The sequence below is a fragment of the Sorghum bicolor genome, chromosome 8 (assembly GCF_000003195.3).
Source record: "Sorghum bicolor cultivar BTx623 chromosome 8, Sorghum_bicolor_NCBIv3, whole genome shotgun sequence".
Taxonomy (NCBI): Eukaryota; Viridiplantae; Streptophyta; class Magnoliopsida; order Poales; family Poaceae; genus Sorghum; species Sorghum bicolor.
The window spans coordinates 46,929,386-47,001,474 of record NC_012877.2 but is presented as its reverse complement, the minus strand read 5'-3'; the positions used below and the strand labels follow the sequence as shown (position 1 = coordinate 47,001,474).

The window sequence follows — 72,089 nt, the reverse complement described above, 5'->3', positions numbered from 1 at the left end:
CACTCTTTCTCCTAGTGGTAAAAAAATAAATACGATACTCTGGATAACCTCCCATGTGAAGTGCTCACCGATATCCGTGCGCTTGCGGATCAATTCCTTATTGCGTTCCCAAATATCAACAACAGGGCGCAGCAAGACGGATGGGACATCTCGTCACGACCCCCCTCGAGACGCCTAAAGTCAGCGTTCCAACCAGCAGGCTTCGCGCAGTGTCAGACCCTCGAGCAATCACGTTCCTTCCCTAAGAAGGGTTAGGCGGTAAAAGACAGCACCCCAACCACTCTGACGCGACTGCAGCGACGACGTACAGGCGTGCCCACGGTTGAGCCAATCCAGGACGGCACGTAGAAGCCGGATTTAGTGGCACGCGCAATCATCATCTAAGGACTGGGTAACAAGACGGCTCGAAGCCACGTCGGTACGGAAGCCTCGAGTTGGTCAGCGCGCCACGCCCCTATCGACCCCTACTCTGTCACCTACGCATGTAACCTAGGTCTCCCCTTGGAACTATAAAAGGGGAAGCCCAGGAAATGGTAGAGACAAGACATACATAGAAGAGCAACCATACTTCATCTCCATCCATCCATACCATACCGACTTGTATTCACCCCTGTACAAGCACTTAGGTGCAAGATAATAGAAACATCTCCCCCCCGCTAGACGTAGGGCCTTCTCTTGCCCAAACCAGGATAAATCTTTGTGTCTTTCTTGCATCACCATCTGGAAAGGGGAACACGCACAAGTTTTACTCGTTGGTGTGACCCCCCGGGGGGAAAACACCGACAGGGAATGAGATGGTTGGCCAAGTTTAAGGGTACTATTAAGTGTGCTGAGAAGTCAGTTGCTCTAACAGCACCTAGTGGGGATAGAATTGAGATCAGAGTTTCTATGTCACCTAGAAGTGAAGGAACAGTTTACCATGTGAGCAGTGGGTCAGTAGACGATATCCGAGTTGTGAAAGAGTTTCCTGATGTGTTTCTAGAGGATTTGCCAGGTATGCCATCTGAACGTGAGATTGAATTTGTTATTGATTTATTACCCGGTACTGCACCCATATTTAACAGACCTTATAGAATGGCTGTTAATGAGTTAGAAGAACTTAGGAAACAACTAAGGGAGTTACAGTCTAAGGGGTATATCCGTCCTAGTTCCTCACCTTGGGGAGCTCCAGTTATCTTTGTAGAAAAGAAGGATGGGACACAGAGGATGTGTGTAGACTATAGATCTTTGAATGAGGTCACAATTAAGAACAAATACCCTTTGCCTAGAATGGAGGACTTGTTTGATCAGTTGAAAGGAGCTTGTGTGTTTTCCAAGATAGATCTGGGATCAGGTTATCACCAGTTGAGGATTAAACCTAGTGACATTCCAAAGACTGCCTTCACCACTAGATATGGGCTTTATGAGTATACAATTATGTCTTTTGGGTTAACAAATGCTCCAGTTTACTTTATGTATCTGATGAATAAAGTTTTTATGGAGTATTTGGATAAGTTTGTGGTAGTCTTTATTGATGATATCTTGATCTACTCCAAGACTGAGGAAGAACATGAGGAACACCTGAGACTTGTGTTGCAGAAGTTGAGGGAATATCAGCTCTATGCCAAATTGAGTAAGTGTGACTTCTGGTTGAAGGAAGTGACTTTTCTGGGGCATGTCATTTCAAATGGTGGAGTTGCTGTTAGTCCGAAGAATGTGGCAGATGTACTTAAGTGGAGTCCACCTCAGACTGTTGGAGAGATCAGAAGTTTTCTTGGAATGGCTGGTTACTACCGGAGATTTATCGAGGGATTCTCTAGTATTGCCAAGCCAATGACTGCTCTGTTAGAAAAGGGTAAACCATTCAAGTGGAATGAATAGTGTCAGGCTAGTTTTGAGGAGTTGAAGAAGAGGTTGACTTCTCCGATTCTGACTTTGCCTGATGTGACTAAAAGTTTTTCTATCTATTGTGATGCTTCCAAGCAAGGTTTGGGATGTGTACTGATGCAAGAGGGAAAAGTGATTGCCTATGCATCTAGATAGTTGAAGAAACATGAGGTGAACTATCCGACTCATGATCTTGAGTTAGCAGCTGTGGTCCATTCACTAAAGATCTGGAGACACTATATTCTGGGTCATAAGTGTGACATTTACACGGATCACAAGAGTTTGAAATACATCTTCACTTAGAATGACTTGAATTTGAGACAGAGAAGATGGTTAGAATTGATCAAGGATTATGAACTGGAGATCCATTACCACCCTGGCAAAGCGAATGTAGTTGCTGTTGCTCTGAGTAGAAAGAGTCAAGTGAATATGTTGGAAGCCACGGAGTTACCAATGGAACTACTGGTAGAATTTGAATATCTCAATTTGGGGTTTGTTGCCAACACCCAAGGTACTTCTATGGATATAGAACTAACCCTTGAGCAAGATATCAGGAAGGGTCAGAAAGAAGATGAAGAGATCAAAAAGATATTTAAGCTACTAGAGGAAGGTAGAGCACCTGGATTTAGAGTTGATCAAGAAGGAATTGTTTGGCACAAGGACCAATTGTGTGTGCCTGATATTCAGAGAATCAAGGATGTGATACTGAAGGAGTGCCATGAGTCTGCATATTCTATTCATCCAAGAGGTACCAAGATGTACCAGGACTTGAAACAAAACTATTGGTGGCCTGGTATGAAGAAAGATATTGGTGAATATGTGGCATTGTGTGACACTTGTCAGAGAGTGAAAGCCGAACATCAGAGGCCAGCAGGATTGTTACAAAGATCAGCATGGACTTCATAGTGGGATTGCCTAAGTCTCAACGAGGTTATGACTCTATATGGGTCGTAGTTGATCGGTTGACCAAGGTAGCTCATTTCATACCGGTCAAGACTACCTACCATGGATGTCAGTTAGCAGAAAAGTATATGGAACGTATTGTGTGTCTGCATGGAGTTCCTAATAGAATTGTGTCTGATAGAGGTACACAGTTTACATCAAAGTTTTGGGAGAAGCTACATGATGCTATGGGAACCGAACTCAGATTCAGTACAGCTTATCACCCTCAGTCCGATGGTCAGACCGAGAGAGTCAACCAAATAGTGGAGGATATGCTTAGGTCTTGTGCTTTGCAGTATGGGGATAGTTGGGATACTAGTTTTCCCTACGCTGAGTTCTCCTATAACAACAGTTATCAGACTAGTCTTAAGATGACTCCTTTCGAGGCCTTGTATGGAAGAAAGTGTAGGACTCCGTTGTTCTGGAATCAGACTGGTGAAAGGCAAGTGTTCGGCCCTGATTCACTAAGAATAGCCAAAGAGAAAGTCCAGTTTATCTGACACACTCCGAAAGCAGCTCAGTCTAGACAGAAAAGTTATGCAGATGTGAGACGAAGGGAACTTGTGTTTCAGGTAGGTGATTATGTATACCTGAAAGTATCTCCGATGAGAGGTCTAAAGAGATTCAATGTCAAGGGAAAGCTGGCTCCTAGATATGTTGGTCCTTTCAAGATTTTGGAAAGGAGAGGAGAAGTGGCTTACCAGCTTGAGTTGCCTGCTAGCCTGTCCAATGTGCACAATGATTTCCATGTCTCCCAATTCAAGAAATGCTTGAGAGTGCCTGAGGAACAGTTGCCACTAGAGGAACTGGATTTACAAGATGATCTAACTTATGAAGAGAGTCCTATCAAAGTTTTGGAAACAGCAGAGAGAATTACCAGGAGTAAAATTATCAGGATGTGTAAAGTACAATGGAAACACCATTCTGAGGAAGAGGCAACCTGGGAAAGAGAAGATGATCTGATATCAAAATACCCTCAGTTATTCTGTGGTTCATCCTAATCTCGAGGACGAGATTCTCTTAAGGGGGATAGGTTTATAACACTCCAAAATTTGAATTTCAAATTTAGTTTAAATTTGATTTAATTTTAGACTTAGTTTGAATTTTTGGGCATTTATTAAATAATTTACAAAAAAATAAATAAAATGAAATATAAGATAGAAACATGGTTGAATGCATTCATGCCGCTGCATTTATTTTGCTTGATTTTAATTGCTTGTGTCTGATTTACTTTGTTGGAAGAAAGAAAGAAAATTGGAGAAATCTGTTTTAAAAAAAAGGAAAAAGAAAAGGGTTGCGCCCCCTCTCCTCGGCCGACCTCCCTCTTCAACCCTACGCACCGCGTGGGCCTCTGCGGCCCATCCTGCGCGCCAGCCCAGTAGCAGCACCCGCGGCCCGACAGCCGCAGCGCAGCAGCGCCCCAGCGCGCGCCCCCCTGCCCCTTGCCGTTGTCGCCCGCTGACCGGTGGGCCCCGCAGGTGGGACCCACCTGTCATCCCCGAGCTCTGGACGTTTCAGGAACGGCCGCGCCGCCACCCCGGCTTTCGAGCCGCACGTGAACCGAGGATTGCCAGCGCCTTGAAATAGCCCCCAGCCTTGCCCGCATGCGCCCCAATGCAACCCTAGCCGCCACTCCGAGCCGCCGCGAAACCCTAAGCCCTATCTCGCTGAAACGCGTGCCGTCAACCACCACCGCCGGCGCCATCCTCGTCGTCGAGCCCGCCGCGCCGCCGCCTCTCTCGCGAAGGTAAGCCGCGCTCCGGCATCGCCCCGTCTTGCCGACCCCGCCCGTGCCGTTGCCTTGCCTCCCCGCGCCGCGAAACAGCGCCCCGACAAGCTCTCGGCCGCGGCCATGGTGCGCCGCCGCGGCCACGCTCTCGGCGCCACCCGCGCCCGCTCCCGTCCCGCGCGCGGTCCACCATGGACCGGTGGACCGGCCGCGCGCCCCACGGTCCACGCCGCCGTCGTGGACCGGCCCGCTCGCCAGCCGCCACGTGGCCTACCAAGCAGGCCACCCGCGCCGCCCCCTACTGCTTTTGCAAAAAGGCCCTCGAGTTTATTTAAAATTAACCCACGGTCCAGTCCATTCAAAAATAATTAGATTCATGCTCCTGGCTTTGCAGTTAGGCCCTTCTAGCCGTCGGTATTAGCAGATTTAATCCAAAATGCATTTTAATTCAGTTTTAATTAATTTTAAATACGAAAATAGATCAGCAAATCTACATAATTGCCATCCAACCTGTTTTAGCCATAACTTTTGCGTCTTAGCTCTAATTTAGGTGATTCTGGTCGCTATAGTTTCGTTTCGTTGAGTAGAACACAGTAGTGCAGTTGCTTTCTGTTTTCGCATGCTTTGGTATATTCTTTCTGATTAAGTTTGTTTGCTTGCATGTATTGCTTCATTTGTGTGATGATTATCGCGTATAGCCAACGAGACGCTTGTGAAGGAAGAGGATCAGGATCTCGCTGAGTTCGAGCAACCCGACTATGATCAAGGCAAGTGCAGACACTGTTTGATCATTTTGAACCTACTCATTAATGTTATTTACTTTATATGCATGTGTCCAATGAATGCAAACCCTAAGGACCTGACTAGCTTTACTTACTATTCCTTGTTCACCTGGGGTTATGTATATGGGTAGTCTAGGTTATACTAGGTTTGCTTAGCTGCTCTACTCATCTTACACACATGCCTAAGCAAGTAATATTCTCTACTTAACTTGATGCTTAAACTGTGCTGAACCTTTGGTCACTGCGGTGATGGTGATGTTGGATGCTTACGAGCATCGTGATGATGGTGGTGACAGGGGGAGCGGGTACTGTTGGTGGTCCAGTTTGCCGGGCGTACCCGTCTCTGCTCTCTGTAAGGACATAGTCATGGAGCGGCCCCCTGTGACATACAGTGCAACTCCAAGCTATATGGCTCTGGCTTGACTAATTAGCAGGACCTCCGCTAATAGGGAGTTACTTTTCGGGTAGGCGTGAGGAAGTAACTTGGGTAATGTATATTAAGACGTCGGTTGCTTGGTACGCCATGGCTATGGGTATCGACTGCCGAGCGCCCCGGCAAAAACTTGCGAGTGGCATCCTATTAGTTGGACCCTGTGAAAGGTCTCGTAGTGAGACCAAGCCTGCTCACCTTGGCAGTGTTTTGGGGAGTCATGACCCCGGGCAAATGGGAATCATGACTTGGAGTGAACGTGCACACCTCTGCAGAGTGTAAAACTGATATATCAGCCGTGCTCACGGTCACGAGCGGCCCAGACTCTCACATGATGAGCAAATTGGATTCACTGGATACTTGGAGATGGAGCTTAGCGAGGTTGCTATCTCGTGTTTTGGCGGAATGGCTATTCCGTGTTGGCAGGATTGCTATCCTGTGTTAATAATTGGGGTTAATCCCTGGACTATAATAATTATTAGGATAGTCTTTAAAAGATGCTAATTACTACTTACACTAATTAAGGGTTGGGTTTATGCTACTCACAATTAGCAGTAGGTTGTTCTAATAATAGTCATAATTAAAAGTGATCAACTAAAATGCTACCGCAGTCAAACCAAGTCAGCTTTACCTTGTTTTAAGCCTTGCATGTCATTACTTCCCGTCTGTGCTTGCTGAGTTCGACATGAACTCACCCTTGCTTTAATCATTTAAGGTTGCTCGGACGACCAGGAGTACAATTACGATTTCCCTGAGGACTACCCTGAGTCGCCTGGTTGTTAGGCTCGTGTGGTTCTGCCGTCGATCTTCCTGTGGCAAGGTGGTCCTGCTACGTCGGCGTCTAGTTCCCCCTTTCTTTATGGAACAATTTAGCTTATGCTTCCCATTCGCACCTTGATATACTTTTGGCTTGTAATAATGGTACTTTACTCTCATTTATGTAATACGTTTGAACACTGTGTTTTGTACCATTGATGATGTCGATCTATGTGTGTGAATTCGAGATCCAGGCGCACATGTGATTTGGCACCCGAATGCTCTTTTACATCCGGATGCGACATTACGCCTATCCGGAAAGTTACACCCTACTAGTAGAGGTCCTAATACTACATCAAGCCAGAGCCATATAGCATGAAGTTGTACTGTAAGTCCTAGGTGGCCGCTTTATGACTAAGTCCTTATGGAGGGCGGCAACGAGTACCCCTAGAAACCGGACCAAGCTCCAGTACTCGTTGCCCCTTTCCTCAACCAAAACACGATGCTCGCAAGCACCGCAACATCTGTATCACCGAAGTGACCATTGTCCACCATTGAAGCATTAGTCATCATTGAAGAATTCGTTAGATAAGATTATTACCTTTATTATTATATGGATTAGATGAGTAGAGCAGCTAAGCATATCTACAATTCACTATACTACTATAAAACCTAGGAGTACAAGGAGTATAGTAAAGGGCTAGTCAGATCCTTAGGGTTTGCCGTATTAGGACACATGCATTTAAAAGTAAATGTAATTAAAGTTCATAGGTACAACATGATCAAAGGGTGTCTGCACTTGCCTTAATCCCAAAGTATAACTTCTCAGAAGTCTTCGGCTTCTATCTTCTGATCTTCCGCTTCTATTGCACTTGTCGGTCCGTAACTCCTGGTCTCTTCAGTGTTAACGAACCGCTCTTCACCTACTCGCAGCAACCAAGCAAGCAGGCAACAAACAGACACAACTAAGAACAACTCATCACAAAAAGGAAAAACTTTAAAAGAGAGCACACTAAATGACACAGATCGATGCTAAAGTCAAGAGAGCACAAAAACGGCCGAGAACGGAGCTGTCGCCGTACGGAACACGACTATCGAGAGGTTCAAAGTAAAACGAAAATGATAAACTATGTGCTTGATGTATTTTATTAGATAAACAAGATAATAAACATTTAAGAGAAATATCATAAACTGGAATTAAACAAATTATAATTTATAAAAGACGAAGCATAGTTCTAGTCATATTCTATTTATAAATAACTATAGAAATTGTTTAAACCATTTTAGCATTTATAGCATGGAGAATATAAAACAAGAGAGAGCAGCTTAATTAGAATCACTATTTATTTTTAAAGTTAAGCTGAGCAAGTCATAACTAACAAGGCATTTATGTTGATATTATATAATTAATATGATTTATGAAAGATCTGAGATAAACCTAAACTACTTCAAATTCAAAAAGACATTAAATAAATATTAATCAAATTTATCTAAAACAACTTTATATGATCATATTTGAACAAGGCAAATTAGTAATTGATAAGTACACATTTACGTTGACAAGTAATTATAAAAAGGTCTATATTTTCATATGTTACTTTTATTTAGAAACAAATATGTGCAATCATTAATCAAATTATGTTTTATTTAGAAAGAACCTTTACAAACCTTGATCATATTGTAGTTATAAACATTTAATATTATTTAAGTCACTTAAAAGATTTATGGTTTGGAAACATAAAACATGCGACAAAAACAAACAAAAGCATAGATGGCTCCAGGTTGAACTAAGTGAGTTATATTAGAATGGTATTAATGTTGATACTAATCATATTAGCATTGTTTATTAAAGTCCAAACTTATATACCTAAATTGCTTGTAATTAAAAAGACATTAGTGTTGGTATTAATCATATTATAATTAATTTATGAAAGACCAATATATATACCTAACTTTCTTTTATTAAACAGGACATTAGATAAATATTAACCAAATTAATTACATGCTTTAACTAAATAAATTTTAATTAAGAAACATTTAAACTACTATGAGTCGTGCTAGTAATTATTTATTTATAAAAGTTAAAATTATAATTCTAAATTGTTTTTATTTTAGAAGAGAATTGATTATTCATTAATCAAATTCATATGATTAAATTTATAAACACATAACATGGTAAAGAGTGCTGCTAGCGCGTAGTTTACATCAGCACGATTGCAAAGTAACAAAAACAGAATTATAACTCTTTGTTGCTTTTAATTATAAAATTAGGTGTGTATATATTAATTAATTTAATATTCAACTCTATATATAAAAAATATGTGACATGAAAAACATTATTACTACTGTGTAGAGTACGACGATATGAAATCGGACGTAATACGAAGAAACGACAGAGATAGAATGATTGATGGCAAAACTGTAAATAAGTGCATCTTTGCATCATCTGCATACTTTCGAACGTCTTCTGGCCATGGAGGGAAATTTGTTGCTGCAGCTCGCACGCAGGGGAGGGCTTCGGCTAGGGCCTGAGTGGCTCAGCCGGCCGGCCAGCAAGGGCGCGACGCGGTGCCAGGCTGCGACTAGAGGGCGGCCTGCGAGGAGGAGACGGGGACGTCCGACGGCCATCGCAGCAGCAAGTGCTGCTCTGCTGCTCGCACGGCCAGGGGCTCCGCGCGGGACCAGGTGGCGGGGCGACGCGTGGCTAGGAATGGTGAGGGGCGCTGGGGCTAGCGGGAGGCGGTGTAGGGTGCAGCATGGTCAAGTTGGCCGGAAAAATAAAAACGAAGGCCAACAACGGAGGATCTCGCCAGAGTTAGAGAGCAAAGGAATGGAAACGATGAACGAGTACACAGATTCGTGAAAATAATGATGTGCAGATGTACAGGGGATCGAAATGAACCTCGGATGGCGACGATTTTCGCAGAGGATGCCGGAGGCGTCGAAACACCTCGCCGAAGGTTCGCCGGTGGAACTTCGGCATTAGATCTAGGGCAAACGGAGTGGCGGCTCGAGACAAGGTTTGTACTTTTCCGATCAGCGCGAGAAGGATAATGGCGGCATGTATTTATATGAAGGGTTAGAGATCGAGAAAAATGAGGTATTTTTATATTTTCGGGTTTTCAGAAATTTATTTTCAGTTCAAAAATAATTCCAGAAAAAAGGTAAAATCGTTTTAAATCTCTGAAAAATATTTCTAAAATTACAAAAATGAAAGAAAACTTCTTGAGATGTACCGAGAGTTGATTAATGCAAATAAAGTTTTTGGCATCCATGAAAAAAAATTTAGTGCGTGCAAAAATTAGATTTTGCTTTAGGAAAAATGGGAAAAGCCCAAAAAAAGTCTAGAAAATTCTCGAGAAGGATCATATGGCGTCTAAACGTGTTTCTAAAATCTTAGCACACACAAAAACAACCCACTCAAGTAATATACAAGCATCACAACAACAAAAGCCGACACAATTAAAAATTTTTTTTGAAAACCATCATTTTCCTAAATGGAAATCTGAACTAATGTTGAAAAATTTTATCCACATATTTAAAAACATTCATTTTATTTAGTGTTTTCAAATAACAATCCAAAATAGAAATTTTGGGGTGTTATAAATCACCATCATTAAAGCCGGAGACACTCCTCGACAATCCTCGCTGCACCAAACCATTTAGGAGTCGGCAAACTCCAAGACTAACAAGCAAAACACGATCACTAAGTGTCTCTAGATGCAAACACTCAAGCAATGCACTTGGAGCTCTCCCAATCTCACAAGGATATTAAACAAATGATGCAATGAGCGGGATTATGTTGGCTAGGCTCATAAAGTTGATATGTCAATAAAAATGGTCAAGAGAGTGAGCACAAGCCGGCCAACCACCTTTTATAGCCTCCTCAAAAGAATAGAGCCATTGGCTTTCTATTCTCGCAGAAAATGGGGCCACTGGATGCTTTGGTGCGAACGACCGGACGCAGGCCCCATCATCTGGTGCACAGAAGTCTCTCACATGTCCTCTACCTTGGAGCATCACGTGTTTGATCTTAATGGTTAAGTTCACATTGGATGCACCAACCGAACTAAGCACCTAGCATCCGATAGCTACTCAAAGAGGTTCCAAAGTGCTCAAACTCACATCGGACATGTCTGGTGCATGCTGATCGAACAAACCCCAACGTCCGGTGCAACACTGCTCGCACAGACTCTCGTTACGTCAGCCTGATCGGACGCTGAACAGTGTTCAGCAAGCATCAGGTGAGTAGTGTCCTATGCTCTTAGGAAATGACCGGACGAGCATGTCCCTATGTTCGGTGCTCAACCCTAGGTAATACTCTCTGCGTGTTGTAAGTCAGTACTCACTGGACGCATGTCTAACATCGGGTGCTCACGCCTACTGCGTTCGGTGTGTATTCCTCAGCGAGAAACACTCCCGCGACTTCTCCGAACTTGTCTCCGGCGTAATAGAAAATAGGCACTTCATTTCCACAAAAACGCCGACACCACCAAGTGTAAACCATCATGTGTAAGTGTGTTAGCATTTTCTCAAAGGAGTTGGCACACTCACTAGATCCTAATGCATATGCAATGGTCTAGAACATATAGTGGCACTTTGGTAACTGTATTTCGATACGAGTTTCACTCCTCTTCATAGTACGGCCATGAATTCTAAATCACTCACACTTTATGGTGTCTTGAGTGCAAACCAAAATGCTCCTAACTAATTATACCTTTGACTTGAGCTTTTTGTTTTTCTCTTTCTTTTTTTCCAAGCCCGAGCACTTGATCACCTTGGTTCCACCATCACTATCATGATCATTACCCATGTTGCTCACCACTTGGAGTGTGCTTTTCATATCTCATGAACACTTAGAGCAATAGGTTAGCACATAGGATTTCATCAGTTTACCAAAACCAAACTAGAGCTTTCAACGGCGTCGGCGCAGTCTACCATGGAGAGGAGCAGAGGAAGGGAGATGGAAGAGAGGTGCAGAGCACTGCCGCAGCCCCTAGCTCGGTGCCGTGGCAGCAGCCACCGCTGCCGGAGGCGAACTCGACAAACAAACGATTCATGGCCCTCGAATGCATACTTCGGATCTCAATCTCGCTAAAAGTTCTTTCTTTGGCAGAGAGGCTGGACTCCTCTCGCCGGCAAGTGAGTTGGGAGCCGTGACTCTATACAACAATAATGGAAAGCTAAGAGCATGACAACGGTCGGTAGATGGAATCTTCTTATGTTTATGGTATAATATTTTTTTATTGTAATACACGATTCAGTGTCATGTCCTCACCGACCACTACTACACTACTACAGAACAGGCCTTTGGTCACTTGCCCAAAATGAATAATAATCTCGGCCAAAACAGCGTCCGGGACGGGACTAAAAGTCCCCTGCCCAACGGCTATTGTGTCAGACATCGGCAGAGGGGACTTTTAGTCCCGGTTGGTCTCACCAACCGGGACAAAAGCCTAGCCTTTGGTCCCGGTTGGTACCACCAACCGGGATTAAAAGCTGTTGTCACGGTCCGTCCCACCGGCCGGGAGTGTTGGAATTTAGACCCGGTTTTTAAAAGGAACCGGGACTAAATGTCCCTCTCCATATTTGAACTCTTCTTCTCGTGGCCGAGCCCATCGATCTTCACTCTTTTGCTGTGTTCTTCATTTGCAGTTGCTTGTTCTTGCTCTCATCTCCGGCTATTGATTCATTTCATCGTTTCTACACCGTCATCGACTTGTTAAGAGGTCACTAGCTTTATCTTCTCAACATTTAGAAGCGGCATATGTCATTTCCTAGTGTTATGTATATTGTTTTTTATTTTATGGTTTTTTAAGAGGTTATTAGCTTCATCGCCATTTCAAAAGCGACGCGTTTTTTAGAGAAATAGTGGTAATATGTTTTTTATTTTAATTAGTTTAGAAAAAAATTAAAAACATATAATACTTTAATTTGCCATTTTTGACCGATTTAGTTAGTTAATTATAACTAGTATGCATACCACATTTCATGATTATTTAGGAAAATAGAGAATTTTTGTGCTTTTTTAATTTTGCTTGTTTAGAAAAAATAGAAATAGAGAATTTTAGGTTTTTTGTTACTTTAATTTCTCTATTAAAAATTAGAAACTTATAATACTTTATTTTGCACTATATGACATGGTTAATTAGTTAATTATAACTAGTATGCATACCACATTTCATGAGTATTTAGGAAAATAGAGAATTTTTGTGCTTTTTAAATTTTGCTTGTTTAGAAAAATTAGAAATAGAGAATTTTAGGTTTTTTGTTACTTTAATTTCTCTATTAAAAATTAGAAACTTATAATACTTTAATTTGCACTTTATGACATGGTTAATTAGTTAATTATAACTAGTATGCATGCCACATTTCATGATTAGTTAGAAAATAGAGAAATTTTATGTCTTTTTAATTTTGTTGGTTTAGAAAAACCAAAAATAGAGAATTTTAGGTTATTTGTTACTTTAATTTCTTTATAAAAAATTAGAAACTTATAATACTTTACATTGCAATGCAGACAATGACACGTCATTGGATGTACAATGCCGATCGCCGCTCCAAAGAATTCATTGATGGTGTGCATTATTTCTTAAGAGTGGCCGAGGAAAACAAGCGGGATGGATTCATATGTTGCCCATGTGCCTTGTGTCAGAATTTGAAGGAATATTCTAGCTCTAGAAATATTCACTCACATTTGTTGAAGTCGGGTTTTATGCCAAACTATATTTGTTGGACCAAGCATGGAGAAAACGGGATAATGATGGAAGAAGGTGAAGAAGAACAGTTGGAGCCTGACGACATTATTGCTCAATACAGTGACTTCGGTGATACAACAATGGGAGAAGCTGAAGATGAGGCAGGTGCAGAAGGCGCACCTGTTGAAGATGATGCTCTTGGTGATATCATTCGTGATGCACAAAAAGATTGCGAAAGTGAAAAAGAGAAGACAAAGTTTGACCACATGTTAGAAGATCATAAGAAATTACTATACCCATCTGCCCAGGATGGGCAAAAAAAACTGGGTACAACACTAGAATTGTTAAAATGGAAGGCAAAGAATGGTGTATCCGATAAGGCATTTGGGCAATTACTGAAGATCAAAAAAATGCTGCCGAAGCCTAATGAACTGCCCACTACTACGTACGAAGCAAAACAGATCGTCTGTCCTTTGGGATTAGAAATCAAGAAGATACATGCATGTCCTAACGACTGCATCCTATACCGTGGCAAGGACTACGAGAATTTAGATGAATGCCCCGTATGTAAAGCATCACGGTATAAGATCAGGCGAGATGACCCTAGCGATGTTGAGGGGGAAGAACGTCCCAGAAAAAAAATCCCTGCAAAGGTTATGTGGTATGCTCCTATAATACCACGTCTGAAACGTCTTTTTAGAAATAAGGACCATGCAAAATTGTTGCGGTGGCACAAAGAAGACCGTAAAGTAGACAACATATTGAGACACCCTGCTGATGGGTCCCAGTGGAGAGCAATAGACAGGGAATTTCCAGAGTTTGCAAAAGACGCAAGAATATTAAGGTTTGCTTTAAGTACTGACGGTATAAATCCTTTTGGTGAGCAAAGCAGTAGTCATAGCACTTGTCCTGTTACACTATGTATCTACAACCTTCCTCTATCGTTACGCATGAAGCGAAAGTTCATTATGATGCCGGTGCTCATCCAAGGCCCGAAGCAACCGGGCAATGACATTGATGTCTATCTAAGGCCATTAATTGAAGAACTCCTTCTTTTATGGAGTGAAACAGGTGTTCGTGTGTGGGATGAGTACAAACACGAACACTTCGACCTACGAGCACTTTTGTTTGTGACAATCAATGATTGGGCTGCTCCAAGTAATCTTTCAGGGCAGACAAACAAGGGATATAATGCATGCACACATTGTTTTGATGACCTTGATAGTATATATTTGAAAAAATGCAGAAAAGTCATGTACCTTGGGTATCGTCGATTTCTTTCTATGAATCACCCAGTTAGAAAGAAAGAAAAGCATTTTAAAGGTAAGGCAGACCACCGATGCAAGCCTCGCAACAGAACTGGAGAAGATGTATTTGAGATGGTTAAGGATGTGAAAGTAGTTTTTGGTAAGGGACAAGGCAGCCAACCTGTTCCAAAAGATGCAGCGGGTCATGCACCCATGTGGAAGAAGAAGTCAATATTTTGGGAGCTACCCTATGGGCAAGTCCTAGAGGTCCGGAATGCGATCGACGTCATGCACCTAACAAAGAATCTTTGTGTGAACCTTCTAGGATTCATGGGTGTATATGGTAAGCCTAAGGATTCACTTGAAGCACGACAAGACTTGCAACGCATAGAAGAACGAGACAACCTGCATCCAGAGAAGACAGATGATGGACGCCAATATTTAAGACCTGCTAGCTACACTCTTAGCAATGAAGAGAAAGAAATCATGTTTGAATGCTTAAGCAGCATCAAGATCCCATCTGGATTCTCCTCTAATATAAAAGGTATAATTAATGTGCCTGAAAAGAAATTTCTGAACTTAAAGTCGCATGACTGCCATGTGCTTATGACGCAATTGCTTCCAGTTGCATTAAGAGGAATTCTACCTCTACATGTACGTCTGGCCACCGTAAAGCTATGTGCATTCATCAATGCAATTTCTCAGAAGGCAATCAATCCACTGGAACTAGCTGCTCTACAGAATGATGTGGTTCAATGTCTTGTCAGCTTTGAGTTAGTGTTCCCTCCATCCTTCTTTGATATCATGACACACCTCCTAGTTCATCTGGTCAAGGAGATCAATATTCTGGGTCCTGTGTTCCTACATAATATGTTTCCCTTTGAGAGGTTTATGGGAGTTCTGAAGAAATATCAACGTGCTTGGCCAGAAGGAAGCATCACCGAGGGCTGTGGGACAGAGGAGGTCATTGAGTTCTGTGTTGAATTCATTCCTGAACTTGACCCAATTGGTGTTCCTGAATCGCGCCACGAGGGGAGACTGATTGGAAAGGGAACACTAGGGAAGAAAACATACATCGGTACGGGGGACGATTCTTTCAATAAAGCACACTACACAGTTCTTCAAAACTCATCCGTGGTGGAGCCGTATGTCACGAAACACAAGGACTTCCTACGATCGCAATTCCTAGAGAAGAATGAAGCTTGGTTTATGCGTCAGCACATAGACACTTTCAGTGATTGGTTACAAAAAGAATGTCAGGGTAATGACCAGATTGATGAGCAACTGTATTTGTTGGCTAGGCAACCATCATGGCACATCCTCACGTACAAAGGGTACAAGATAAATGGAAATAGATTTTACACCCTAGGCCAAGATAAAAGAAGCACGAACCAAAATAGTGGAGTTCGCGTAGACGCCATAGCCCCGAATGGAAACAGACAAACATATTATGGCCATATAGAGGAGATTTGGGAACTAGACTACGCACCTAATTTTAAAATCCCTTTGTTCCGGTGCCAATGGGTGAAGGTTACCAGAGGCGGGGTGACAGTTGACAAAGACTATGGAATGACAACAGTGGACCTCAACAATGTTGGTTACAAAGATGAACCATTCGTCCTTGCTACTGATGTGAATCAGGTGTTCTATGTGAAAGACATGTCTACAAAACAGAAGAGAGGGAAAAATGACAACAAATCAACAAACGAGCCAAAACGCCATATAGTTCTCTCAGGGAAAAGAAACATTGTGGGAATTGAGGACAAGTCAGATATTTCAGAAGATTATGAAAGGGATGACCGAATCACGCCTTTCAGTGTGACCAAAGATCCGAGCATACTGATAAATGCTGAGGACACTCCATGGTTACGTCAAGATCATGACCAAGGAACATACGTCAAAAAGAAGATCACTATTGTGCCCGCCTAATAAATAGATTGCAATATAGTATGTGTATGTGACAATTGTAACTTAAGATGTTTATATTAGTTTTTCTTATTTTATATCATTTCAAATAATGAAATGACATTTAAGTTTGCTATTATAAGAGATATGTCAATTATTTGTCAAATGCAAAAATAGTCAAACTTTGTATTCATTACTTTTCCATTTGGGACCATATAGGGTTCGGTCAAAGTGTGTGTTTCTAAAAACCAATGCTTTGACTTTGGTCAAACTTGGTCAAATGACCCATTTGATGACTTGAAATGAAAAAAATTTGAATACAAAGTTGTTAGAGATCATCAAGATCTACATTTGATATATTGTCCATTTTTCCATTTGGATAAATTTGAGCCAATCCTAAGCACATTTGTTCAAAATCCAAGACGGGTTTTGGTCAAACTTGGTCAAATGACAAACTAAATTACTTAAAATTAAAAACTTTTGAATACCAAGTTGTTAGACATCATCAAGATCTAAACTTTTTATATATACAAATTTTCCATTTGAGAAAGTTTAAGTTCACAATACCCACCAATTCTTGAATCTCACACAAACTATATGAAACTACATGTGTCAATTGTGGATTTTGAACTACACCTTCGCAACACTTTATCAAATGCAAAAATGGTCTATATATTAAATGTATATTTTGATGAGTGGAACAATATTGGTATTCATGACTTTTCCGTTCGAGACCATCTAGGGTTCCGAAAACCAATGCGTGGCTACGAATTCTATCAAAATTCAAAATTGAGTGGTTCAAACTTTTCCAAAAGAAAAGTTGACCATTAGACAAAATGTAGAACTTGATGAGTGCAACAAACTTTGTATTCATTACTTTTCCATTTGGGACCATATAGGGTTCGGTCAAAGTGTATGTTTCTAAAAACCAATGCTTTGACTTTGGTCAAACTTGGTCAAATGACCCATTTGATGACTTGAAATGAAAAAAATTTGAATACAAAGTTATTAGAGATCATCAAGATCTACATTTGATATATTGTCCATTTTTCCATTTGGATAAATTTGAGCCAATCCTAAGCACAATTGTTCAAAATCCAAGACGGGTTTTGGTCAAACTTGGTCAAATGACAAACTAAATTACTTAAAATGAAAAACTTTTGAATACCAAGTTGTTAGATATCATCAAGATCTAAACTTTTTATATAGACAAATTTTCCATTTGAGAAAGTTTAAGTTCACAATACCCACCAATTCTTGAATCTCACACAAACTATATGAAACTACATGTGTCAATTGTGGATTTTGAACTACACCTTCACAACACTTTATCAAATGGTCTATATATTAAATGTAGATTTTGATGAGTGGAACAATATTGGTATTCATGACTTTTCCGTTCAAGACCATCTAGGGTTCCGAAAACCAATGTGTGGCTATGAATTGTATCAAAATTCAAAATTGAGTGGTTCAAACTTTTCCAAAAGAAAAGTTGACCATTAGACAAAATGTATAACTTGATGAGTGCAACAAACTTTGTATTCATTACTTTTCCATTTGGGACCATATAGGGTTCGGTCAAAGTGTGTGTTTCTAAAAACCAATGCTTTGACTTTGGTCAAACTTGGTCAAATGACCCATTTGATGACTTGAAATGAAAAAAATTTGAATACAAAGTTGTTAGAGATCATCAAGATCTACATTTGATGTATTGTCCATTTTTCCATTTGGATAAATTTGAGCCAATCCTAAGCACATTTGTTCAAAATCCAAGACGGGTTTTGGTCAAACTTGGTCAAATGACAAACTAAATTACTTAAAATGAAAAACTTTTGAATACCAAGTTGTTAGATATCATCAAGATCTAAACTTTTTATATAGACAAATATGTAACCCTAGCTGAGCCAGGCAGCCTGCACACCGGACGCTCAGACACAGCGTCCGGTGAGTGTTCCTCAGCGAGAAACACTCCTGCGACTTCTCCAATTTTCCCACCGGCGCAATAGAAAATATGCACTTCATTTTCTTGAAAAGCGCCGAATCCCGCCTCGCAAGCTCGGCGGGAGGGAGAGAGGAACCCATCCTCTCTCTACCCTTCAAACTCCACCTCCTTCTCAAAGTGTGCCAACACCACAATGTGTGTACCAACAAGTGCACGTGTGTTAGCATTTTCACAATCATTTTTCTTTGAAAGAGTTAAGTTAGCTCACTAGGTTCTAAATGCATGCACATGAACAATGACACCTAGTGGCACTTGATAACCGCTTAGCCAAAGAATTCCCCTCTTTATAGTACGGCTATCTATCCTAAATGTGATCACACCCTCTATGGTGTCTTGATCACCAAAACCAAAACCCTAAGCAATACCTTTGCCTTGATCTCCATAGGGTTTTGTTTTTCTCTTTCTTCTTTTCCAAGTTGAGCACTTGATCATCTTGTGGTCATCACCATCATCACCATGATCATCACTTGCTCCATCACTTGGCATGTACCAACCTCATTATGTCTACACACACTTAACATAGAGGTTAGTACTAGGGTTTCATCAATTATCCAAAACCAAACTAGGGCTTTCATGTGGTTGTGAGAAACAAAGCAAGATTAGTAGCACAAGGCTACACTCAAGTTGAAGGTCTTGACTTTGGAGAAACATATGCAACGGTTGCAAGATTGAAGGCAATTAGAATACTATTAGCCTATGCTTGTGCCCACAACATCAAGCTCTATCAAATGGATGTGAAGAGTGCATTTCTCAATGGATTCATAAATGAGTTGGTTTATGTTGAACAACCTCCCGGTTTTGAAGATGACAAGAAACCCAACCATGTTTACAAACTCAAGAAGGCATTGTATGGTTTGAAGCAAGCACCTAGAGCATGGTATGAGAGATTGAGAGATTTCCTTCTCTCTTAAGGGTTTAAGATGGGAAAGGTTGACACTACCCTCTTCACCAAGAAGCTAGGCAAGGACTTGTTTGTGTTGCAAATATATGTTGATGATATCATCTTTGGATCAACCAATGAAGACTTTTGTGAAGAGTTTGGGAAAATGATGGCAAATGAGTTTGAGATGTCCATGATTGGAGAGCTTAGTTACTTCCTTGGACTTCAAATCAAGCAAATGAAGGATGGTACTTTTGTGAGTCAAGGAAAGTACATCAAGGACATGATCAAGAAGTTTGGGTTGCAAGAAGCCAAACCAATGAGCACACCTATGGGCACAAATGATCAATTAGGTAGTGATGCAAGTGGCAACATGGTAGATCAAAAGCTATATCGGTCCATGATTGGAAGTTTGCTCTATGTCACCGCATCAAGGCCGGATGTGATGTTTAGTGTGTGCAAGTGTGCAAGATACCAAGCTTCACCTAGAGAAAGTCACTTGAAAGCAACCAAAAGAATATTGAGGTATCTCAAGGGCACTCATGATGTTGGATTATGGTATCCCAAGGGGTCTAACTTTGAGTTGATTGGATATTCGGACTCCGACTATGGTGGATGCAAAATTGATAGAATGAGCACAAGTGGCACTTGTCAATTGCTAGGAAGGTCTCTAGTTTCATGGTCACCAAAGAAACAAAATAGTGTTGCACTATCAACCGCCGAGGCCGAGTACATTAGTGCCGGTAGTTGTTGTGCACAATTGCTTTGGATGAAAGCTACCTTGAATGACTTTGGAATCAAATTCAAGAATGTGCCTTTGCTATGTGACAATGAAAGTGCAATCAAGATGACACAAAATCCGGTTCAACATTCAAGAACCAAGCACATTGAAATAAGGCACCATTTCATAAGAGATCGTCAACAAAAGGGTGATATTAGCATTGAAAGCATTGGCACCGAAGATCAACTAGCCGACATCTTCACAAAGCCACTTGATGAGAAGAGATTTTGTAAGTTGAGGAATGAATTGAACATAGTTGACTTCTCCAACTTGAGATGAGTGCACCCCCACATTTCTATATGACATGCCTCTCCTCCAACAAAGCAAGGTACAGTTGGTTGACATAGCATTCATACTTTGCTAAGGACATGATTAGAACATATAGACATGTTTGCATGACAATAGGCTCATTCATGAAAATCAAAAGATTTTGATGTATGTATGGTACCACTATTGCTTCTATGTTTGATTGATCTAGTGGTAGCATATGACATGTTTGTGAGCTTGTAAGCCTAGTGTTGAATCTAGAATATGAGCTTATGATGTGTAATTCAACATGGTCAAGATAACCCTTATACTTTATGAGGTGTGAAAAAGCTTGTCCTTGGATCAAACCGAATTACATATTCTAGGCAAGTAATCTAGATTGAACCATAATTTGACCCTCACATTGATTGACTTAATTCTCACTAAAATTTGAACCTTTTTGGTCATTAATTACAAAGGGGGAGAGAAACAAAGATAAAGTCAAAAAGAGGGAAGAGAAACAAAGATAGGGAGAGAAAACACCTTTAAACTTGAGCACACAAATAGGGAGAGCAAGCTCATGAACCATTTGTTGCATTTGAATGTGCACTAACATAATGAGGTGTTGCATTGCAAGTTTACATATACTACTCTTGTTTGATTGGTGCTTGCTAGAAATAGAACTTGAATGATGCTTTGAATTCTAGCATAGAGTTTTATTTTTCATGTGGTATCCAGACATATAATGTGATCTCACGAGGTATCTTGAGTTTTTGATGTATGTCTAGCCACATTGGTGCTAAGGATGGTATATTGGCAACTCCGATTGGTATCACGCTTCAAAGGTCCATTCTATATACCTTAGTATCATTTTGGTAGTAATAAATCTCCCAAAACTCAAATTCATGCATATGTGCAAACTTGAACCAAACTCATGGAAGCACATATGTAGGGGGAGCTAGTACTACCAAAACCGAAGTTGAAATGTTTGTCCAACGTTGTCTCATGATTAAAATGCTTTGGACAAGCAATTCAAGTTCATTATGATTTCATTTCATATCTTTGTGATGGTTGTCATCAATTACCAAAAAGGGGGAGATTGAAAGCCCAAGTTTGCTTTTGGTAATTAATGACACCAAGTTGCTAATGCCTTGTGTTTAAGTGATTTGAGTTAGGCATAGCAACACATGTGATGAAGGTGCTTGGTGGCATGGAAAGGTGGCCACATGATCACAAAGGGATGAAGCATGAAGTGAAGATCATGGTGATAAACGAGGAGCAAAGTTATCAAGGCAAAGGTATAAACATAGGGTTTTACTTTCGCCGGTCTAAGATGAGTAGAGAAGTGATTGACCGGGTTTAGCATAGATAGCCGACTATCAAGAGGGGAAATCACGGTCATCTATCGAATCAAGTGCTACTAGGTCTACATCTTGAGCATATGCATTAGGATCTAGTAAAGTGCTAACCTGTCCTTTGATGAAAATGTTTGTGAAAAGCTAACACACATGCACTTTGGTGGTGGACACTTGTTGGTGTTAGCACATTTACAAAGGAGGTGGAGTTCCTAGGGTTGAGAGGGGTGTGGGTTTCTCTCTCCCTCCCACCGAGCTTGCGAGGCGAGATTCGGCGCTTTTGAGAAAAATAAGTGTATATTTTCTATTGCGCCGGTGCGAAATTTGGAGAAGTAGCGGAAGTGTTTCTCAGTGGGAAACACTCACCGGACGCTCAGTGCGGAGGCACCGGACGCTGGCCCGAGCGTCCGGTGTGCTGTCAGAGCTTGACTCTGCTAGGGTTGAGCACCGGACGCACTCTGGTAGCGTCCGGTGGTTAGCGTCCGGTGTGAGGGGTTTTTGCAACCCTCTCTGCGCATGAGTCCGGTGCCCAGCGTCCGGTGAGGTCGCTAGTTTGACAAACTCTCTGCGCATGAGTCCGGTGAGGACCGGACGTGTCCGGTGTGGACTTGCAGAGCGTCCGGTGGTCCGCAGGTGACCGTTAGAATCTGACACGCGAGATTCAAAGAGGACACGTGGCCTATCCCTGAGCACCGGACGCTGGGGGTCGAGCGTCCGGTGATCACTTAGTAGCGTCCGGTGCCCCCGATTTCAGCCCAGTGAAAACAGCCAACGGCTAGTTCTTTGAGGGGGCTTATAAATAGTTGGTGGCTAGCTTTGGGAGGTTCCCTCTTGCACTTTTGATTACTTGAGGCATACTTTGAGCTAGAAAACACTCCCTCCACTCATCTCCCTGCTTGATTGCTAATCCTAGTGAGATTGAGTGAGATTCAAGTGCATTGCTTTGAGAGTTGCATTTAGTGGCACTTGATTCTTGAGTTTGCTGCGGATTTCTTGTTACTCTTGGGTGTTTCCCGACGCCCTAGACGGCTTGGAGCCGCGGTGGGGTTGAGCTCGTGATTGGAGATTGTTTCGAGCCTCACCAAGTGTTTTGTGAGGGGTTCTTGAGCCTTCCCCGCGGGAGATCGCAAATTGGTTACTCTAGTGGATTGCTCGTGGCTTGGAGGATCCCCATCTTGTGAGTGGATGTGCGGCACCCGCTGAGGCTTTGGCTTTGGATTGCCAATTAGCTCGTGATCCATCAAGTGGGTGTATCGCCACAACGAGGAGTAGCTTGCCGGGAAGCAAGTGAACCTCGGTAAAAAATCTTGTGTCATCTCTTGCCGAGGTTTCTCTTGTGATTGTGCACGTGATTGATTGGATATATTTCTACTCTACAACGTCGGTATAACAATCACTCCCCTCTCTTTTACCTTTGTGTATACCTTGCTAGTTGTGTAGCTTGTTTAGCTTAGGAGTGTAGCAAGCTTCTAGTTGTGCTTTCTTGTTGTAACTAGTGTTTAGCTTTCTTGCTAGACTTGTGTAGGTGGCTTGCATAGCTTAGTTGTGCTAGTGCTAGAATAGCTTCGCCTTTTGTTTTACTAATCAACTTGTCTAGTTGAAGTTTGTAGAATTTTTAAATAGGCTATTCACCCCTCCTCTAGCCATTTGGACCTTTCACCCTCGTCCCCACCGTCGCGCCCTCATCCCCAGCCGGCCGTCGTCGTCTAGAGCCCAGGGAGCGCCGCCGCCGCCGCCCCCACCTGTCGTCCTCGGCCCGAGCCGAGGACCGTACGGAACGCCGCCGCGCCGAGCTCTTCTTCTCCGGCAGATCGAGCTCGATCTTCTTCTCCGGCACCGACGTCCCCACGCCGAGCTCTTCGTCTCCGGCCAAGCTCTTCTCCGGCACCGACGTTCCCGCGCCGAGCTCTTCTTTTCCGTATTGTTCCTGGAATTGTATTTCGTTTCCTACAGAGGTAGTTCAATGGCATATGTCGAAGCAATTGAGTATTTGTTCAATGGCATGTCGAAGCAATTGAGTATTTCTCCAAATATTGAGTATTTGTGGACAGTGTTTACTTGCAAAAAATTATGCAAAATGTGGACAGCGTGTGATTAGTTATTTTTTACCTATATACAAATTGTTTGTTTTTTCCTATATGCAAAATGTGAACAACGTGAACAATGTGGCATGTTTATTTTTTTCGTCTCGCGAATTACATATATACAAACTGTGTAATTAGTTATTTTTTATCTATATTTAATACTTTATGCATGTGCCGCAAGATTCGATGTGATAGGGAATTTGAAATATTTTCCAAAATATTTGGGGAAGTAAACAAGGCCTTAGTCCCAATTTAAAGGCACAGTCATAGCACTTTCGTTTGTTTGTTAAATATTGTTAAGCGAAGTTACAAATTGTTATGATAAAGGCACAAATCATATAATTGCTTGAGAAATAAATACTATTAACTTGGTTAAATTTGAATTAGTTTCATCGACACAAATCACATAAGTCCATTCTTTATGGACGAAGAGATTATATTATATTATATTATATTATATTATATTATATTATATTATATTATATTATATTATATTATATTATATTATATTATATTATATTATATTATATTATATTATATTATATTATATTATATTATATTATATTATATTATATTATATTATATTATATTATATTATATTATATTATATTATATTATATTATATTATATTATATTATATTATATTATATTATATTATATTATATTATATTATATTATATTATATTATATTATATTATATTATATTATATTATATTATATTATATATTTATATTATATTTCCAAAATTGATATACATAAAGTTTTTTGCCAAAAATAATAAAATGGACGAAGAGATGTATAATTTCTATTTTATAATTTATCTTTTGTATTATATAATTTATATGATATAATTTATCCTACGTTGTAATTAGTTAGTAGGGATAGATATTAAGATGAGATGTATAATTTCTATTTTATAATTTATCTTTTGTATTATATAATTTATATGATATAATTTATCTTGTGTTGTAATTAGTTAGTAGGGATAGATATTGAGATGAGATGTATAATTTCTATTTTATAATTTATCTTTTGTATTATATAATTTATATGATATAATTTATCCTATGTTGTAATTAGTTAGTAGGGATAGATATTGAGATGAGATGTATAATTTCTATTTTATAATTTATCTTAGTTGTTGTATCGAATATTGTCTAAGTTTAGCCTATCCAAATAATTTTTGTTGATCGCGTCAAAAACTTTTAACACTTGATTAAATTTGCAGAAATGGCCAATCCGAATGACAACATGGATGATGCAATGATGGACCTAATCAACAGGGTGCCAATCTAGATCCCCAAGGCGAAGATGATGGGAGTCAGTACTTTGTTGATTATGAAGAACTTGTGGGAGACAATCCTGATCAGGTCTATCTACAATCTAGTATATATGTATATATATGAAATTAAAATAAATGACATTTATACTAATATATTTATACTTGTTTGTGTAGCCCTCTAAATCGGAGACAACTTATTAGAAGAGTAGAAAAGTGCGCGGCCCGAAGAAGCCGTTGGAGGGTCGGTACATTCTGTCGAAATTCGATGAGGGTACAGGACAAGTACTTGGAGCTAATTCTAAAAAATTTATTACGCACTGTGGCTACCTTGTAAGGGACAGGCTCCCGGTCAGTGCTCGTGAATGGAGGCAACGGAAAGATAACCCTAATATTAGTTTTGTCTCAGATCGTGACAAGGAATTGATTTGGCAAGATATCCTTCAACATTTCACGCTCGATACACAGGATGAAGCTTTGAAGGAGAAGGTTAAAATCTAGGCTATGCAGAAGATGGCCAAACAATTTCAGGTTTGGAAGAAGACATTATACAAGACTTTTGTTGCACAAGGCCGGACACCAGATTTCACCAACAAGGCCTACGTCAAGTTGAGGCCTTTTTGGGATGAGTTCGTAGAGTTTAAAAACTCAGAAGAGGGTCAGGCACGGATGATTAAGAATCAAGAAAATGCTAAACAAAAGCAATACCACCATCACTTGGGTTTAGGTGGCTACAGGACTGCTATTCCTAAGTGGCAAAAGCTGGAACAGGAGATTCTTGGGAGAGGGATCGAACCAGAATCAATGCACTGGCCCGAGCGCACCAAGTATTGGTTCTTTGGTCATGGGGGAACCATAGACCTAGAGACCGGAAAGATAGTGTACGGCGAAAAGCTCGAGAGAGTAGGACAGAGAATGGCCTATGCTAGAGGATTAGTTGAAAGCGGCACCTGGCAGCCAAATAGAGAAAAGGATGAGCTGACATACGCCCTGGAGACTGCTGAACATGGTGGGCGAACCAGAGGCTATGGGGAGGTATCATGGGAGCATGGCTTCCCTAAAGATAAACCGACTTATAGAAGCCGCCAACGAAAGAAGGAAGAGGAAGCAGAGCGGTTGCATAGGTTGGAGGCAATGGTGATTGAGTCACACGAAGCGGCTCGTGAAGCGATAGCGCGAGAGAAAGCGCTTGAAGAGAGAATGAATGAGGAGATCAAAAGACAAGTGCAGATTGCAGTAAGTTCTATACAAGGGCAAACTGCATCAGAGCCTAGAGTCAACATTAGCCCCCCGGTCAGTTGAAAAGTAGTTGCGCTTCCACAGAGATTCCAACTATTCAAGACGACGTGGGGCTGCACTTTCCGATGGATGACATCACTAAACCTCTGACAACATGTGAGCTGCACATTCCACAGGCGACTGCCACAGTCATGGTTGTTGTCGCTGTTGTAACTCCTGTCGACCCTACGAGGACAACAAGAATCCATGGGGCGATAGTTCCACCTGGATATGCTAGTGTCTCGATGGATAGAGTTGTCAAAGGCTTCAGTAATGTGCAGCTTGAGATAGAAGGAGGTGATGGAGAGAAGACTCTAGGAGAAGCAGAGAAGACTTTTATTTGTTGGCGCAAGCGCTACATCATTATTCCTGGGGCATCACCTAGTAGTCTATCACCACCTCCTCGTCATGAATCTAATCCTAGGTGCGGATGAAAATTGACTACACATTTGTTCACTAAATTTATTTTGCATTCTCTTAGTTAGCGGTTTACTCATATACCTTTTGTTTTCACAGGTGGTCACCGACATGTCATAGTGCTGCGGGTGATGACGAGAGAGTGCAAGACACGGCTGCTTCGCCTCGGTCTCCAACACCACCACCTCGGGCTCCAACACCGCCACCTCGGGCTCCAACACTGCCACCTCAGGCTCCAACACCGCCACCTAGGGCTCCAACGCCACCTAGGGCTCTTGACAAATCTCTAAAGAGTTGCTTCTGTCTGTAACTGATTCTTCCTTTCAATAATGTCTCTGTAACTTATCATGTATATATATAACTAATTACAGAAACCCGCTATACATATGCAGAAACATGATGAGGGACCTCAGAGTTAGAAATGACAAGGAGATTGGATTTGTGGATCCAAATGTTGTATTCAAAGACCACAAGACCCCGTATGTTTTATAGAGAACTCAAACGAAGAGAAATCTACGGAGGTTCTTGATCAACCAAAAAGATAAAAGATATATACTCTTTCCCTACAACTTTAAGTAAGTGTCGTTATCGTGTGTACATTCTATTTAACTAATTAATCAGATCAATATGAAGATATATACTAATTTTGCCTACATATGCACACAAATGCAGCTTTCATTGGATACTAATTGTCATTGATCTCTGGCAATATCAATTGGTAATCTATGACTCATTGAGAAAACCAAAGGACGATTACCAAGAAATGATAGATATTATCCAAGGGTAACTCCGATCTCTATATATTAAATTCTGCTCTTTTAACTTGGTAATGGATAATTAATAATGATCGTTTTATTGCTAGGGTTTGGGCTGGGTTCGTGCAGAAACACCGTCCAGAGTTGAATGTAGCACTTTCAAAGCCCATCTTACTTCAGTGGGTTCTACGGCAGACACCGGACAACAATTTGTGTGGCTACTATGTGTGCGAGTTTATGACGGTGTATGCCAAAAGAACTAATCTTGAGCACCTAAAAGTATGTAACATGTATATATAATAAGTTTATTTCATTTATTTGTTGCTATTTAATAAATACTATTCATACCTCTAACTTTTTTCTTTAATGTCTATTAAAGGAGATGTGGCTGAAGGAGCAGGTGTTGGATGCGGTGCGCCTAAAAGGAATTCAGGAGACAATCGCAGGATTTCTTAACGACCAAGTCCTGGATCCCGGCGGCGAGTGCTACTTCAACCCTCAAGAGCAGATGAAACCAAATAACGATGATCATTTGTACGATGCTTGAGTGGCGGAGATAAATTGTGTTGTAAATATTTTGTCCGTGAAGCATATGTGTAAATATTATATTATGGACCTATAGATACATATTATTTATATATATATATAGTGTTTTATAGTATATTTATATGTAATCCTTTAAATTATATAAATTATAGGTGCGCGTTCCATAAACTACCAGCAAAACAAACAATACGCATTCGAAAATAACAATAACATAATTGTAAACCCTAACTGGAAAACCAAATGAAAAGAAAAATAAAAAAGAAAAAGTCTTTAGTCCCGGTTGGTAGCAACAACAGGGACTAAAAGTGGAGGCCAGGTGGCACACCCTGGCGCACCTTTTAGTCCCGGTTGCTGTTACCAACCGGGACTAAAGGTGGGACATTTAGTTCCGAAACCTTAGTCCCGGTTCCGTAGCCGGGACTAAAGGCACTTACGGCCCGGGGCTAAAGCCCTTCCTGTACTAGTGGACGAAGCCTAACTTTATACGTGTAACATGCACAGATATCAAGTTTGCTTTTCATATTTGTTAGCCTCACAAATAGGTGGATATAATAGTATAATGTGAGGTTAATACTTTATTGTAATGCATTTAATTAATTGGCCTTCATATTTAATTGAAACGAGGTTGGTCCAGTTAAAATCAAACAAAGATAGCTAGCATTAGATGACCATGCAATAATACATCCTATTGCGACACATGAACATGTTTGTTATTGATACAAGTTTCAAACAATAAATTGTGAATTCTCTCAAAAAAGAATAATAATAAATTATATGTCCCCGTATAAAGCACAGACATGTTTTGCTAGTAATTAATACTCTCCTCGTCCACAAAAGAGTCAATTTCTAGAGTTATCCTAAGGCCTTGTTTAGTTCACCCCAAAAACCAAAAAGTTTTTAAGATTCTCCATCACATCGAATCGTGCGAGACGAATCTTTGGAACCTAGTGCTACAAAAATTTTAGCATCTAAACAAGGCCTAAGTCAAACTTTTTAAATTTTGACCAAACTTCTAGAAAAAAAATGCTAAAATTTATGGTGTCAAATTAGTATCATTAGATTCATTATAGAATATATTTGCATATCATGCGTATTTTATGTCATAGATATTGTTACTTTTTTCTATAAAGTTAGTTAAATTTTAAAAAGTTTGATTGGTACGGATTCTAAGAATTAATTTTTTTTAGACGGAGGGAGTAATAAGTTTGTTGAGCTAGGCAAAATTAGTGCTGTTTTTTAAGAGACAAATTTGTCCTGTGGACTCCTGGTCCACGTGGACGTACGGACGTGTCATCCGTTGTCTGCATGCATGCGCGCAAGTACGCACAGGCCGCGAGTCTCGAAATAACCACCGAGGCAACCGCCAGCCCCGGGCAACCGCGCGTCCGCGCGCAACCGCCGGCGCCACGCATCCCGGCGCTACATAATTCTGCACCGCCACCACCACCGCCCTCGCGCCCCCCTGCCTCCCCGCGCACGCACTACTCTCGATCGGCCATCGTCTCCGACGCACGATCGTCGTCGTCGAACCGCCCAACCGGCGAACCAGTCAGCAAGTGACCGGCGGACACCATGCAGGCGGTGCGTCCGGCCGCGGAGGGGGAGGAGGCACAGGCACAGGAGCAGGCGGTGAGGGAGGAGGTGGCCGAGGTGAAGAGGGAGGTGGCGAAGGCGCACGAGGAGGAGGCGGCGCCTGAGGAGAAAGACGTGGCGGTTGTCGGGGAGGAGGCTGACGCCGAGGCGGAGGCGGAGGCGGAGACTGAGGGCGAGGCGGAGGCGGAGGCGGAGGCCGGTGCGTCTGCCAAGAAGAACCGCATCCAGGTGTCCACCAACAAGAAGCCGCTCTATTTCTACGTCAATCTCGCCAAGGTTTGTACTACTCCGCTGCCACTCCTGTTCACTGTTCACACACACAAGAATGATTAAAATTTCTGATTTCTATCAAGATAAATTTCTCATGTGTAATATATAAAGCTTTTGAGGTCTCCAAACTTGACTAAAGCATGTGAATGTTGAGTGCAGAGGTACATGCAGAACTACGACGAGGTTGAACTCTCTGCTCTGGGGATGGGTAATCTATTCATCAATTCCTATCCTACTCATCAATCACCTCCCCAATAGTCTTTCACTCCCAAATGACGCGTTATATTGTTTTTCTGAGGCATCATCAATCCGGCCTTTTTGGTTGCAGCCATTGGTACCGTCGTGACTGTCGCCGAGATCCTCAAGAATAATGGCCTCGCCACTGAAAAGAGTAAGGCACTGTGTCATACCTATATGATTACCCTCTGAATCTCGAAGCTTTAGTTTTTGTCCCACATGTATGTTTGACAATTTTTTTTTCTATTCTATCGATCCTTTCAGAGATCCTGACATCAACCATCGGCACCAAAGACGAGTCCAAGGGCCGGCTTGTCCGTAAAGCCAAGGTGGCATATGACATCTCACTTTTTCCCCCTTAATTTCCTTCTGGATTCAAGATCTCAGCTAGATAGATCCAAATGTGTAAAATAAACGACACAATTTTGATCAAATGTGCATTTTTCTTTTCGGTTTCAGATTGAGATTCTGCTGTGCAAATCAGAGAATTTCAACAGCATCATGTCTAGCAAGAAATCCGACCGCCCGAAATCCGCCGAGGAAGAGATCAAGGTGTGATCTGACCAACTTGTCCAGCCGTTCTCCAGCAGAGCCCTCCCTCATGTTCCATTTCCAGAGGTTGGCAGCTCACCACAGCATTACGGATTGATGGGGCACCGGCAGTCTGATTAAGTACTAGTAATCAGGGTACCTTAATTACCTTGTTAGTCCTTGTTGTTGAGATGGATCAGATCTTGTGAGTTAAGTAAAGCATGCAAGATATATATGTGTGTGTCAACGGCATCGCCACACATGACATGATGATGACGATGAAACGGTTGTAGAATTTTACCAGAGGCTGGGAATGTCTCTCTAGTTTATTGTTGTACGAACAAACGCTAAAGGTTTCTGTAATTTTGGTGCTGTCGCTGGCAATTTAATTTCAAAACAACAGTTAATTAAGTTCCGCATGCCACATTAATCTATATAAGAAAGAAATACTGTCATATGTAAAAAGGCTATCGTTACAACTAGTTAAACATATCTCTAATTGTGACAAAGTTTTAGCAAAATATACCAACGTCTGCAGATTCAAATATATGCAGAGTCATAACATACTTCATAGAGAAATATAAACTAATTTGATTTTGTAGATGTGTGTGCATATTTTTTTTTAAAAAAATGTGGACATAGAGAAATTTGACTTCGTAGCAATAACAACTAATATAATTTCACACACAAAGTACGGTGTTTGATTTTTCCTTGCAGATTTTGTTGTGCGCTTTTACAAATATGCAAACATATATATGTGTGCATTGCAATTGGGTAAAGAATACATATATAGTTTTAAATTTTCACCTGATTCTAATCTTGTTTGGAACACAGGAATGAAAAAACAGAGAACTGGAGAACTACAGAAATCAATCAAATAGAGTAAAAAGTGAAAAACTATAAGATCCAAAAACATAGAAAGGGAAAACTTAGGCTTAGGCAACAGTGCAATCTAACAAAGAGTAGAAAAAAATAAAAGAAGAAATCCATTTTTTTTAGGGGAATAAGAAATCCATTTAATGGTTAGTAGAACGCAGAATCATCCTACATTATAATCTAGGTCCTAAGCTGGAGAAAGGAAGGAGAACAATAAGGGATAGAGAGGGGTTCTAAAGATGTGTTCTACTCCCTCCATTCCAAGTTGTAAATTGTTTTTGCTACATATCTAAAGATACATTATGTCTAAGATATTATATAATATAAATGTTATATATCTAGACCGACTCACAATTTAGGATGGGGAAAGTATTAATAAAAGTTACATGTCTAAAAACAGAACTGACTCACCATTGGTAGTATTTCCAAATAATGGGTCGATCTCTTGACCTAGTACCACGCCTAAGGCCTTGTTTAGTTCACAAAAAAATTTGCAAAATTTTTCTATATTCTCCATCACATCGAATCTTGCGACATATGCATGAAGCATTAAATATAGATAAAAAAAATAACTAATTACGTAGTTTACCTGTAATTTACATAGACGAATCTTTTAAGCCTAATTAGTCCATAATTAGACAATATTTATCAAATACAAACAAAAGTGCTAAAATGTCCATTTTGCAAAATTTTCTAGAATTAAACAAGGGTTTCAACTTTCAATCGGTCTTGCCGGTCTCTCTTTTTAGTTCGTTGAGTTTGGATGGAACGAGAATGTGCTAGCTCTTCTCGTATAATGGTTTGGTTTGGGGTTGCATTGGCTTCAAAAGTTTTGTTTGACGGGGTCTCAGTATTCAGTTTACAATATGTGCAAGCAGAATATTAGACCAAAGGATGATGTTTCTTACAAGATGGCTACAGATACCAACAAACAACCTAGGTCGGAACTCAAAACTGTACTATCCGCGCAGTTATCCTTACATTTGTCAACAGCACGGAAAACTGGAACCAATACCAAACCCATTATACAATCTCTGCCATTGTTCCCACAGCTACAAGAGGCGCAAATTCAGCAATCAGTATCGGCTATGATCCTGTATACATGCCCCCTACTAAAAAATATTTTTCTTATGTACTAGCTTTGCTCTACAAATTAAGCAAACACCTATCCTAGCAGGGGCCATCATACTAGACACGATGAAAAAACCAACACACATGCTTGGTTGCTTGGAAGCAAGTCGGAAAAGCCCCGAAAAGAATACCCCGTTGCCAATAGACAACAGCAGCAACACTAAAAGGTTGACGCAGCATTGATGGGCTTGTAGGCCTCAGCACAGACAGCAACTATACTCCTCTACCAGCTTTTTTCTGTTCCAAGCCCCCTATCATCTTGGGCGTACTTGTTGTTGAGGCCTTTGTCAATCGATTGAAGCGTGATGAAGGTTTCTCAATTATAAATTTTCACGGGCTTCTCATAGGTGTGCCGATTCTGCAAATATAAAAAACAAACAGAAGACTTACTTCTATGGTACACAAACATCGCAATTAATTTGAGGAACAAATGATATACCCCCATCAAACCCACAAACATTCTACACGTGCTCTTTCATGTAATGCATGACCTTAGTTAATCCCAACTTGTTGCACAATAAATTGCTAAAGCAAATTAGCAAAGCCATTCATGTTAATATTCTAAACACCCAACAACAAATATATAGGTGGGCAAAAAGATATAAAGAAATCACAGAAGCCCATAAGCGCTGGCCTTCCAAGAGTAAAGCTACAATGACACACATAAACATAACCAGGAATAGAGTTCACGGATACATCAAACATCTATTTCACTCATTTCACAACAGAATAGCATTGCCTACCTGATTGGCTGTGTAAGACCTCTTCGATGTTGTATCAGTGTGCTCCAAGCCAAGGTATTGTTCCCAAGCACCGTATACATCTCTCCTCTGTATTATAAAAAGCAAAGCATCATCTATGAACATAGTGAACAAGAGAAGGTATGCATTTAAGCATACTGATGAAGAAATCACTTGCCTGAAAACGTGCTGATACAACATCAGTGTCCTGGAGGTACTCTGGCCGGTTCATGGATATGAATGCAAGCTTCCACTGATCAAATAAGCCTTATCAGTGTTAGCAGTATGGATTGCTAGGATGAGAATGTTATAGTTTGCTAGAAATCTGTGTTAGAGTAAATAGGAATAGTACCATATTGTGTACCCACATAAGGTGTTAGTCCTATGTACCCTATATAATTAGCCAATGAGGCCCAATGCAATATATCAAATATTCCACCAATTATATTCTCCTTCATGGTATCATTCCCCTAGGTTTAGATCCTAACCCTAGCGACCGCCGCTTCCACACTGCGCGCCCCTGGGGAGAGGTCGATCTCCGCCTGGGGCAGTGCCCCTGTTTAGGAGCCGGATCCTATTGATCCTGCTGCAATCGTCGTCGTCGCACAGCAGATCGGGATCTCCCCTACGTCATCGCCAGGCTGCCGTCGCCACCTCGTCCCCGGGCTCGCTGCCAGCTGTCGCCATCAACACCTGATCTTCATTGCATGGAGGCAGATGGATCTCGCCCCGTCTCGTGCCGCCATGGTGGTGGCCAGGGCTATAAACTATAACAAGAATGGCTGGACTGATAATACAAACTATAACTAGTTTATACAAATTAGTTTATGCCCTTGTTCTTCAATTTGTTGAGGAATAAGGTGTTCGCTGTTGATAAGGCGCTCAATGTCCTCTTGAAAGACAACTTTCAGCACCCGTTCCTATTCAACTAATAATGTTGTACTCCCTCCACTCCAAATTATAAAACGTTTTGGATACATTACTTTTACTATGTATCTAAACATGGTGCATATCTAAATACATAGCAAAAGATATGAATCTAAAAAATGCCAAAACATCTTATAATTTGGAATGGAGGGAGTAATAACTAGAGAAACTAAGCCCTTGACGTGATTTTGCACAGTGCAACAAAAGATGGCAGAGAGGTTTGTAACAATAATTTAGTTTCATTTCAGTGCCTCAGCTGGCCAAAAGCATGTAGCATCACTGCAAGGGGCCAGAGAGAGAGAGAGAGAGAGAGAGAGAGGGGTCTGGGTAAATACATTCTATAATAAATAGTAATAATATAAGGATATATTACAGAGAGAGAGGGCTCTGGGTAAATCCATTCTATAATAAATAGTAATAATATATATGGATATATTACCTTGGAGAACTCCTCATCAGGAACTCTGAGTTTTCTCTGGATGCGCTCCATTACCTCTGCAGAAGTCTCACCTTCACGGATAACCATCAAAAAAGGATCTCCGAAATTCTGAATCTGCTGGTTCTGATTAGGGTCTTTCATGAAATGGTAAACATGAATCAATCGATCATGTGGACCGAGATTCTTCTCTTCCTCTGGGATCTGTTTCAAAATTGACACAAGCAGTGTCATGCAAGACAACTTTACGCAAGTATCACATATGAATCTACGTAAAAATAATTGTATTTTTCAATAGAATAGATCAAAGGATCAACATCAGGAAAATGAAATAATACGAACCTCCTCAGCTCGTAATGTCCAGTACTGATCATTTATGTTCTCTATCTTCTCATGAGGCGGAAAGATCTGCAGAAATAATTAGATCATCCTAACAATGCCAAATTTAAGGGAAAAATATAACACTAATTTTAGACAAAGTTCAGAAATTCTAGAACATTGCATTAGAAAGAGACAGGACTCTTCATACAGGAAATACTTCACATAAACCATGCACAAACCTTATAAATCTTATGGTAAAATACTTCAAGCAAGCGGAGCTCAGCATCAGGATTAGATAGTTCAACCTGTTGAACATTAAAATGAGAATTATAGACATGCTTCAAACTAAAGAAAAAAGGATACTATAGTAAATAGGTAGTTATTATGCAGCAAACTAACAGAAACATCATATTCAAATTCAATTAGAATTCAGGAGAAACGAAGTAACTGGGTATAAACTGAAAGATTTGTGCTCACCTTGGTTTTCAAATCAGTAATCACATCACTGATAGTGCTATTTCTTGGAAGTCTTATGCTATGAACGACAACCTGACAAATCATGTCCCTCAGTGACATAGCTTAGGAATAAACTATGAGCATAGGAACTAGTGACAAACATGACACAAACCTCGTCTTTTGTTGCATGGTGGAATGCAACTTTAAGTGTTTTCAAACACTGCAATTCTGGCAGTGGAATGTCCAGAACCTCATAATACAAGATATCAGAAGTCTGGAATGAATAGCATATATAAGTGTCATGTTTCCAAATGCAGTAATGCACTTAATGAATAAACAAAGAAAGAGAATTTGACCTGATTATAATGAACAAGCATATCCAGTAGATGTTCTACTCCCCTATATCTAATGGGCTGTGGTTTAGGTTGCTGAGAGTAACAATTGTGAGATGTAAGCCGAATCTTTGAGGGATCATCCAACCCAAGTTGATGTGCAACTCTCTCAACAACATCATCATAAGTATGAAGCTTTGACCTACATCAAAACAAGAAATATATATATGTAAGTTGATTCAAAACTATAGTTCCAATGTAAAACTAGTTTATCAGTTTAATTTGCAATCCCTTACAATTCCAAAGAAAAATCATCCTCCTTTGGTTTGTCCAGAGACCGAAAGTGCACAACCTACAGTACAAACAACACAACAGTAAATTAGTTTGCACTTCACAGAAACAGCAAGCATAACTATGCTTTCATAGTAAAACAAGAAATAAAATTATTTATCATTATAAAAACCACATATGCATGCAAACATATGCAACGACGAGAAACTATTTTTACAAAGAAAACCACATATGCATGCAAACATGTCAAGGTAATTTGGTTTTTGGTCCTCCGAGAAGCTCATGCTCACCATGAATATGTAAATGAAGGTGAAGAGAGAACATATGCCAAAAACACAGTGAAATAAGAGGGAATAGTACAGTAGAGTTTGGTAAACAATGAGATAAGTTGAAAACATTAGAACTGATTTGTATCCAAGTATACCTGCCTATTGTGCACATACTCCAAGAATGAAGGAACATCTGGATAGCGCACTTGTGTATCACCATCTGGAACAGGAGCCTTTTGGAAACAGATGATGTCTCCATCTTCAAGCTAAAGCATAAGAAGACATTCAAAAAAAATCAACGAATGCCTTTGTTGACCAAAGCACTAAAAAAATATTTGCATCTAAAAAGAGAAAATTCACAAACCTGACTAGAACGGAAAGTAAGTTTCTTGTCAATATGTTCACACATCACATTTGGCTCAAACTTAATTTCCTGCAGAATAAGAATGTCAAAAGCAACAGAATATTCAACTTTGGAAGATCATCAGGACAGCATTATTAAGTGCACAACATTGTAATAAATTAGAATTAACCATTGCGCCAGATACACTCAAACAATCAAAGGACTTAACAGATTGTATGAGCACAAAGAGCACATAGGCAGAACATGCATACTGCAAGTTAGAATGTGTACTCTAGACAAATAAATACAGAATTGTGAAGCACCTCATATAGCTCAATTTCTTCATTTGGAGAAAATCCAGCCATTTCATTCAGTTTTGTCAATATTTCAGATGGCTTTCCCAGAGCCTTCACAAAAAGCCTACCGACAAAACTGTAATAGCAGCACAGTGTCACCATGGGAGTCATCTGTAATAAAAAGTTCAAAGGAATGATTGACAAATAGATTAACAAGAAACATACCGAAGCTCTTCCTTCTCAGCATTATAAAGCTTGAAGAAAAGAAGTATGTCTTCTTTGCTTTTCTCAGGTGGACGAATTGGACATAACTCCTATGTAAGTAATAATTAGAAACAATCAAGCATCTCAAAATCTACAAGGAATAAAAAAGAGGGAAAATAGGAGAATAAATAAACAATATTTACTGGTCCAAGTTCAACTTCCAGAAACAACTTCAGCTCAGCATTGTGTGCCTTATTTGAGACTTCCCTAAGCTGACCAACCTGTGCAATAAAAGAAATAAATTAGAAATGACAAACGAATTGACACAAATTAAAGAAGTAAAAGGCTAAGATATGATGCGTATTATTTTTCACTATTTCTGAAATATTGCCACATAAATACATCCTTATTGTCTACTGCAATAATATTAGTATTCTACATTCAAGAAATTCAACCAAACTGATAGATCAAGAGTTCAAATAAACTAATGTTAAGAAATGCACACAAGTTCACTGACATGTGAGGTAGAACTTGCAAGTGATATTGGACAATAAAAGATACCTTTTCCACATAAAAAGAATGGCAAAAGGGAGCACAAAGTTAAAAAAGAAAGGATAAATAAAGCAAAAAATAAAATTTATCACCGGTTGAACTCCAAACGTGATGAACCAAATGGTATTCCACATATTTAAGTACTTGAAGTATTATAAGTGCGAACTTCTAAAAATAACAAATGACTTACTGATTGTGCTTCCTCATGGGGGGTCAATGGACGATTCGGCCGGTATGTATGGTTCTGCCTCTTAGCCCACAACCAGAAGCGCTGAAACTGTACGGGGATGCCAAATTCCTTTGCAACTTCCTCCTGAACAATTCATTTGAAAATCAAATGAGACTACCGAAATCAAATGGTCACTGACTCACTGATATAGCTTTGATGCAGATTATAGAACACAACTAGAAAAATAAAGAAATCTGGAATGCGGTAAATGAAATGTTCCAAACTTGTAATGAAAACCATTAATCAGCCAGACCATAAAGCAAGTTTGCTGACTATTTCTGGTAGGTGCCCGTTTTAATTTTAAAGATAGAATTGCAACAGAAAATAACACTGCCTGGAGGGGCTTGAACTTGAGTTCAAAACCACCATAAATGTAGCAGCTCAGTCCCTTGCAAATAGGTCAGTAGTATCCAAAAATGAAAAATCATAACCATGAAGCATGGTATGAAAAAACATGTAGGGTTTTTTGGGCCATTACCTTGAATGAAGTAAAAGGCAACTGCTTCTGAATCCGGAAGCTGCGAACTTTTTCATGGTCCACCAGGTCAAAATATATATTCTTACCAATTTGCTCCTTCAAATCCTCGTCTCGAGCAATCTATTTTCATTTTTTACAAACAAAGTTCTATCAAGAGGAATCACCAAGAGAGAAGTTAGCTGCTGGTATGACTGAAACAAGACCAGACCTTTATGATAGTGTAGAGATGAGCTTCAGCCTTCTCCTTCTTCTTGTGCTCTTTCTCTTCTTGTTCTTTCTTCAACCTTATCTGTAAAAGAACAGTTCAATCAATCACTATTTTCAACGAAAATACTAAGATGATACAAAGAAAAGGGGAAAAGTATACAAGAACTACTTACCCGCAAATGCTCAGCGATATCCTTCTCATCAACATTGCACATTATTTTCTCCTTGTCACTCTCACGTATATAGACAAGCATATAGGCGTTCGAATACTTTGTGAATTTGAATGGTGTGTTATTGAAACCAGGGTTTATTTGAGGCAACTGTACAAAGAAAAAGTTAGAAGAAAGTTAATACAAGTCCACAGGTAACTGCATTGTACTGAAGGAAAAAAATTATAAAGAATGTTACCTCTTCCTCACCCCCATACTGCTCTTCAAGTGCCTTTTTAGTGTCTTCTTTTGTAACTCGTTCATCATCGAATTTGTACCTGAAAAGCAACCAGAAAAATTCATAGAGATGGCATTTGTAAAACATTTTCAAAGATATAGTAACTGGAAGACAATGTGCTGTGAAAAGCAAAGAAAGTGATTCCATGTGCCATCTGGTTAAATAAGATATTACTGTGAAGGCCCTTCATCACTGTGAACTGTAAATCTACAGTGCAGCTGATAGAAGATGATAAAGCTAACCAACAGATTCAGAGGATTGCATTGCATGTTGACACAAGACACAAGATGGTGACAAAGCCAGCAATGAGTATACTGAAGTTGTGAGCAGGGCAGAGTGTAAATACACACAATACCCAGTTCAATATCATGCAGCTGTTACATATTCCATTCTAGGCCCATATTGGCCCATATGTTGTATATATAAGGGAGACATCAAGTCCAATTGAGAGGTTATCTTCCCACAGCAGCATGGAGCATTTTAAGAATCACAAATGTCTTAAGCTTAAAATGCTGGGCCACAATCAAAATACTGGTGCACAACAGAAAATTATTAAGGCAAACTACCAGAAGACACATCTACCAGCATGAACTGAAACTCATGAGATGGAAACGCACCACTGATCTGAGAGTGTCGGCCGAATGAAAGCATAGTAGTGACCACCATGTACTCCCCCACTATGAACAAGAACACTGAACGAAAAAAGACAGGCAACGTCAGCATAGAAAAATGGATCATTTCTGTAAGCATGCTGTCAAGAATACATGAATAATGTGAAATAAACTGTCAGAACAAAGAAGACAGCAATGTTCTTCAAATTTGCACATTTTCTAACACAGCTTCACTATGTAGGGCAAAAGAACAATGTTGCATACATTCAATTTATTGGCCAATTTCTACACAGGTTCTTCTGTATTACATGAACCAGAGATCAGCGTCTCGAAAAAAGTAACTGAAACTGGGGCATCTTTTAAAGGAGAAGTGCTACACTAGTTGGAATTTCACATTTCTATATACATGGAATAGATTTCTCCATTATAGCTGTTGCACCTATATACCATTCAAAGAAAACAGTTTATGACAAATAAATTACCTGTGAAGCGTATAGAGGTTTCTAATACTTCGATCTGCATCTGGAGAAAGATATTTTCCATTGTCTCTATCAAGATCAAGTTGAAGCGGGAACTCATAGCGGTCATTAATCTGCAGAAGTAGGTAGCTCTTCATCACAAATCCTAGATAATCTTCTTAACCATTTCTTAAACAAAAGACATCTAATGTTAATTGTTGAGGAAGCCACACATAGACAACAGAAAACTGAATTAGGAAAACAAGAACATGAAACAGATACTCCTAACGAAAGAAAGAACCAGAGCCACAAAAAACTGATCATGATTTTTGACTTAACAAGGCATATTTTATTCGGGGTAACATGTGCATATCCAGATGATGTATTTTTATATAAAATACAAGGTGCTGGAGGTGTCAATTATCACAACTTAAAACTACTCGCGTCCTAAAGAAGCATCAAGTCACAGTATCCAAGCAGTATGGTACTGGGTTATGTGCATCAACTGAAATAACCGTCATAATGATCCATTTACTGAATAATTTTGTAATTGTAAAGAAAAATACAAAGTGTAAACAGATGTTTGCTGCTTACCACATTTTTAACATGTTCCCCAACACTCGTATGAGTGACTGCACCCACACAGAAAAAAACTGGTAGTGACTAACTGGAACTAATTAGTTCTATTTTAATCCACTTCACAGCAAAGAATTAATACAATTGACACTAAAACAGATTCAATAACCCCCCAAAATAGCAAATTATGTGTACCAATGCATACATAATAGATTAATTTCATTGTTCCACAGTTCAAGGAGTTAGTAGCAACTGTGGTTGTCAAGCGCTTAATGACAATGCATCGGAGATACACTCACATCAACTCTATGCAAATTCTTGCAGACCTTTTAGAGAAAGAATTGTTACATGTAACTTGAAAGGAATCACGCAAATCTTGCTAATATCAATCTAAAGCCTTACAATTTGGTCAGTGGCAAACTCTTGGAATGCCATGACAACCAGCATTTCAATTAAAAAAAAAACTATCTGCTTGAAACAATGATAAAGATGTATAGAAGTGGTTTATCATTTTGACAGTGGTATTCAGCATGGTTCTAACCTTAACCATTGTATCTCGCATGTAATCATATTCAAAACGCTTCAGTTGAAGCTGCAAAACAGGAGGGAAATCAAGGAAGAGCACACCTTTCCTTGCATCCTGAAAACAAAAATAAGATTGAAATTAAGGTACAACTATAATAAAAAAAGTCAGAAAAGATAATCATAACCAAACTGATAATAATCCACACAATTGTTTTGTCCAGATGTAGTAGAGTGCTCTGAGTGTGTTCTGGTTCGTGTTGCACATCTTTTGTTGGCATTCAAGAGTATGTGTCTGGTGTTTGCAGAGTGAATGGGAGAACTGGGGGTATTTTCTTTGGCGAGGAGAGTTTGGAATTGCAATAGGCGCTGTGGCGCTAGATGGTTGTGTTTTTAGTTTGTAAACTGGTAACCCCAGTAAAACAGATGGTGCTGGCTAAGCTTTCTGTAAAGGGCAGGCTGAGGTTTAGCCTTGTTCAAAAAGAACATAAGATAATTATGACAGAATTCTGTCATTTCATTGAAATACCAGGAACTTTCCTAAAATTCTCAAACCAGGTAATCAGCATCTACTACACCTAAATATCCAGCTACAAGGCCACACATAGAGCAGGATTTGTGGGAACCTGTAAGCCATATCTCTCCGCATGGTATTTGTTATCACCCTCTAGACGCTCCACTTCCACATACTTATCAAATGATGCATAAACATCACGACAACCTTTCACATCAAGCTGTAGATCTGCAAGGCATAACATAGGCAACTATTGTTTATATATCATACATAAATATATGGTTTTATGCAAGTACAATTAAATGACAGAGCCTACCGTAAAATGATTCTTTTCTGCTAGATTTATAGTCCACGTTAATGCACTCGATGTAATTAATGTGGTGGCCTTCAAATAATTGTTCAATTGTTCCTTCCACAACAGTTCCCTGTGGAGAAAGAAAAGTTAATAAAAAGTAAATTGATGTATTGATAATTCATTATTGCCATATTCACCTTCATCTTATCTTCCAGTTTCTCACAAAGAACTCTGTTGAGTTCTTGCACGTCATGTTGCATGAAAGAATCATAAGTATCCCATCCAAAGGATTTGGTCAACTCTTTCGTTGCTACACTGTTGTCACTATACTGGAGCTTGTAAAAAAGGCTCTGCAGGGCTAAAGGGATACTCCCAGATGGCATGTCATTCTCAGTTGTTGGCATATGATATACAGCCTATAAAAACATTTCAATAAATTGGTTCAAATTCAGGCATTTAGAGAAACGTGTAGAACAGAACAATGATTGATCTCACCTTTCTAAAATATGGTGTATGGTATAAAGTTTGAAGGAGAGAGTTCATATAACAGGTAGCACCTTGATTCTTAAGACCTACAAAACCTGTTTCTTTTTTTGAGTCATAAGTCCAATAATCAACCATTCTGCGGACAGCAACCTCAGCTTCTACAACAACTGTGTCATTCACAAGATAGCCCCTGCTTGGGTCATATAGGTCACTCAAAGGCATAAATGATGTGAAACCCCAGTCACTCTCGCGTGCATTAAATTGGTGCTGGGTATCTGCAAACATGGGACCAACATACAGATTCAAGCAAAAGAAATATTCCAGAAATAGTGAGAAACTCGATGTAACTAAATGGAAAAAAAACAAAGTAAAGCTGCTATAAATGCCACATTGAAGGAATTTATGAAAAAACAAGGTTGGCAATCAAACCCTTGTCAGATAATAATTCTAGTATTTAAACATCACTTGATAGACCATTAGCAACTGAACCGAAGCTTAGCAACTGTGAGTTGGTAACTGAGCAGAAAAGTTCAAAGTAAGAAACAAACTGTTAGGAGTTTTTGGGAAATCTAAATAAGCACAACTGCAATCAACACAGTTTTGAAAAATGACTGTTTATGAGGCAGCAGTGTGGATCTGGTACTCCTGTCCAGACATGTTTGCAAGTTTAAAATGGCATGCATTGGACTCATCCATATCCGACATATATCTTTGTTGAACATAGTATACCATGCACTATAACAGTGATCAACTCCGTATGTGATTGATGATCTACATAAATCCTAACAAAAGGTACATTCAACAACATTAACGCCGTTATTGCAAAGAAATAGAAGTCGCAAGAATCTTTCACAATGGGCGCAATAATTATATGTTTCAAAGACAACAATTGCAGTAAAGCTGACAAGCACATATGAGAGTTGAGACGCTAGTTTGAGCTGTCATTTTTGCTGAAAATGTTAAGAAAAAAGAGACACGCAACTGGGAAACATCCTACAGAAATCAAGTAAATATGAAAACAAAAAACTTACCTAGAAGGGAATTGACCCCCTTAAAACCAAAGTAATACAAAAATAAAGATTCTATTAAACTTAAGAACTTTACGTGCAATGCATTTGCTACATGTGCTTCATATATATATCTTAGTTCAGAATAACAGAGGGAAATAGCTTCACGCTTGTCTATGATTTTGCATATTAGTTGTAATTAGGCCAATAGAATGTGCACCATATTTCCAGTTATAACCTCATGCTATCATGATAGAAGTTTGACATTGTCAATGATCAAATAGCTGCCAATGGCCTCATCATGTTCCAGCTCAATTGAAGACTTGTAAGTTATAGCCCCTTAAAACTTCCATGATGGAATGGCATTCACGAGACAAACAGAAGAACATTAAATGAAGAAAGAGATACCTTTCCGAATTGTATACTTGGGGTGGATCTGATTCACAACAGCCAAGCTGAACTGAGCATACCGGCTCCACCCGTATGGGAGGTTCCCAGAATCTGCAACATCCAAATACATCGAGAAGTGATCCACATTGTTCCCCTTGGGGAAAATTAGAACACGCCTGCAAGCAAAAAGTAGCACATCCATTAAAACCCACCAGACATTTACTCATGTTTCCGGCGGCGGTTACAGTGGCAGGAGATCCAAACGCTCACCATTTGTATCCTCCAACGACAAACACATCAGAGTAGTGCTTCTTAGTGTTAAGACGGCTGAAGCTCTCGATCGTCCAGGTGAAGCGTGACGTCTGCGGGTCCTCGGGCGGCTGGCTCTCCGCTGTGTTGGCGGGCTCTGTCTGCGCCACAACTAGCAGCAGGAACGACGACAGCAGCCACCACGTGTGAGATGAGATCGACGAGAACTAGCTAGAAACACATAAAACCCACGAGCACAAGCACGGGAGGCGGGAGAAGGCTTAGGTCCTCACCTTCCATCGGCTGTGGGGCGGCTTCCGGACCAGCAACAGGGAGCTCCTGGTGCGGCACCAGCATCTCGTCGTCCTCCTGCTGCTGCTGCGAGGAGGGAAGAGCGCGGGCTGAGGGGTCAGATCCGGCGCGGCGCGTAAACCCTGGCGCGAACCCGAGCGCCCTCGATCGGCGCGCCGGCGAGGGTGGACTGGCCGCGGAGATCGGGGCGGTTGAGCGAGCGAGCGAGTGCGAAGGAGAGCACGTACCTCGAGAGGGGGCGGCGTCATCATAGTCATGGGGTCGTCGTCGCTCGCGACTGCGGTGCGTGTGCGAGAGGCGGCCCCCGCCAAGCGGCGGTGGCGTCGGACGGCGGCGGGAAGAGGAGGAAGAAGGGGCGGGGGTCGAGGGCGGGGGCGGATGCGAGGCAGGCGAGGGGAAGCTGCTGATGCGGTGAAGGGGGAGCACAGGTCGGTCGCGTCGCGTGCTGTCGGGGGCGATTTCGTGATTTTCCTGAGTCGAACCGGGCACGGGCACGCCACAGTTCAGAGTTCAGACAGGAGCCCAGCTCGGGAGTTTTTGGGACTCTCGAGTCTCGACCACCGAGCTCTCCCTCTTCTCGACGGAGTCCACAGAACAATATGCTTTCCTTTCTAGGAGTAGTAACTTAAGAGAATTTCTTCATAATTTAGGTTACCTTAGTGTCTAAGAAAGTTTTTCTTCTTCTACCAAGAGTCCACAAAGTACAAAACTTCCTTTTAGTAGTAATTTACAGTAGTATATATACATAATTGTGAAAATATTGTCTAACAAACGCTAAGTGTGTATATATTTGCAAAAAAAAAAAATCGCTAGTAAGACAATACACACACATTTAGCGTTTGTAAGACAACATTTTTACAATTTCATGTTACACATAGTGTCTCTAAGGCAGTTTTGTACTAGCGAAATTTTTTTGCAAATATTTAATTAAGGTAGTTTGATACAAGCAAATCTATTAGATACAATGCCACGTGTTGTTATTCTCACATCACTTTATTGTTTGTGTCCATGGAATTTGTGACTCATGCAACTGATGTATGCATACAACATCATATTACTTGTAGTTCTATACAAACCACTTTTCGTCGGTTACTTGTGCATAATTCTTGTGCATTTGTAGAGCGTCATATGCAATGAATGTATTCTGTTTTACCACAGCTCGTGTGGTTAGGGGACAATATGACAAATTTGGTGATGGCATTGTGTGCATCATATTCATTGGCTACATATGAATGCTTCTCGCATGCAACAAAGGTGGTTCTACTTTTCTAAGTGGTGGCATGCCTTCCGTTCTCACAACCCATGCAGTCATTAGAAACGCAATGTAATGCCGATTTGTTCAGTCTATTTGTTATCTAAAAGTGATGTCATAAAGTTGATTAAATTGAATTATTTGTTGGTGTATAAGGAAACAATTAAATTGTTGATGCATGAACCCAATGTAAATGGAATTATCTATAAGTGTTCTTTAGTTCAAAGACGAAGACATAGGCAAGGAATCAAAACATATTCAATATTTTTTGTATATAAGGTCTTTTATCCTGACAATATTTTAATAATCAACTTCTTATGAATTAAATAGTATAGATGGTAGTTTCCAAAGCATAACGATTGTCCAAATACTAGAATATCATTTATTCCTTTGTCTAGACATATAGAGGATGTTGAAAAGCTTATGTTAAGCAAGGGTCCAATGCAGAAGTTAGCAATAATTCTCTTTAGGAAGACTGAAAGGTCCAAATGGCTAGAGGGGGGTGAATAGCCTATTTAAAATTCTACAAACTTTATAAGCAAGTGTGTTAGTAAAATAAATGGCGAAGCTATTCTAGCACTAGCACAACTAAGCTATGCAAGCCACCTACACAAATATAGCAAGAAAGCTAAAAACCAAGTCACAACAACAAAGCACAAGTAAAGGCTATCTACACTCCTATACAAGAAGACTAAGCTAAACAAGCTAAACAACTAGCAAGGTATGCAAGTAAGTAAAGGAGTGGGGAGTGATTGTTATACCGACGTTGTAGAGTAGAGATATGACCAATCAATCACTCACAATCACAATCACAAGAGAGAATCCTCGGCAAACTATGACACAATATTTTTTACCGAGGTTCACTTGCTTCTCGGCAAGCTAGTCCTCGTTGTGGCGATACATCCACTTGATGGATCACGAGCTAATTGGCAGTTCAAAGCCAAACCCTTCGCGGGTGCCACACATCCACTCCAAGATGGGGATCCTCCAAGCCACGAGCAATCCACTAGAGCAGCCAATTGCGATCTCCCGTGGGAAAGGCTCAAGAACCCCTCACAAATCACTTGGTGAGGCTCGAAACAATCTCCAATCACGAGCTCAACACCTCCCTTGCACCAAGTCATCTAGGGCGTCGGGAAACACCCAAGAGTAACAAGAAATCCACACTTGCAATCACCACCTAGTGCCACAAGAATGAAATCACAAATGCACAACACTAGGGTTTCCCAAATCCTCTTATCAAAGAGCACCAAGCTATGGGATGGAGAGGAGAGGAAAGAGATGCTCTTGAAGCTCTCAGATCTATCACTAGGGCTCAATCTCTCACTTGAATGGAGCACAAAGCTTAGGGAGTGAGAGAGGAGGAAGGGAAAGCTTTCTCTACTCTTTGGAAGAGCCACCGAAAGTTAGAAAATGTGTTCTATGTGAGGTCCCCGGTTAGAAACAAGGGAAACGAGTATTTATAGTGTGGCACCGGAAGTTCTGGTGCCTGGGACCGGAACTTCCGATCCGACCAAATCTGACCGTTGGAGCATCGGTCTAAGCAGATCTGACCATTGTGAGAGACTCGGACCCATCGACAGTTCCACCGGAACTTCCGGTCAGAGACCGGAAGTGAATCCTGACACGCGAGGCCATGCGCAAAGGCTCCTATACGGACTTCCATTCATGGACCGGAACTTCCGGTTATGGACCATAACTTCTCGTCATGCACCGGAACTTCCGGTCACACACCGGAAGTGATTTCTCAAACGCGAGCGCACCTCTCATAGCCCAACCGGAACTTCCTGTCAGGCTGACCGAAACTTCCGGTCAGGCACCGGAAGTACCACCGGAAGTTCCACCGGAACTTCCGGTCCTCCATTCTCAACACCATCTCAAACCTTGTTAGGTTGCTAACTTTTAGCTCCGAACTCCGAATTCGATGATCTTGGACATTTTGGAAAACTTACTCAGAGAGCTATACAATCCATATGAATACTCAATCCAAGTCATAATGGATTAAAGTAGTATTTCAATTTAAAAGCCATCCTATTGTCCGGAGAACACTGAAAGACTTCTCTCTCTTCACCAAGTTGATCAAAATCAACTCCAACACCTTCTCCTTTGCAAATGTGCCAACACTACCAAGTGTACACCACCATGTGCATGTGTGTTAGCATTTCACAAACATTTTTATAGGCTTTCTCATGCAACTCACCACGTCACTAAGCGCTAGGTATATGAAAATGAGACTCACACTTAGTGGCACTAGATAACCATTGCAATTAAAGATTTCCCCTCTTTATAGTATGGCTATCTATCCTAAATCCAGTCAATCACTTCTCTACTCATCTTAGACCGGCAAAAGCAAAATCCTATGTTTATACCCTTGCCTTGATCACTTTACTCCTTGTCCATCACCATGATCTCCACTTCATGCCTTCTCTCTTTACGATCATGTGTCCACCACTCATGTCATATTGCTCCTTCTTCAAGTGTGTTGCTATGCCTAACTCAAATCACTTGAACACAAAGCATTAGCAACTTGGTGTCATTAATTACCAAAACCAAACTTGGACTTTCAATCTCCCCCTTTTTGGTAATTGATGACAACCATCACAAATATATGAAATGAAATCATAATGAACTTGAATTGCTTGTCCAAAGCATTTTGATCATGAAACCAAGATTTGACAAACACTTCAATTTCAGTTTTGGTAGTACTAGCTCCCCCTACATATGTGCTTCCATGAGTTTGGTTCAAGCTTGCACATATGCACGGATTGGAATTTTGGGAGATTTACTACTACCAAACGATGCTAAGGTATATAGAATGGACCTTTGAAGCGTGATACCAATCAGAGTTGCCAATATACCATCCTTAGCACCAATGTAGCTAGACATACATCAAAAACTCAAGATACCTCGTGAGATCATATTATATGTCTAGATACCACAAGTGAATAATACTTTATGCTAGAATTCAAAACATCATTCAAGTTCTATTTCTAGCAAGCACCAATCAAACAAGAGTAGTGAATTTTAACTTGCAATGCAACACCTCATTATGTTAGTGCACATACAAATGCAACAAATAGTTCATGAGCTTGCTCCCCCTATTTGTGTGCTCCAATTTAAAAGGTTTTCTCTTCTTTATGACTTATCCTTGATTCTCTCCCCCTTTGTGAGTTTATCTTTGTTTCTCTCCCCCTTTGTCATCAATGACCACAAAGGTTCAAATTTTAGTGAGAATTAAGTCAATCAATATGAGGGTCAAATTATGGTTCAATCTAGATCACTTGCCTAGAACATGTAATTCGGTTTGATCCAAGGACAAGCTTTTTCGCACCTCATGAAGTATAAGGGTTATCTTGACCATATTGAATTACACATCATAAGCTCATATTCTAGATTCAACACTAGGCTTGCAAGCTCACTAACATGTCATATGCTACCACTATATCAATCAATCATAGAAACATTAGTGGTACCATACACACATCAAATCCTTTTAATTTTCATGAATGAGCCTATTGTCATGCAAATATGTCTATATGTACTAATCACGTCCTTAGCAAAGTATGAATGCTAAGTTAACCAATTTTACCTTGCTTTGTTGGAGGAGAGGCATGGCATATAGAAATGTAGAGGTGTACTCATCTCAAGTTGGAGAAGTCAAGTATGTTCAATTCATTCCTCAACTTGCAAAATCTCTTCTCATCAAGTGGCTTTGTGAAGATGTCGGCTAGTTGATCTTTGGTGCCAATGCTTTCAATGCTAATATCACCTTTTTGTTGATGGTCTCTTATGAAATGGTGCCTTATGTCAATGTGCTTGGTTCTTGAATGTTGAACTGGATTTTGTGTCATCTTGATTGCACTCTCATTGTCACATAGCAAAGGCACATTCTTGAATTTGATTCCAAAGTCATTCAAGGTAGCTTTCATCCAAAGTAATTGTGCACAACAACTATCGGCACTAATGTATTCGGCCTCGGCGGTTGATAATGCAACACTATCTTGTTTCTTTAGTGACCATGAAACTAGAGACCTTCCTAGCAATTGACAAGTGCCACTTGTACTCATTCTATCAATCTTGCATCCACCATAGTCGGAGTCCGAATATCCAATCAACTCAAAGTTAGACCCTGTGGGATACCATAATCCAACATCATGTGTGCCCTTGAGATACCTCAATATTCTTTTAGTTGCTTTCAAGTGACTCTCTCTAGGTGAAGCTTGGTATCTTGCACATTTGCACACACTAAACATCACATCCGGCCTTGATGCGGTGACATAGAGCAAACTTCCAATCATAGACCGGTATAGCTTTTGATCTACCATGTTGCCACTTGCATCACTACCTAATTGATCATTTGTGCCCATAGGTGTGCTCATTGGTTTAGCTTCTTGCAACCCAAACTTCTTGATCATGTCCTTGATGTACTTGCCTTGACTCACAAAAGTGCCATTCTTCATTTGCTTGATTTGAAGACCAAGGAAGTAACTAAGCTCTCCAATCATAGACATTTCAAACTCATTTGCCATCATTCTTCCAAACTCTTCACAAAAGTCTTGATTGGTTGATCCAAAGATGATATCATCAACATAGATTTGCAACACAAACAAGTCATTGCCTAGTTTCTTGGTGAAGAGGGTAGTTTCAACCTTTCCCATCTTGAACCCTTTAGAGAGAAGGAAATCTCTCAATCTCTCATACCATGCTCTAGGTGCTTGCTTCAAACCATACAATGCCTTCTTGAGCTTGTACACATGGTTGAGTTTCTTGTCATCTTCAAAACCGGGAGGTTGTTCAACATAGACCAACTCATTGATGTATCCATTGAAAAATGCACTCTTCACATCCATTTGATAGAGCTTGATGTTGTGGGCACAAGCATAGTGAAAGCCCTAGTTTGGTTTTGGATAATTGATGAAACCCTAGTACTAACCTCTATACTAAGTGTGTGTAGACTTAATGAGGTTGATACATGCCAAGTGATGGAGCAAGTGATGATCATGGTGATGATGGTGATGACCACAAGATGATCAAGTGCTCAACTTGGAAAAGAAGAAAGAGAAAAACAAAACCCTATGGAGATTAAGGCAAAGGTATTGTTTAGGGTTTTGGTTTTTGGTGATCAAGAGACCATAGAGGGTGTGATCACATTTAGGATAGATAGCCGTACTATAAAGAGGGGAATTCTTTGGCTAAGTGGTTATCAAGTGCCACTAGGTGTCATTGTTCATGTGCATGCATTTAGAACCTAGTGAGCTAACTTAACTCCTTCGAAGAAAATGATTGTGAAAATGCTAACACACATGCACATGTTGATTTACACTTGTGGTGTTGGCACACTTTGAGAAGGAGGTGGAGTTTGAAGGGTAGAGCGAGGATGGGTTCCTATTGCGCCGGTGGGAAGTTTGGAGAAGTCACGGGAGTGTTCCTCGCAGAAAAACACTCACCGGACGCTGACCGTTGAGGCACCAAACACAGAGGCTGTGCATCCGGTGTGCTGTGGTGCTAGGGTTAGGCACCGAACGGTGAACACCGGACGCAGGGGAGCTCCTATTCATGCGTCTGGTGTGAAAGAGCATCTAGGCCCCTAGTAGTTTCGGTGATTAATGACATTATGATTACTGTGACTAACGTGTGTTTTGCAGAGGCAAAGTCATAGGTAAAGTCATGGTTTATAGATACTCGATGGACAGGGATGTACATGCCTACTTAATAGTGGAAATCGTTTCGGTTTTTGAAGGATAGATGGACATCGTCGAGACTAGACTAGGTCTAAGTGCCATATGGTGAAGAAGGGCACTTAGAGTAGTTTAGGACTTTGTTTTCCTTTGACCGTACTATTAAGAGGGGCTTTGATCTAGTAGCTTGACTTAGGCAAGGCCTTAGGTTTAGGTGTGGTGCATACTTGGTAAACCTAGCACTAGGCAGCTCAGAGATAGTCCTTAGATCGAGAGGAGCAAACTTAGTGTCGAAGCGTTCGCGTTTCGACGAAGTTTGGGTGCCCAAAGGGGCACCGGACGCTGCACCGGACGCTCTGTGAGTGCGTCCGGTGAGGTCCTTAGCCGTTAGAAAAGTGCCGTGCTTAGGGTTAGGCACCGGACGCTAGCACCGGACGCACCAGGTAGCGTCCGGTCCCTTACCCACAGAGCTTGCAACGTTCCCCTGAGCACCGGACGCTAGCACCGGACGCACCGGGTAGCGTCCGGTCCCATGCGCAGGGAGAATGTAAAGTTTCCCCGAGCACCGGACGGTGCACCGGATGCTGCGAGTTAGCGTCCGGTGACCTGTCAGAGAAAGCGCAGGTAGCCGTTATGTCACACCGGACGCTCGGTGCAGTGCGTCCGGTGCAACATAATGTGCGTCCGGTGACCCCGTTTTCTGTGGAAAACGGTTGGCCGACCTTTGGACTTGGTGGATAGTATTTATACTCCTCCACCTCGTCCATGAGACTAGCTCTTGCCCATTTGAACATCTGAGAAACTTGTTGTGGAGCAAGAGCGTTGCAAAGAGCCTAGAGAGGATTGAGTTTTGAGTAAATTCTTGAGAGAATCCTCCTCTAGTGAGTTCCAAGAGTCAAGTGTGCATCCACCACTCTCTAGTGCCTTGTTTGGGTCAAGTGAGAGTTCTTTGCTTGTTACTCTTGGTGATCGCCATCACCTAGACGGTTCAGTGGTGATTGGAGGCACGAAGACCACCCGGAGTTCTTGTGGGTGGCTCGTGTCAAGCTTGTGAGCGGTTTTGGGCGATTCACCGCGACGGAGTGTCGAAGAATCAGCCCGTAGAGAGCACTTGGTCCTTGCGCGGACCAAGGGGGAGCAAGACCCTTGCGCGGGTGCTCCAACGAGGACTAGTGGAGAGTGGCGACTCTCCGATACCTCGGCAAAACATCGCCGAGCACTTTCTTCCACTACTCCTTTACTTTCTAGCATTTACTTTGTGCTTTTACATTTTTAGAATTGCCATGCTAGAATAGGATTGGAACTAGGTTGCAAAACTTTTATCCGGTAGCTCTCTAAGTCACACTAGGCACAAGGGGTTGAATTGGAGCTTATAGGTTGCTTAAATTTTTTAGAGAAGCCCAATTCACCCCCCCTCTTGGGCATCTTGATCCTTTCAATTGGTATCGGAGCCGAGTGCTCATTACTTAGGCTTCACCGCCTAGAGAAAGATGTCTAACGGGGATGGACCGCCACCCATGTTCGATGGGAATGACTTCCCGTATTGGAAAATACGGATGGAGTCATACCTTGAGGCATGCGATGTAAAGTGCCTAAAAGCCGCGACCGAAGGGTTTGCCCCTCCGGAAAGAGCCACCGCTCTTACTCCACAAGAGCAAGAAAACGAGAAGTGGAATGCAAAGGCCAAAAACCACATCTTTAGAGGTCTTTGCAAAGAGGTGTTCAACCGCGTTAGGAGCCACAAAACCGCCAATGAACTTTGGAAGGAACTTTGTGCACTCCATGAGGGAACAAAGAGTGAACGCGAGGAACGCTATCACCTAGTGATGAACAAGCTTAATACATTTGAAATGCTTCCTAAAGAAAATGCTAATGAAATGTATTCTCGCTTGAATGTCATTGTAGAGGAGCTAAATGGACTTGGGCTTACACAAATGAGCACGGCGGATGTAGCAAGGAAGATACTATGTGTGCTTCCCATTGAGAAATATGGGCACATAGTAACCGTGCTTCATCAAGGCGATCTTTCCACCGCTACACCAACCACCATATTGGGGAAGATCAATGCTCATGAGATGTACATGCATATGAACCCTCAAGATGGCTCCTCGTCGGCCAAGAAAGAAAAGAAGGACTTGGCTCTCAAAGCTTCTCACAAGGGCAAAGCCAAGAAGATTGAAGTTGAGTCATCAACTTCAAGTGATGATGATGCATCTATTGCCCTCTTGGTGAGAAGAACCACAAAGATGTTGAAGAAGCTCAACAAGAATGGAGTCAACTTTGATTCCAAGAAGAAGAAGTTCTTCACAAGTAGCAAGAGGAAGCCCATCTCCGAGATGGATTGCTACAATTGTGGTGAGCTTGGTCATCTTGCTCATCAATGTCCAAAGCCCAAGAAGGACAAGTACAAGAAGAAGAACAAAGAGCAAGATGACTCAAGTGATGATGAGAAGAATGACAAGAAGCAATACAAGAAGAAAGCTGGCAAGAAGAAGGAGCACTATAAGAAGAAAAATGGCAAGGCTTATATTGTTGGTGATTGGCTCACCGACATTGAAAGCTCAAGTGGTGACTCATCCGACAATGAAAGTGATGATGAGAAGGTTGCCGCCATTGCCATTGATGCTCCATCACCATCATCTTCACCACCATCTACATCCTCTACACACCTATGCCTTATGGCTAAGGGTGACCGGAAGGTACAAAGTGAGGATGAGAGTAGTGAGAGTGATAGTGAGTATGAATCACCTTCTTATGATGAACTTGTAAAATTGCTTAACAAATACACAAAAGTCATAAGAAAGACTAGAAGTGAAAATGAAAAGCTTGAACTTAAAAATGACACACTTCTAGCAAAGCTTAAGTCTAGTGATGAGCTTAGAGATCAAAATGAGATCATGACCACTAAGCTCAAGGAGCTCAAACTCTCTCTAAAAGAGCTCAAAGAAAAACATGATAAACTTGAGAGTGTTCATGATGAGCTTATCACTAGATATAGAGCAATGAAAGAAGAGCTAACAACTCTAAAAGCAAACTATGACAACCTTGAGATTGCTTATGAACTTGCAATTGATGAAACACATGTTGCTACTAACAATGTTGCTAAGCTTGATGTAGCCACATCTTGTGATGACTTACTTGTGGAGAGCACAAGCAAATGTGTTGATTGCAAGGGCAAGAAAGTGGTAGTGGCCGAGAGTTATGAGGACACTATCAAGCTCAAAGATGAGATCGTCATGCTCAAGAAAGAGTTGCAAGAACAAGCCAAGCACAAGAAAATTGTGATTGAGTCACTTGATCAAGACAAGAAGCTTGCTTATGAGAACAAGTTGCTCAAGGAAGAAAATCAATATCTCAAGCTTGGTTTGATGTATGATAAGCAAGAAGAAGATGAGACATTCATCTTGGATGAGTTAGCTAGCAACAATGACCCAATCATCAAGAAGCTAACTCAAGAGAACAACAAGCTCAAGAAAGAGAAGGAACACCTAACCATGGGGTTAGCAAAGTTCACAAAGGGGAAGGACCTTCAAAGTGAGCTTTTTATGAACACCGTCATGAATATGGACAAGAGTGGAATTGGCTACAAGGCTCATCAAACAAAGCTCATCAAGTCTCTAGCCACTCATGATCAAGCAAGCAAGCCAAAGCCAAAGAGATGTTTTGAGTGTGGTCAAGAAGGACACTTTGCTCATGAGTGTAAGGCACCACTACCACCACCCTTGCCCAAGCATGCAAGACCATTTGCCTTCAATGCTCACTACATTGTAAGGAAAGACAAGAGTGGCAAGGTCAAGGTTAGCTTCATGGGGCCGCCAAACAAGCAAAGGCCAAAGAAGATTTGGGTGCCAAAGCAACTAGTAGAGAAGGTCAAGGGCCCTAAGCAAATATGGGTCCCTAAATCTCAAGCTTGATCTCTTGTGTGTAGGTGAACTACAAGACCGGTGGATCACATTGGGTAATTGATAGTGGTTGCACTCAACATATGACCGGAGATCCTCGGATGTTCACCTCTCTTGATGAAGATGTTGACAACCAAGAGAAGATCACATTTGGTGACAACTCAAAAGGGAAAGTCAAGGGACTAGGAAAAGTTGCTATTTCAAATGACAACTCCATCACCAATGTGCTCTATGTGCAATCTTTGAGTTTCAACTTGCTCTCGGTTGGACAACTTTGTGATCTTGGTTTTGAATGCCTATTCAAGAAGAAGGAAGTAATTGTGAGCAAGGAAGATGACAATGAAGTGATTTTCAAAGGTTTCCGGCACAACAACTTATATGTAGTTGATTTCTCATCAAATGAAGTTGATGTCAAGACATGCTTATTCACCAAGACTTCACTTGGGTGGTTGTGGCATAGAAGGTTAGCACATGTTGGAATGGGCACACTCAAGAAGTTGATGAAGAAAGAATTGATTAGAGGCTTAAAGGATGTGACATTTGAGAAGGACAAGCTTTGTAGTGCATGTCAAGCGGGCAAACAAGTGGCAAACACTCATCCAACCAAAGCCTATCTCTCTACTTCAAGAGTGCTTGAGCTACTTCACATGGATTTGTTTGGACCAACCACATATGCTAGTCTTGGAGGCAAAAAATATTGCTTGGTCATAGTTGATGATTTCTCCCGGTACACTTGGACATTCTTCTTGCAAGACAAGGCCGAAGTTGCATCAATATTCAAGAAGTTTGCAAAGAATGCCCAAAATCAATTTGATGTGAAGATCAAGAAAATTAGAAGTGATAATGGCAAAGAGTTTGACAACACCAACATTGAAGAGTATTGTGATGAAGTGGGAATCAAGCATGAGTTCTCCTCAACATACACACCACAACAAAATGGGGTTGTAGAAAGAAAGAACCGGACATTGATCACTTTGGCAAGAACAATGCTAGATGAGTACAACACTTCGGAGAAGATGTGGGCCGAGGCAATCAACACGGCATGCTATGCTTCAAACCGGCTCTTTCCACACAAGTTCCTAGAGAAGACACCATATGAGTTGCTCAATGGGAAGAAGCCCGATGTCTCATTCTTTAGAGTGTTTGGGTGCAAGTGCTACATCTACAAGAAGCGCCAACACTTGGGAAAGTTCCAAAGAAGATGTGACATTGGCTACTTGGTTGGCTATTCATCAAAGTCCAAGGCATATAGGGTCTTTAACCATGCCACAAACATGGTTGAAGAAACATTTGATGTTGAATTTGATGAAACTAATGGCTCCCAAGGAGCAAAATCTTGATGATGTAGGTGGTGAACCATTGAGGGATGCCATGAAGAACATGCCGGTGGGAGACATCAAGCCTAAAGAAGATGATGATGATGTGCAAGTCATTGAGCCACCATCCACCTCACAAGGTCCACAAGATGAAGACAAGGATGTGAGAGATGCCCATGAAGACACTCAAGTCACTCATGAGCAAGCGGTGGCACAAGCACAAGATGTTGATGTGCCCCAACCAACCCCTCAAGTGGCACCAAGAAGAACATCACATCTCCTCCAAGATCACTCTCAAGATCTCATCATCGGGAGTCCATCACGTGGTGTAACTACTCGTTCTAGACATGCTTTATTTATTGAACATCACGCTTTTGTGTCTCTTGAAGATGAACCAAAGACTATAGAGGAAGCTCTTCGTGATGCGGATTGGATCATGGCCATGCAAGAGGAGTTGAACAACTTCTCTCGCAATCAAGTTTGGACACTTGAAGAGCGACCCAAAGATGCAAGAGTGATTGGAACAAAGTGGGTCTTCCGGAACAAGAAGGATGATCAAGGCAAGGTGGTGCGCAACAAGGCAAGACTTGTGGCAAAAGGCTTTTCACAAGTGGAGGGTCTTGACTTCGGTGAAACTTTTGCACCGGTGGCAAGACTTGAAGCAATCCGTATCCTACTTGCATATGCATCTAGTCATAATATCAAGTTATTTCAAATGGATGTGAAAAGTGCCTTTTTAAATGGTTATATTAATGAGCTTGTCTATGTTGAGCAACCCCCCGGTTTTGAAGACCCTAGGTACCCCAAGCATGTCTACCTGTTGTCCAAGGCTCTCTATGGTCTCAAGCAAGCTCCTAGAGCTTGGTATGAGAGACTTAGGGACTTCCTCATTGAGAAGGGCTTCAAGATTGGGAAAGTTGACACAACACTCTTCACCAAGAAAATGAATGGGGAAATCTTCATTTGTCAAGTTTATGTTGATGATATTATTTTTGGCTCTACTAATGAAGATTTTTGCAAGGAATTTGGTGATTTGATGTCAAAGGAGTTTGAGATGTCCATGATTGGCGAGCTATCCTTCTTCCTAGGATTTCAAGTCAAGCAAATGAAGGAAGGGGTCTTCATCTCTCAAGAGAAGTATACTCAAGATCTTCTCAAGAGGTTCAAGATGATAGATTGCAAGCCAATCAAGACTCCCATGGCATCAAATGGGCATCTCGACTTGGATGAGGGAGGTAACCCTATTGACAAGACTCTCTATCGCTCCATGATAGGAAGTCTACTCTACCTCACCGCATCTAGGCCCGATATAATGTTTAGTGTGTGTATGTGTGCTAGATATCAAGCAATGCCTATGGAATCTCACTTGATTGTGGTCAAGAGAATTCTTAGGTATCTAAAATACACACCTTGCCTAGGCTTGTGGTATCCCAAAGGTGCAAGATTCCAACTTGTAGGCTATTCCGATTCGGATTATGCCGGGTGCCGGATTGATAGAAAAAGCACATCCGGAGGGTGCCACTTCCTAGGTAGATCACTTGTCTCTTGGATGTCAAAGAAACAAAATAGTGTTGCCTTGTCAACGGCCGAGGCGGAATACATAGCCGCCGGTGCTTGTTGTGCACAAATACTCTACATGAAACAAACTTTGCTAGACTATGGAGTAGTACTAGACAAAGTACCTTTGTTGTGTGACAACGAAAGTGCCGTAAAACTTGCAAACAACCCGGTTCAACACACCCGCACAAAACATATTGACATCCGCCACCACTTCCTTAGGGATCACGTTGCTAAAGGTGACATATCTCTAGAGAATGTGGGAACGGAAAATCAATTGGCAGATATCTTCACAAAACCCCTAGATGAAGCTAGGTTTTGTATGTTGAGAAATGAACTTAATGTGCTTGACATGTCCAACTTCACTAAAAGATAAAAGTTGTGTGTTGAATCTTGTAAATAACTTTTGCTTTGCATATCATGCATATCAAAACTAAAAATATAACTTGCATATAGGGCTTGTCTAACATGGTTAAGATAACCCCCTTGTGTGTGTGAAAAAGCTTAACCTTGGATCAAACTTGACAAGTTTAGTTTACTTTCAAGTATTGCACTTCAACTCATATCATGTGCATGCTTGTTAGTTGTCCGTTTCTTTTCGGTTATTCGTTGAGCATCCGCTGTGTTCGTCCATAGATAGGGGGAGCATTCAAAGCTCATTATGTTTCAAACCCCTAGCTTTATGGCCATACGATGCTCCTTGGTGATTTTCTCGAACTATTTTCATAAAAACTACTAAGCCTATGGCTAAATATTTGTGAAAATTTGAGGGTTTGAGAGATGTCACTCATACCAGTTCCTTTTGGTGTTTATTTGTGTGTTTTTGGAAATGGAACTTGGTTGGGTCAAAGTCGGACGTGGTGCTTAGTTGAAAAAGTGCTCAGAGGAGCACCGGACGATGCACCGGACGCTGCCACTGAGCGTCCGGTGCGGTGAGTGCGCCAGACTGCACTCACCGGACGCAGGAACAGTATCACTGTAGCGTCCGGTGTGGTGCGTCCGGTGCTCACCTGGCGTGACCCGAAGGACCGGACGCTAAAGCCAGCGTCCGGTGCCCATCGTCCGGTGCAAAGCCAAAATGCAAACCTCTCTGTGCATGAGTCCGGTGGTCACCGGACGCGTCCGGTGCCACATTAAGAGCGTCCGGTGACCCCGCGGCGGGCGGATATAACCCGCGCCCAGGGGCTTCGAGCGGCCGTTCTTTCCTTCCTCCGCCGACATCACCCGAGCCGCCCGTGCCCTAACGCCCTAGAACCGCCGCCGCCGTCGTCCGTGCGTCGACTCCCGGCGCCCTTTGGATCTTCCCCGCGCCAGATCTGCTCTTGGAAGCTCTTCCCTTCCTTCTCCTCGCCTGAGCCTCTCTCCATTGCAAAGCAACTAGGGTTTGGGTAAGGTTCTTGAGCAATGCCTTTAAGGTGCTTGGTCTTTTGTTTCAAATGGATTGGAAAAAGGTTTTTGACCTCGATCTTCTCCGTTTCTCCGTTGCAGCACCTTGAGGAGTGGTTCCGCGTTCTCCGGTGGTTTCCGATCGCGATTTGTTAATCCGGAACGTGTCTCGTCCGTGGATCGTAAGTCGTTCGTGCCCTTATCTCATCTATTCTTGCGATCCATAGGCTTATCTCATCTCTAGTCGATACAATTGCTTATATAGACCTTATCCTATCAATTCTCTGCAGTACATTGTTCTCCAATGCTAGTGAGTTGCTTGTCGGACGCTTAATTTGCTATGGCTCGTACCAAGAACGTCAGTGGACCGACAGCCGGCTCAGGAGGTTCCCCAGGAGGCGATGGTGGAGGTGATCCTCCTCGTCGTTTCTCAGCTGCAGAGAAAGGCAAGGGAAAGAAGCTGGCCACCAAGAAACGCAAGGCCAGTGACAGAGATGCAGAGGTCGCAGAGGCAGTTGCAGCAGCAGCTGAGGCAGCCGAGAGGGGTGGTCGTTCTGGTTCTCTGAGGATCGGGGATGATCTTACGCCACGTCAGAGGCGTGCAGTGCTTGAGGCAGAGGCTTTCCATGGATCCCCTCCAGGCACCGTGACGATTGGAGGTCAGAGGGTTAGGCTTGTGGTCAGGGATCCAGCTCAGGAGGATCCAGACACCGAGACAGAGACCCAGGCAGAGGGTCCAGCACAGGAGCAGGAGCAGAAGCAGCCACTCAGGAGGTCGACTCGTGCACGTACCCAGGCCGTTCCTCGGACCGGCACGCCGGGTCAGTCCACTTCCTCAGCTCGTGCTACACCAGCGAGAGGTACTCCAGCTTCACGCCCGAGGCCAGTCAGGATCCACAGGGATCTCTCTCTTGTGTCAGCCAGAGAGATCTAGCAGCTGAGGTTTGTTCCGTTTCCCACCTGGTTTCCAGCTGCCAGGGATCCTAGAGCCGGTGCCAGGTTCTACACAGTCATCCAGGAGGACATCTACGAGGCACTGGTTCGCTCTCAGGCTCAGTTCAGGGAGCACAGAGTGATCGACCTGGAGATACTGGAGAACGTGGTTGGAGCTGATATTCGTCAGTATTTCACTTACCTCCACGGACTCCCAGAGCTGCTAGCGCTCCCCGGTACTTATTGTGAGCAGTGGGTCAGAGAGTTCTATGCGTCAGTGTGGATTTCTCCAGATCACACCTATATCCACTACGCACTGGCGGGGACAGACTACAGAGTGACAGCTCAGAGGGCTAGAGAGGTGCTTGGACTGCGAGCCTCTCCCACCAGGATTCACCAGCTGTGCTACGGGAACGTGGATCCTCCTCGTCGTCCTCACGGTGGTGAGATACCACCGGTTGACTTCGTGGCTCCATGCTTCCGTGCACCCTTTGGTGAAGGCTCCAGCAGGACAGTGGCAGACTTGACTCGCCCAGCCAGGATCCTCGACTTTGTGTTGAGGAAGACTCTTCTGCCCAGGACAGGCTACAGAGACGGATTCACTCGTATGCAGCAGTGGCTCGTCGCTCACCTTATCTCCCAGACGCAGTTTGATTTGTGGGATTTGATCGTCTCCGAGATTGAGGACACCATTTCAGAGAGCTTCAGGGGCCGGCGTCAGTTGCCCTACGCACATTGGATCACCTTGCTTATTCTTCGTGCTAGGCCACTACCCCTGCCAGCTCACTTGCAGAGGGAGTTGACAGAGTCAGACACCGTCTTCCCCCACTACGACCCCTGGCAGATGTTGAGAGCGCACCACGACCTTCGCGGTGCACCTCCTCCTCGTGCTCCACGTGGACCGGTGCCCCCGCCTTCTCCTAGGGGCACCCGCAGTACAGCAGCTGTTGCAGAGACAGAGGAGCAGCAGGACATAGCTATTGGGGCGTTTGCAGATGCAGAGGCAGAGGGCGAGTTTGACTTCGCCTCAGACAGTTCAGATGACGACTATCAGCCGCCAGTGACAGATCTCCCTCCCAGAGCACATGACCACGAGGCAGGCGGTTCTTCGAGTGCTTCAGACCCCGCCCTGCTTGCTATTCTAGAGGGGATGAGGGCAGATCAGCGCCGTGCAGCTGAGGAGCAGGCGAGGCGCGACAGGGATCAGGCTGCCATCAATGCAGCCATGCAGGCCAGGCAGGATGAGCTCCAGCGTCAGCTTCTCACCTTTCGGGAGCAGCAGCTTGCCTTCCAGGCCCAGCAGACAGCGATGATGGCCGCCCTCATGGCCGCCTCCGGGATTCAGCTACCGCAGATACAGCTCCCAGGCACGTCGTCAGTCAGGCCCCCTACTCCTGCGCCCCAGACTCAGAGCCCGTCACAGCAGCCGCTCCAGCTACCAGCTCAGAGTCAGCCGTTCTCGACGCCACAGCACCAGGTCTCTCAGGGTGCTATCTCTTCAGGCTTTGAGCAGGTACCGCAGTTTACCCCTCTCCGCTCAGGCTTCACCCCTCAGTCAGCTTCAGCGTCACAGCTTGTGTGGGACTCGCAGACAGATCCGCACCTCAGCTTCACCTACAGTGCTCTGACTAGTGACCCTACGCCTCCTCCTCTGCAGGCTCCTGCAGTCTTTACGGCGCCAGTTACCACTACAGAGCTTCTGTCGTCGTCAGTAGCGTCGTCCGAGCAGCTTGCACCGTCTACTACCGTTCCAGAGACGACAGCTACAGCGACCGAGTCCGTGCCAGCCTCGTCAGCCAGACTTGAGCAGCCAGCACAGCCTGTGACAGCGCTAGAGCAGACCCGGACCGCTTCTCCAGCACCTGCAGCTTCAGAGGGTCACTCCACCTCCTCCGCCTCGACGGCCGATACTTCAGATGATGCAGCTCACTTCGTGGCCGCGCCGAGGGACTCTACTGCTCCGCCTCCTCCACCGTCTTCTTAGGTTTTTGGTGCTTGATGCCAAAGGGGGAGAGAGTGCGTATGAGAGAGTTAGGGAGAGATAGAGTTAGGGGGAGCTAGAGAGGGAGTTTATTCTTTTGAGATACTCTTTTTGTGCTACTTCATCATGCATCATGTTTATCTTTATGCATTGCACTTGTGTGAGATACTCTGTTTATGAGACATGATTTGTGCTTAATGTGATATCTTAATGTCATGTGTTTTGGCTCATATTATCTTTGCTTCCGCATTTCTACTCCGTGTACTTATGAGCCTTATGTTTATATCCTATTGTATATCACTCACATATTTGGATGCAGGGTATTGGATTTGGTTGATATAAGCATGACTTATTCCTTTGTTCTTATTGTATCATGCTTATTGAAACCAAGTCTCTTTAAAAACCTCAACTCTTTTCATACTCGAGGTTGTCATCAATCACCAAAAAGGGGGAGATTGAAAGAGCATCTAGGCCCCTAGTAGTTTCGGTGATTAATGACATTATGATTACTATGACTAACGTGTGTTTTGCAGAGGCAAAGTCATAGGTAAAGTCATGGTTTATAGATACTCGATGGACAGGGACGTACATGCCTACTTAATAGTGGAAATCGTTTCGGTTTTTGAAGGATAGATGGACATCGTCGAGACTAGACTAGGTCTAAGTGCCATATGGTGAAGAAGGGCACTTAGAGTAGTTTAGGACTTTGTTTTCCTTTGACCGTACTATTAAGAGGGGCTTTGATCTAGTAGCTTGACTTAGGCAAGGCCTTAGGTTTAGGTGTGGTGCACACTTGGTAAACCTAGCACTAGGCAGCTCAGAGATAGTCCTTAGATCGAGAGGAGCAAACTTAGTGTCGAAGCGTTCGCGTTTCGACGAAGTTTGGGTGCCCAAAGGGGCACCGGACGCTGCACCGGACGCTCTGTGAGTGCGTCCGGTGAGGTCCTTAGCCGTTAGAAAAGTGTCGTGCTTAGGGTTAGGCACCGGACGCTAGCACCGGACGCACCAGGTAGCGTCCGGTCCCTTACCCACAGAGCTTGCAACGTTCCCCTGAGCACCGGACGCTAGCACCGGACGCACCGGGTAGCGTCCGGTCCCATGCGCAGGGAGAATGTAAAGTTTCCCCGAGCACCGGACGGTGCACCGGATGCTGCGAGTTAGCGTCCGGTGACCTGTCAGAGAAAGCGCAGGTAGCCGTTATGTCACACCGGACGCTCGGTGCAGTGCGTCCGGTGCAACATAATGTGCGTCCGGTGACCCCGTTTTCTGTGGAAAACGGTTGGCCGACCTTTGGACTTGGTGGATAGTATTTATACTCCTCCACCTCGTCCATGAGACTAGCTCTTGCCCATTTGAACATCTGAGAAACTTGTTGTGGAGCAAGAGCGTTGCAAAGAGCCTAGAGAGGATTGAGTTTTGAGTAAATTCTTGAGAGAATCCTCCTCTAGTGAGTTCCAAGAGTCAAGTGTGCATCCACCACTCTCTAGTGCCTTGTTTGGGTCAAGTGAGAGTTCTTTGCTTGTTACTCTTGGTGATCGCCATCACCTAGACGGTTCGGTGGTGATTGGAGGCACGAAGACCACCCGGAGTTCTTGTGGGTGGCTCGTGTCAAGCTTGTGAGCGGTTTTGGGCGATTCACCGCGACGGAGTGTCGAAGAATCAGCCCGTAGAGAGCACTTGGTCCTTGCGCGGACCAAGGGGGAGCAAGACCCTTGCGCGGGTGCTCCAACGAGGACTAGTGGAGAGTGGCGACTCTCCGATACCTCGGCAAAACATCGCCGAGCACTTTCTTCCACTACTCCTTTACTTTCTAGCATTTACTTTGTGCTTTTACATTCTTAGAATTGCCATGCTAGAATAGGATTGGAACTAGGTTGCAAAACTTTTATCCGGTAGCTCTCTAAGTCACACTAGGCACAAGGGGTTGAATTGGAGCTTATAGGTTGCTTAAATTTTTTAGAGAAGCCCAATTCACCCCCCCTCTTGGGCATCTTGATCCTTTCATGGTGCTATCTGACTTTGGCCGGTGTGTTTGACTGGAAGTACTGGACGCTCATGGAGCATCCGGTGGTGTGCGTCCGGTGGCCTGCGCGTTTTGCAAAGCTCTCTGAGTTTAAGTCCGGTGAGCACCGGACGGTCCGGTGCTCAGCGGCCGGTGACCCTATGTTTTAGCAGACCTCTCTGTGTTTAGGACCGGTGTACACCGGACGTGTCCGGTGGCATCTTGCTCAGCGTCTGGTGCTCTGTAGGTTGTTGATATTTGGGAACGCAATAAGAAATTGATCCGCAAGCGCACGGATATCGATGAGCACTTCACCCAGGAGGTTATCCAGAGTATCGTATTTATTTTTTTACCACTAGGAGAAAGAGTGCATCTGACTAACCCGGTCTATTACTACTAACCCTTTAGGCTACAAAGAATGTTTCTCGATGTGAGTGATAAATAGAGAAGACTACAACCGTAATCTCCTTCTAACTTTGGTAAGGATGATCTACTGTTCTATTGGGGAGGCTAACGGAATCTAGACACCACAGAGGATGTTCAACCTGCACCTATAAACCCTATCCTTCCCGCTAACGAGATATGGTCTTCAAAGGTAACTCGGAAATGTCACATTCCTCGCTACTACCACGGTCCAGCTAGTCAGGGAATATCTATGAGTATCCTAGCCCAAACACCACATATACGCTACAGATGATTACTCTAAACCCTACGCGAAGAGATTAAAGTAAACTCATAAACCAAAAGAACAATAAAACAAGAACTTACTAGAATTTAGAAGTCGAAATACTGAAGAATCCTAGGAGCAAGCTTCGGGTTAGGAGAACTTGATCCCGCAGGTACAAACTTGGAGTAGACACCGACAGGCCGGGCTTCCTCCGATCTACACCTCTACTCTATCTCTCTCAATCTAGTAGAAACTAGAAGATCTATTTCTACTCACATTGGATGCTAAGCCTAAAAAGAAATTTTATTTAGAGGAGAGGTATTCCTTCGAGGGCTCCTCTCAACTCTATGATAAACTTGTCTCCTCCAGGGGCCAGGAGGTCTGGTTTTATAATCCCCTCAAGTGAACGTGAGCCATTGGATCAAACCAACATTGATTGGATGGTTATCCTTGATCCTTTAGGTCGGTGGAGCGTCGTCCGCGAAAAGAGTCCAGATTGGAGTACAGAGGGGGGCGGGCGCCCTGGTCCTCTGGGCGGGCGCCCTGGGCCAGGTCCCTTTCGGCCTCTGCTTTGTTCCCGTGGCTTCTGGAGTCTTCTAGATGGTAGAAAATTACGTGGTGTGTTGATATCTCTATGTAATCCTGACATGTGGGCCTTTTTTCCTTATTTCCTGATAATCCCCTGCAGAAATAGATAAACAACAAAACTCGTGGAATTTTGTCAGATCAAACCCTAATTCTAGGTGTTGTTTGCATATTGGTCCTTTCTCTTGTTTATTTGATAATTAAAATTAATACTTAAGAACCGTCAACATAGGTTACCGTTGGACCCTGACACGTGGCTGACTTTGGAGCACCGGACGCAGGAGTTGAGCATCCGGTGCCCCTTTAAGAGCGTCCGGTGACCCCGTGTTTTGCCCAGTGAAAAGAGCCAACTGCTCTATTTGTATGAGGGGCTATAAATACGTGTTTGGCCGGTTTGGGGCTCACTCTCTTGGCATTCTAGCATACATAACTTCCTTGTGAGCCTAAGCAAACATCTCTCACTCATCTCCTTCATAGATTAAACATCTTTGTGAGATTGGGAGTGATTCCAAGTGCATTTGCTTGAGTGATTGCATATAGTGGCACTTGGGGATCGTTTTGGCTGTGGTTTTCTTGTTACTCTTGGTGGTTGCCGCCACCTAGACGGCTTGGAGCAGTGGAGGAGGATTGGCACGAGTTGGTGATTGTTCGTGGCCATCTTCTGGTGATTGTGAGGGGTCTTGTACCTTCCCCGGCGGAGAGCCGAAAGGTAACTCTAGTAAAGTGCTCATGTCATTGAGTTACCTCACTTGTGGGTAGGTTCTTGTGGTGTCCTAGTGAGGACGAAGTTCATGCTACACCTCTTAGCCACCGAACCACCAAGTGTTGGTCGACACAATGGGGACGTAGCGTGCCGGCAAGCACATGAACCTCGGGAGAAAAATTGGTGTCTCAATTGTGTTTGATTGGCATTCTCCCGGTTCTTGATTTTTTTATATTGGTGATTGGTTCATCCCCTACTCGGTGGTATAAATATCTCATCCTCTTTTTTACATTCCCGCAAACTAGAGTAGCTTACTTTCTTGTACAGAAACTTTAGGTAGCTTTCTAGTGTAAGTAGTGACATAGCTCTTGTGTGTCTAGTGATTATATCAACTAGAATTGTGGGATAGGTGGCTTGAAAACACCCCTTTAGAGCTAGAGCAAAAAGCTTCGCTTTGTTATTTACTAACCTCTTGCTCTAGTGAGTTTGTAGAATTTTTAAATGGGCTATTCACCCCCCTCTAGCCATATTAGGACATTTCACATAGGCTAATAATATTCTAATTGCCTCCAATCTTGCAACCGGTGCATAAGTTTCCCCAAAGTCAAGACCTTCAACTTGAGTATAGCCTTGTGCTACTAATCTTGCTTTGTTTCTCACAACTACACCATCTTGATCTTGCTTGTTTCTAAAGACCCACTTGGTACCAATCACATTATAGTTCTTTGGCCTCTCAACAAGCTCCCACACTTGATTTCTTGTGAAGTTGTTCAATTCTTCATGCATGGCATTTACCCAATCGGAATCCTTCAATGCATCTTCTATTCTCTTTGGTTTTTCAAATGAGACAAAAAAAATAGTGCTCACAAAAGGATACTAACCTTGATCTTGTTTGTACACCACTTTGAATACCACCAATGACTTGATCCAATGGATGATCCCTTGCTATGCTTGTAGGTTGGAGTATTGGGAGTTGATTGCTTCCACTTGCTTGACTTTGATTTTGATCATCATCTTGAGAGCCACTAGTACTTGCTTGATTTGTATCAATTTGCACTTCTTGATTGATCATGTGAATATCACTATCATCATCAACTTGCCTCGGCCTTATGTCACCTACATCCATGTTCTTCATTGCATTGGCCAATTGATTTCTTCTCACATCATCAAGATTTTGGGCTTCACTTTGAGATTCCTCGGTTTCATCAAACTCAACATCATGAACTTCTTCCAGGATGCCACTTGTCAAGTTCCAAACTCTATATGCCTTGCTTGTAGTGGAATAACCAAGTAAGAACCCTTCGTCACATTTCTTGTCAAATTTACGCAATCTTGTGCCTTTCCTGAGAATATAGCATTTGCAACCAAACACTCTAAAGTATGCAATGTTGGGCTTTCTTCCATTTAATAGCTCATACGGTGTCTTCCCAAGCTTCCCATGGCAATAGAGATGGTTGCTACAATAGCAAGCCGTGTTGATATCTTCACTCCAAAATGAATGACTAACATTGTATTCATTAAGCATTGATCTAGCCATATCAATCAAGGTTCTATTCTTCCTTTCAACCACACCATTGGATTGAGGAGTGTATGTTGGAGAGAATTGATGTCCAATGCCAAGATCATCACATAAATCCTTAATTCTTATGTTCTTAAACTCACTGTCACTTCTAATCTTCTTAATAGTGGTCTCAAACTCATTTTGCACTCTCTTGACAAAAGACTTGAATAGATCACAAACATCACTCTTGTCATAGAGGAAGAACACCCAAGTGTATCTAGTGTAGTCATCAACTATCACAAATCCATACTTGTTGCCACCAATGCTAGTGTATGTTGTTGGCCCAAATAAATCCATGTGCAATAGCTCAAATGCCTTTGATGTGCTCATTTCACTTTTCTTAGGATGTGCATTTCCAACTTGCTTTCCGGCTTGACAAGCACTACATGGTTTATCCTTCTCAAAAGTGACATCCTTCAAGCCTCTAACTAAGTCATGCCTCAATAGTTTGTTCAATTGTTTCATTCCAACATGACCAAGCCTTCTATGCCACAACCAACCCAAACTTGATTTGCTAAGCAAGCATGATGTTAATTGGGTTTCATTGTCATTGTCATTGAAATCAACCAAGTATAGGCTACCATGTCTAAATCTTTGAATATCAAATTCGATCCATCAACACTAACAACCTCAACATCATCACTTCCAAAGATGAACTTGAAACCAAGGTCACAAAGTTGTGCAATAGACAAGAGATTGAAATCAAGGCTCTCAACTAGCAACACATTTGATATGCTCATGTCATTTGAGATAGCAATTTTACCAAGCCCCTTGACCTTGCCTTTCTTGTTGTTGCCGAAGGTGATAGAATCAAAGCCACCATTTTAACTAGTATCAACTGATTTGAACATACAAGACTCTCCGGTCATATGTTGAGTGCACCCACTATCAAGCACCCAATGCCTTCCTCCGGCTTTGTAATTGACCTACAAGACAAGATCAATTCTTTTTAGGTACCCAAACTTGATTGGGTCCTCTAAGGTTAGCAACTAAGCTCTTTGGTACCCAAATGGCTTTCTTCTTTGAGCTAATCTGTGGTGCACCAATGAACTTAGCATGAACACCTTTTGTATCCTTGGTAAGCACGTAGAAAGAATTAAGCTTAATTGAGGATACATTGGCTTTGGATTTCTTGTTTATGCATTGTTGCTCTAAATGACCAACTTGCTTGCAAGCTTTGCAATAGCGGCTATTGTTCTTCACAAAACATGTCTTGTGAGGAGCAAAGGCGGCCTTGCCTTTCTTGGGGTTATAGCCCAATCCCTCTTTATAGAGAGAAGCTCTTTGGCTACCCAAGCACATAAGCAAGTGGTCCTCACCACCATAAGCCTTAGCTAAGGTGTGATTGAGCTCTTTCACCTCCTTCTTGAGAATTTCATTCTCAGCCTATGTTGCAAGTTTTAAATTTTTCAATTTTAGTTGGCTCATTTTCACATTTGTTTACTAGAGAGGAATGAGCTTCTTCAAGCTTAGTGTGAGTCTTTTTTAGCTTCTCATGATCTACCTTTGGACTCTCATAGGATGCTCTAAGCTCATCAAGTTCTTGCTTAAGGGTTTTCTTATCCTTGAGCAAGGCCTTGCACTCATTTCTAGTTTCTTTATAGTGATGAGTGAAATCTTCTAGCATAGTGGTTAGTTCATTGTTAGTTGGTTCATCATCATCACTATCACTATCACTAGCATGGTCACTCTCATCATCGGATGATACCTTAGTGGCCTTAGCCATGAAGCATGATGGAGTGTCTAAGATGGAGCTCTTTCCTTGAATTGCAATGCTAGTGTGCCCCTTCTTCTTGGTGCTCTCATCATCACTTGAGTCATTACTATCCCAAGTTGCAACATGGGCATCACCCTTCTTCTTGTTTGAGCCTTCCTTCTTTTCTTGCTTCTTCTTTTGCTTCTTTCTTTCCTTTTTGATAGCATCCTCATTGTCACTATCATAGGGACACTTGGCGATGAGATGATCCTTGCTATGGCATCTAAAGCACCTCATGGAATGGTCATTCTTCTTGGAGGAGTTCTTCTTCCTTCTTGCCCGATAGCCCTTCTTCTTCATAAACTTGCCAAATCTCTTGACAAGAAGAGCCATCTCCTCATCTTCATCACTATCACAAGAGCTTGCTTCTCCTTCACTTGATGATTCTATCTTGGCTTTAACCTTAGATGTAGAGGCCTTGAATGCCACACTTTTCTTCTTTTCATCGTCTTTCTTCTCACCATCCTTCTTCTTTTTCTTGACCAACTCCTTCTCATCATCTTCTCTATAGGCATCGTCGGTCATCACTTCTTGAAAGACTTGTTGGGGAGTTGAATCACTAAGAGTTGTCTTGACTAGCACGATGATCAATGTGTCAAATCTCTTGGGCAACCTTCTCAAGAACTTCATAGAGAATTGACTATCTTTCACTTCTTCTCCAAGTGCCTTGAGCTCATTCACAATGACTTGCAACCGGTGAAGCATCTCCGGCACACTTTCATCTTTTTGCATCTTGAAGCTAGAGAACTTCTCTTGGAGAATATAAGCTTTGGCGGTCTTGGTAACTTTGGTGCCCTCGAAGGTTTCTTCCAATTTTGCCCAAGCATCATGAGCAATCTCAATGTTCTTGATTTGCTCAAAGGTCTTGTCATCAAGAGCTTCATGAAGAGCACTTATTGCAATATCATTGCATTGAAGCTTCTTTTCTTCAACCGGTGTTGGTGCATTGTCATTTGCCACCTCAAATTTGGTTTCGGTCACCTTCCAAACTTCTCTATTGATTGACTTGAGGTGGGCGGTCATCTTGACCTTCCAATACGCATAATTTGTGCCATCAAAGTAAGGTGCCTTCTTGGTGTTGTTGATATGCAAACTAAGAGCCATTTCTTCTTTGAAGGTTGTTAAGCCTCAAATAAACGGTGCCTCGGCTCCGATACCACTTGAAAGGTCCAAATGGCTAGAGGAGGGGTGAATAGCCTATTTAAAATTCTACAAACTTTACTAACCAAGTGTGTTAGTAAAACAAATGGCGAAGCTATTCTAGCACTAGCACAACTAAGCTATGCAAGCCACCTACACAAATATAGCAAGAAAGCTAAAAACCAAGTCACAACAACAAAGCACAACTGAAGGCTATCTACACTCCTATACAAGAAGACTAAGCTAAACAAGCTAAACAACTAGCAAGGTATGCAAGTAAGTAAAGGAGTAGAGAGTGATTGTTATACCGACGTTGTAGAGTAGAGATATGACCAATCAATCACTCACAATCACAATCACAAGAGAGAATCCTCGGCAAAATATGACACAATATTTTTTTACCAAGGTTCACTTGCTTTCCCGCAAGCTAGTCCTCGTTGTGGCGATACACCCACTTGATGGATCACGTACTAATTGGCAATCCAAAGCCAAACCCTCAGCGGGTGCCATACATCCACTCACAAGATGGGGATCCTCTAAGCCATGAGCAATCCACTAGAGTAGCCAATTGTGATCTCCCACGGGGAAGGCTCAAGAACCCCTCACAAATCACTTGGTGAGGCTCGAAACAATCTCCAATCACGAGCTCAACACCACCGCTGCTCCAAGCCATCTAGTGTGTCCGGAAACATCCAAGAGTAACAAGAAATTCGCAGCAAACTCAAGAATCAAGTGCCACTAAATGCAACTCTCAAAGCAATGCACTTGAATCTCACTCAATCTCACTAGGATGAGCAAAAAAGTAAGGAGATGAGTGGATGGAGTGTTCTCTAGCTCAAAGTAAGTCTCAAGTAATCAAATGTGCAAGAGTGAACCCCCCAAAGCCGGCCAACAACTATTTATAAGCCCCCTCAACAAATAGAGTCGTTGGCTCTTTTCACTGAGCTGAAAACGGGGGCACCGGACGCTACCAAGTGAGCACCGGACGCTCGACCCCCTGCGTCCGGTGCACTGGGGTTGGCCACGTGTTCACCTTGAATCTCACGTGTCAGTCTTGAAAGGTCCTAATATGGCTAGAGGGGGGGGTGAATAGCCTATTTAAAAAT

The 72,089-nt window shown here is 42.1% G+C and overlaps 2 protein-coding genes across 3 annotated transcripts; one reads left to right on the top strand and one right to left on the bottom strand.

Moving 5' to 3' along the window:
- LOC8063276 (uncharacterized protein At2g34160) lies at nucleotides 29,422-31,020 on the top strand. Its single transcript, XM_002443151.2, has 5 exons — nucleotides 29,422-29,847; nucleotides 30,001-30,049; nucleotides 30,170-30,232; nucleotides 30,343-30,407; nucleotides 30,538-31,020. The coding sequence occupies exons 1-5, from the start codon at nucleotides 29,551-29,553 to the stop codon at nucleotides 30,634-30,636; spliced, it is 573 nt and encodes a 190-aa protein (XP_002443196.1). The 5' UTR covers nucleotides 29,422-29,550; the 3' UTR covers nucleotides 30,637-31,020.
- Nucleotides 32,353-45,038, bottom strand: LOC8063275 (ubiquitin carboxyl-terminal hydrolase 12). 2 transcript variants are annotated; one of them, XM_002442106.2, is made up of 31 exons: nucleotides 44,792-45,038; nucleotides 44,546-44,630; nucleotides 44,274-44,424; nucleotides 44,022-44,179; nucleotides 42,616-42,881; nucleotides 42,318-42,536; nucleotides 42,142-42,250; nucleotides 41,938-42,053; nucleotides 41,331-41,429; nucleotides 40,238-40,347; nucleotides 39,762-39,836; nucleotides 39,106-39,184; nucleotides 38,871-39,017; nucleotides 38,699-38,779; nucleotides 38,491-38,610; nucleotides 37,974-38,096; nucleotides 37,435-37,512; nucleotides 37,253-37,341; nucleotides 37,055-37,163; nucleotides 36,753-36,821; nucleotides 36,544-36,654; nucleotides 36,125-36,180; nucleotides 35,853-36,030; nucleotides 35,669-35,770; nucleotides 35,518-35,589; nucleotides 35,280-35,345; nucleotides 35,062-35,127; nucleotides 34,723-34,923; nucleotides 33,535-33,609; nucleotides 33,360-33,446; nucleotides 32,353-32,974 (listed from the first exon to the last, which is right to left on the bottom strand). In XM_002442106.2, the coding sequence occupies exons 1-31, from the start codon at nucleotides 44,819-44,821 to the stop codon at nucleotides 32,933-32,935; spliced, it is 3,369 nt and encodes a 1,122-aa protein (XP_002442151.1). In that variant the 5' UTR covers nucleotides 44,822-45,038; the 3' UTR covers nucleotides 32,353-32,932. The 2 variants fall into 2 exon arrangements, with proteins under 2 accessions (XP_002442151.1, XP_021301375.1); XM_021445700.1 differs by having other exon boundaries at nucleotides 44,546-44,627; nucleotides 44,792-44,821.

Bases quoted from the DNA above. Each gene is read 5' to 3' on its own strand.
- LOC8063276 (XM_002443151.2), top strand. From the start codon at position 29,551: ATGCAGGCGGTGCGTCCGGCCGCGGAGGGGGAGGAGGCACAGGCACAG. The intron at 30,050-30,169 runs GTAATCTATTCA...TTTTGGTTGCAG, and splicing joins ACTCTCTGCTCTGGGGATGG to CCATTGGTACCGTCGTGACT. The intron at 30,408-30,537 runs GTGGCATATGAC...TTTCGGTTTCAG, and splicing joins GGCTTGTCCGTAAAGCCAAG to ATTGAGATTCTGCTGTGCAA.
- LOC8063275 (XM_002442106.2), bottom strand. From the start codon at position 44,821: ATGACTATGATGACGCCGCCCCCTCTCGAG. The intron at 37,342-37,434 runs GTAAATATTGTT...TTACTTACATAG, and splicing joins TGGAAGTTGAACTTGGACCA to GAGTTATGTCCAATTCGTCC. The intron at 34,924-35,061 runs GTTCGTATTATT...ATTTTGAAACAG, and splicing joins GGACATTACGAGCTGAGGAG to ATCCCAGAGGAAGAGAAGAA.